Source organism: Hylobates moloch, unplaced genomic scaffold (genome assembly GCF_009828535.3).
Source record: "Hylobates moloch isolate HMO894 unplaced genomic scaffold, HMol_V3 SCAFFOLD_7, whole genome shotgun sequence".
Taxonomy (NCBI): Eukaryota; Metazoa; Chordata; class Mammalia; order Primates; family Hylobatidae; genus Hylobates; species Hylobates moloch.
In genome coordinates this window covers 34242340-34314428 of record NW_026652282.1, presented here as the reverse complement: position 1 = coordinate 34314428, position 72089 = coordinate 34242340, and the positions used below count along the sequence as shown (strand labels likewise).

General features: G+C 39.8%; 1 protein-coding gene and 1 long non-coding RNA gene across 2 annotated transcripts; one reads left to right on the top strand and one right to left on the bottom strand.

Annotated features, from left to right (window-relative positions):
• Positions 1-40603: 40603 nt before the first annotated feature.
• MID1IP1 (MID1 interacting protein 1) lies at positions 40604-44541 on the bottom strand. Its single transcript, XM_032756735.2, has 2 exons — positions 42641-44541; positions 40604-42365 (listed from the first exon to the last, which is right to left on the bottom strand). The coding sequence occupies exon 2, from the start codon at positions 42100-42102 to the stop codon at positions 41551-41553; it is 552 nt and encodes a 183-aa protein (XP_032612626.1). The 5' UTR covers positions 42103-42365; positions 42641-44541; the 3' UTR covers positions 40604-41550.
• On the top strand, positions 43190-45826 carry LOC116811606 (uncharacterized). The gene is made up of 2 exons (XR_004370498.2): positions 43190-43340; positions 45286-45826. It is a non-coding gene; the product is annotated as an uncharacterized LOC116811606 (long non-coding RNA).
• Positions 45827-72089: the final 26263 nt, after the last annotated feature.

Sequence of the window (72089 nt, the reverse complement as noted above, 5' to 3'; positions counted from 1 at the left end):
ACTATGCCTTGTGCTTAACATGGCTTCTTTGAGGCATGCTGCCCAGGTTGAAGTTAATCAGTTTCTTTCCTGGGAATCATGGTTAGAGAACTGTTCAGTCAGTCTTGACAAAAACACACCATTCACGAGTAGAGAAGTCTATGCTCCTGGCCACTATGGAATTCAGACACAAACTATTGTTCATGATTTGCCCAGAAACAAAAGGCATAGCCACCATCTGCTTTTGTTTAGATATTCAAATTTTACAAATAGCAGCCTCAGCCTGGTGAGGGTCTGCAGAGCCGAGATGCCTTCCTCAGTTCTGCAGTTTGGGGACTTCCTCAGCTACAACTGCCAGATTATGTTGGAAAGAATGGGGAGATTTCATTGAAACCCTCAAAGCAGAGCTTCTTGGCTCATCCAAATTGGATCCCAGTGAAGCCCCAAGAAAATAACCCAGAGAAGTGGGTAGCATTGTTGTTTCCTAAGAACAAGAATAGGCCCATACACACTGGTGGGCTGCTCTGCCTACTTGGTCAGTAGAGCTCAGTACAGGCAGGCGCCCCCATCTCTGCCTCAGATAGCCCTGGTGGTCTGATGGGACTCCTAACCGTCTTGAGGCCACTGTGCAGGCTCTAATCAGAGCCCACTCTCTGCTGACAGATTTGAAGTGTGCATTGCAAATTCTCCAAGAGAGGACCATAGCGAGAGAGGGGAACTTTCAAAATGCCCCAGAAGGGTGCCTGGGACTCTTCTAGTAATTCACATCTGCAGATATTAGGTGGTGCAGATGCCCACATCTTAGTCATGCTTCCCTCTATGAGCCCAGGCCAGCTGACTGCCAGCAATCTTTATCTGTGGGCTTTGTTTTATTGAAAAGACTTTATTTTTTACAACTGTTTCAGATTTATTTTTTTAAAAATCTGTAGCTATCGAGTCACAGATAGTACAGAGAGTTCCCATGCATCCCACACTCAGTTTCCCCTATTGTTAGCATCTTTCATTATTACCATGGTACATTTGTATAGTTACAATTAATGAACCAATGTTGATATATTATTATTAACTAGAGACCATACTTTACTCAGATTTCTTTTTTCTGTTCCAGAATCCCATTAAGGACACCACATGACATTTAGTCATCATGACTCCTTAGGTTCCTCTTGGCTGTGACAGTTTCTCAAACTTCCCTTGTCTTTCATGACCTTGACAGTTTTAGAAGTATTTGTCATACGTATTTTAGAATGTCCCTCAATTGGAATTTGTCTGATGTTTTTCTCATAATGGGACTGCGATTGTGTGTTTTTAGAAGAAAGACCACCTAAGTGAAGTGCCATTTTCGTCACATCACTTCAAGGGTACACACCATCAACATGACTGACCACTGTTGATGCTGACCCTTGATCACCTGGCTGAGATAGCATTTATCAGGTTTTCCCACTGTAAAGTTACTCTTCCCCCGGCTTTTTCTATATTGTATGCTTGAAAGAAAGTCCCCGTAGCCAACACATCAGGAGTGGGAAGTTATATCCCATCTCCTTGAAGGCAGAGAACCTACATAAATTATTTGGAATTTATCTGCACAGGAGACTTGTGTCTTTCTCTCCCACTTATTTATTTCTTCAAGTACTTATTTATATCAGTATGACTCGTGGATATTTATTTTATACTTTTGGTTTTATTTATTTATTTGTTTTCTCTTTTTTTTATTTCATACTTTTGGTTCTAAATCAATATTACTTCATGTCGTTGCTCAAATTTTTCCAGCTTTAGCCACTGGGAGCTTTTTCAGTAAGCCCCTGTGTCCCTTTGACATATTCCCATCAATAGATTTTTTTTTTTTTAGCATTTTCTTACTTTTGGCACTCCAGTCAGTTGAACATTGAGGACCACTGTGCTGGCCATTGCTAGATATATGTATTTATGAAAAGTCTGCCATCCTTTGTCTATTTGGTGGTTATGCAATGGAGGGTGCAGCCTTGTTATCAGTGAGGGTTGCATAAGGAGTTGTAGATTTGGCCGACTGAAGTTTTTGGCCCCGATTGAGTCTGTAGGGTTCTTTTATGAAATCCATATTAATCCACTTATGGTGATACTAATCCAAACAGCTGAAATTAGTAAAATGTATCTGCTAGCTCCTGCCTCTGGCAAGTGACAAAATAAGAGGCAGGTACAGCTGCAGTCAGGCAAGAGAAAGAAGAAACAGCACGGTTATGTCAAGGAGATTTTCAAAGAAATGGTGCAGAGCAAAATCTGCAGACACTTGAGCAAGAGAGAGCTCTTTCTGTGAGGCCTTGGCTCACTTAATGCCTGCAGCTTTGACAAAGAACATGCAAAGCATACTCCCCCTCCACCCACCCAGCTGCTTTTATTTTATGTTTTTCTAAGTGCTTTTCTTAAAGATGTTTAGAGTTAGGGTCACAAAAAAAGAGGGGATAGGAATAAGGGAGGAAAATGCTTAAAGATCCGGAAGTCCCTTTATACAGTAGGACTGCATGTGAGAATCATTTGAGCTCCTTAAGACTCTCTTCAAGACAACACATGAAAAAGAAAATCTTTTCACCATACCAGCTACCAAATTTGGCTTTTGTGTATTTGTAGGTTAATGTGCAACCAGGACCTTTGGAAATCTGATAAAGCAGTATAATAAGCAGCAAATGCAATCCAGAGAGCTTGAACGTCTGTAGATGGTGCTTGATTGATATAAAACAATAGTTTTTCTCCCCCTACAATCTAGACTTCACTAGAAACCCCATTTTTAATACAGTCCCTCTCTGGTTATTTTATCACTGTGATTACTAATATCACATGCCCTGCCTGTGTTGCCTGTCTCTTTTCTATTCATCTTGAGATACCGTCTCTCATCGGATCATGTGTCCTTTGTTTCTAATGTAAGACTGTGGTCATCATACCGTTGTATCAGGTCCCAGATCAGCACTTTCCGCCTCCCTTCACAATGGTGCATCCCTTCTCTTGAATAATCTGCACTCAAACCAGGCTCAATAATGCCCAAATGTTTCCATTGCCCTTAGGCCTATGCTGCACCTGACCCCTATGCTTGGGCCAAGAACACCTCCTTTCCCCCATTCATCCCTGTTAACCAAGGTTTTCTTCCTTACTTCAACCAGAAAGGGGGGAAATCCACTACCCTCGTCCAATTAAGGAAACAACTCACATCCCACTCACCACAAAGTCCTCCTTTCTTGATCTAAAGGTGACACCATGTTTTGTCTGTGTCTGATATTCTCTAATCATCTCTGCCTCCAAACATATCTTGCCTACCTTGTCCCCAAAACCCACCATAGACGAGCTATGCTAGACCTCAAAGGTCAGTCCAGTTTCCAAGATTGATGAAATGATAACTCATGCTGGGTGGGGAGCCAGCAAACAAAAAGTACAGTCAATGTCCTCAAGATCAAAGATACAAAAAAAGTGAATGAAGCTCCTTCATCTCACCTTCCTTTGCTCCATACAGATGCTCTCTAGAAGTTTGGTGATCATGTGGTTGCGTGTGCATGCACAAGTGGGCACAGTCCACAGATACAGTTACTATTTGGAGAGGTTCACAGCCCCAGCCTCCATCCTGTAACTCAGCACAACCTGCACCCTCTCACTTGTTACTGTATCATTGGACTTACTAAAGATTTCCGTGCAAAAGATCTGGCCAAACCTTTCCACAATAGATCATACAGGGAATTTTTAAAAATACATTTCCTATCCTTCATTAATATATTGTGGGCTTTTGGCTGCAGTCTTTCATGTTTACGTACTGAATTGTCTTTCGTCTGGTTCCCATTGCACTTTTAAGTTCATTTTTTTTTGCTGCAGCACTGCCACATCATTACACAGCATTTCTGCATGAGTTTCTTGAGGGACAAGCCTAGGCCTCACCTGTCTTAAATCCTCAGTATTTAGCACAGGTCTTCTACAGAGCATTTATGCAAATGCTTGCCAAATTGCTGCTAAATGTTTTCACCACAGCACAGTGGCTGGTAAATTGTAAGTCCTCATAAAGAGGAAATTGTACCTATTTTATTTTCTGCACAAAACCTAGCACATGCAATGAAGTATTTAACAAGTTCTTTTGAAAATTGATGCTGTAACTTGTCTCAACTTTCCCTACCTGTCTGTATTTCCTATGTGTTTCTCTTTGTTAGTCATACACATTTGCAAAAAGGTAAGGAAACCAGAAAGATAGGGATATTTTGCCTGCTATCTTTTAAAGCCAAATAAGAACAAATCAGTATCTGTGACATCGCTGTTATCTCCTTTCGAGATGAACATCAAGGACTATGGTTTTAGATGATAAGTAAATGACACTAAGACCAGAAAAACCTTAATAGATGACTGAGCCCATTTCACCAGCTCCCTCAGGCCACCTGCCAGTGTGAGAGAAGAACATGCAGTAACCCTATCAGCCCGCTTTACAATTAGAATGAATTCATGAGAAACAAAAGATCTTGTTTTCATGGGAAAATATCCTTTGTGATATCCAACAAAGGAAGAATAATTTTGAAAGCATGTGACTTGGGGTCCCATCCTGCAGTTTTTGCACAGACAAAACTCTCATTGACTCTATCAATAGAATTGTTGCTACATAAAAAGTCTTCTGCAAAATATCCATGATGCTTCAGAGCGCATTTTAAGTGCATCAGCCCCAGCATCCCATGCCCTCCCCATTTTAATGAAGCTGGAGAAGGTTTCCCTTCGATTGCCCTATTGTGCAGCAGGAGACAAACACAGTACAGGATTAGAAGCCAGTGGACACCCCTCACCCCTACCCCTGCATATATCATCATACCAAAATCCATGGCAATATAGAGAAGGTCAAATTTCAACTGAATTTCTGAGCTTGAATTTTCCATTTCAAATTGCTCTTGCCAGGTAGACAGAAAACAGATTTCTTGCAGGCTTCAATAAATACCATCTCCAAGTAAAATCCACATTTTTCAAATAGATAACAGTATAATGATTGGTATTGCTATTCCAGCTATGGCTGAACGGCAAGCAGTCCATTCCTTTTTATGTAGTATGCTCCTTAAGAGCCTCAAAAGATGAAATTGGGCCTTCAATACTGCTGGAATGAAGGACAATGGGCCCAATCTCTTCTTTTGAATTCTCTTAGCAAATGTACTGCATAAAATAGAATGCAATGCTAGGAAAGACTTTACTTCTAAAAAAAAAAATAGCAGGCAATATCTGTTCTAATAGGTTATTCATTCTCTCCCATACCGGTGATGTTGTTCATTCAATTGATACAATTTTAAGTTGGTGCTATATTCTTAAACTACGAAAAGTTTTTTACTTTAATTCATGAGTTTTGCCCTAAAAAAGCTAATACTTACAGTATCACAAATAAACATAAGAGAAAAATTTGGGAGTCTGTGGCCTCTCCCTTGAAACTTTTAAGAAACTGAAAGACCCTTACCAGCCTGAGATGATACAGGCCAGTGGTTAGCCTCTCTGGGAGATGAAACCAAATTATGCGACCAGACAAAATTAAGATATCATAAAACCTAAAGCCTTAGGTTTTCATTAAATGCTCCATGATATTTCTCTCTCTCTCTCTCTCTCTCTCTCTCACACACACACACACACACACACACACACACACCCTTATAGGGACTTTTTTAGCCTTTAAATGTTTACAAAATATATACTTTGCTCCATAACATCTGGATTTTAATTACACACGTATTCTGAAGTTACTTCACATCTATGTATCTTGTCTTCACCAGAAGAGAAGGAACCTAAGGCAGGAACTATGTTTTCATTCTCACTTTTATTCTTTCACAAATAGTAATACTAATCAGAGCAATGACTGACATGTATTGAGTGCTTAATATATATCAGATGCTCTTCCAAGTGTTCTACATTATTATCTCACTTAATACTCACTACAACCCCATTGGGAAGGTACAAATCCATTCTACAAAAGAAAAAAAAAATGATGCAAATAGCAGGTTTTTAGCAAATAATTGTTGACTGATCTAAATAAATGGAGCCCAATAGGAAGTTCCTAAAACTATTAGCAAAGAAGCTGTGGCCAGTGACATTTCCTTAATGATTCTATATTATGCTTACCCTTAGTCAATAGGTGTAACAGAGACAGCTATTAGCTTCCCAATAACCATTCCCTTCTTCCTCATTAGAAACGAAGCCCTGATTTTCCCTGCAGAATTCCTTGCAGCTAAATATGACCTTATGGCCAAATTCTCACCAGTGAAATTTATAAAAAAGTGTTGTGTGGTATTTCTGGGAAGAACTTTAAAATGAAGTAGGCAGGTCCATCTTCTCCTTCCTCTTTCCTGCTGTTCAGAACACATATGTAATGCTAGTATTCAGCGGCTGTTTTGGACAACGAGGTGACCTTAGGAATTGAAGCTACATACAGCTGAACAAGATAAAGGAGTGTTGGTGCCTGACACGGTGAAGTCACCATACCACTTCTGGCTACCTACATCCAAACTTCTTTTACATAAAAACAGAGAACTAGGATTCTAGCTTGTTTAAGCCACTGTTATTTTTTCTTTTCTATTATATGGAGCCAAACCTACATCAAGCTAACAGCTGGCATATACACAATAACAAAAATGTTTCTTTGATACATATAATGAAAGGTTATGCTCATATTCAAAGGAGATCAAAATGTTCTTTTGAAAAGCAAAGTCTTTGAGTTTACTCGAGATGAAAATTTTCTGATTATGAGAGTAATACACTTCTATTTTGAAAACTTAAAAATTTTAGAAAGAAGAAAAAATTACACATCTCTAGTTCTACCAATCAGAACAGAATTGAATTAATTAATTTCAACTAATCCTTGAAAACTAATATATAAATCATCAAATCTTGTGGTTGAAAGAGACCCTAAAAGTCATATTGTCTGACATTTTACTAAAGCCAGCATCCTTTTGACAGCACTTCTCCCTGACGTCTATCCAGTCTCTCCTTGAATAGTCCCAATGATAAAGAGCTCAAAGATTTATGAAATGGTTAGTCCATAGTTGGAGTCAATCTGTCTTAAGTTCTATCTCACATTAATGAAAATTGGCCTCCTTGATATCTGAAGCAGCCAAAAAATAAATTTATTGCCTCTCAAGCATCATGTTCCATTAAACATTTGAAGGCAGACATAAAAGCTATATTTTCCATAGTCAGTCACAAACTATATGCTAAGCATTGTAGCAGGAATGGAAATATAGGCCATGACTGAAAATAATCCAAGTGATATATAGTGATGACAAACTATGTGAAGACAGGAGTAGATATGTTCCAAAGACCTTTTTTTTCAATCGATGACAGAATTCGGTGTCAAACTAAATATGGAGGGTCGAAAGAGCCAAGCAACAAGGAATATGATGATGTCTTTAATGAACAGAGAATACTCAAACAGCAGCAGAAGTGTATTTGTAAGTGAGTAGTAGGGGTGGAGAGTCAGGGGAAGAGGTTACAAAGAGGTTAAATTTTGAAAATAAACCTTTGAGGTGCATATGGGACACCCAAATAGGGATGTACAATAGAGTCAAAAACATATGTTTGGAGTATAAAGGGATGTTAACTCTTATATTGCCCTCTTAGTCCAGCTATTAGAAGTAGCAAAGGATAGGGTGCTGTGCTTCTGAATGGTAAAATGTCCCAAGAATACAGGAATATGTATAGCCCACTCTAGACACTGCCATCTTCCCTTGAGAGGGAGAGGTTCATGAAAGAGACACAAACACACACACAAAAATAATGAAACAGGAAAAATGAAACAAATCCTTACTAATTTCTGAATTTAGATCCCAAGCTTCCAAAAAAAAGATATTGTAATATTTGGGCCGGGCCACGTGTAGCATAACCTTTTTCCTAGGCTACTTAGCGTAAATGCCTTCAGCCTAAAGCAGGCTGTGAGTGAGGCCTGTGAATGTTTTTACCTGCCCCCAAATTTTAGATCTAACCATACTCCAGTCCCATGTCAAGAAAAAAGAAAAATTAGTTTGTTGGATATACTCCAGGAGAGTAAGCCCTGAATTGGCTTATCATTTCTGGCATATGGATGGCAGATAAAGAAGAGAGAGGAAGAGAGTCTCTAAGAGAAAGTAGGCCCTGACCCTTTCCACTTCAGTAGTATTTCCAAGAACAGCAAAATAGTCATACCCAAGTGCTGACCTGTTAACACACAGTGACTGTGCCCACTGGCAAACATAGAATAATCATGTCCCAGATTTGAATCCAAAAAAATACTCCTCCTCGGATATAGATTGAAGGGAGAAGGAAAAACAGGCTCTTCTTCCTAGAGTAACTTATAGCCAAGGGAATCATAGCTTTTGGACAGCTTTGTAGACTTACTGGTTTGTATTAAAGATGGAACCAATTAAATCCCCTAGGTCATTTTAATAAGAAGTCCTGAGATCTCCTTCCAACTTACACTCAGGTGATTAAATCATGAACCCTTAATAAGAAGGTTGCACTTATCTCTGTTAGGTTTAATTTTGCTGCTTTTGTTTCCCAACTCCAATCTATGACATTATCTATGAATATTTATTTTGTTCTCTGACTTATTTTCCAACACTCCCAGTCTAACAATCTCTTTCAGCTTTAGTTCATTTCTAAACTTGATTCATGAGTCGTTAGGGTCTTCATTCAAAGAGTTGAAGAAAGTAAAAAAAGAAAAGGCCAAAGTTAGAGGTCTGGAACCCACTACCAAAAACCTCATCCTAAGCTGACAAGAATCTAATTTTTAAAAAATGTTCAAGTAGCCATGAAATTTCACGACAGTAGAATTATTAGGATGTTACTTTTCTAAGTTGCCCACAAAGACATCATGACTAACAAATAGTGGTTTGAATCATGCTATTCCACTGGCCATTCCATTATCCTGTCAGTCTCAGGACTCTGTTTTTAAAAAGGAAATGAAAGTAGTTCACTTTTCAATTATACACAAATACAATACCACAGAAACAAGCTAATGAAAATACTCCTCGCAGCCATTGTCTCCAAGAATCCACCTTTTCATGTGTATATGTGACAGATTATATCCCTAATCTGTTTGCATCAAGCTTGGAACAAAGAAATTTTATAACTAGTAGCAATATTTTGTTATGTGCATTTGCCACACAGAAGCTTTTTTTTTAAAAGGCAGAGCAATTAGCAATTTTATCAGTTTGTTCATGTATTTGCATTTTGTATATATTTGCATTTCATATTTAATTTGGTGCCCCATAACTGTTATAAAATTAACTAGACTCAACAGACACTTTTACTTACTAACACTGAGTGATGTGCCCTTAAATTAATAATTAGATCTGAGATCTAATTATTAAATAGATAAATAAATAGAAGTACAATCAACAGGAAAATTGCTCTTCCATGCAACTGATATTGAGTGCAATTGCCTTTAGTACAGCAGTACATAGAGGTAAGCCTATTGAGATATATATATCAAAATATATTCTATTGTCAAAATGTTAAAACATTTGTTAGATCACTTCAGAGGATAATAATTTTTAATAAAATCTATAACATTTCTGCAAGTATCTTTAGATGAGTTTTTAAAACAAGAAACTTTGGTTGTGCTATGTTTACAAGTGAGTCTTGGTGCCTGAGTCTCTGATAATGAGATTTTAGTGGCTAATTTTAAGATATTTCTTGGAGAGCAACATTAGAGCAATTCATAGAAAAGCTTAGAACCACTTAACCTGCCAAAAATCTATTCAGTTTCCAATCAAACTAGTTCTGCTTCACGAACGTCACCCCACCTCTTTATGCTTGTCCATCCATCCAGCCTCTGTTATTTATTCCAGTGCTCATCCAGGCTTTCTCTTTTCCAAGCCTTTGTCTCCCTCACCCCATCTCCACCCAAACTTGGAGAAGGACTTGGCACTCTAAGCAGCAGTGGCAGGGCAGACACCACCAAGTCCTGTTAATATTTGCCTACTTGTCACCTGATTCACACACTGCTGACATTAGGATAAGCTCTGATCCGCACGTCCGGGACCAAAGTTATGAAAACAAAATGGCATCTTGAGTTGACCTCAAAAGCAAAATGGTAACTGGTGTCCACCTGTTTGTTCATTCGTTCTTTTAACAAATACTTTGGAGCACCTGCTATGTGCCCTTAGTAGTCGACTTATAAAAAGCATAATCTGTATCCCACTTAACACACTAAGACTTGGGCTCACACTGATAAACTTTCACAGTTCTTTGGTACCATATTTTTCTTTACAGCCATTTTGTTTGGGGTATAGTTTACCTTCATGAATTATACCCACAGATGTAGCACATAAGACATAGGAGTAAGGTGGAGTGGGAATTAGAAGGACAGAAGAGTCAGGAAGGTGAAAAAGAACTAAAGAAAATCCAAATGTACACAGCACAAATGAGAGAGGGTGTGTAAGAGAGAGTGTGTGAGAGAGAGAGAGAGAAACCTTTTCTCTCCATTTTTCCAGCTTTCTCTCCCTTTCTCCCTGGCTCCTTCTTCTTACTTTCACTTAAAAACATCCCTACGAAAAAACTTAGAGAAAAAAACAGTAAAGGATTTCTGTCCCCTGCATACCATTGATACAGCAGCCAGTGCCATGTTAATGATTAATTTGTCACATCAAACCTCTAGTAAGGACATAATTCCCTTTTCCTCATCCACAGATTATCTTTGAAACATAGAGTGGAAAGCACTTAGACTCATTGGACAAACCCATTCTCAGTAAAGCATTTTATCATCTGTTCAAGTAAGATGGTGTGACTTATATTTTAAAATCAATTTGAAGATACCTTTTGCTCTAGCAACTCATCAATGCCCAGAGAGATTTGAGACAAGGGCAAGAACAGTATAGGAGGGAAAGTTCTTAGTGAACAAAATGGAAAGGAGCTCAGAGCTATTTCTCTCTCTAGGACTAATTAGATATTTGACCATGGCAAGCCATTTAATCTTCCTGAGCTTCATTTTCCTCATCTATAAAATGGATACATGATCATGTTTCTTCTGAGAACCAAAACCATCTTCCCGACAGTCAGCCGAAATCACACCTTACCAGCTACACTAACGTGACTTTGCTATTCCACTGGCTTTATTAGTATGACTACTTTTCCAGGACTGTCATGACTAGGTAAATGGTTTGATTTTTTATTATAGGACCTTGCTGGAGGACTCATCACCACTTCAATGGAAAGAACCAGGAGACCATTTGTGCCCTAAGATCTCTCATCTCAACATCCTTTTTTATCTTAACCAGTCCCGGACTGTCATATGGAAGGTCTTAATCAAATCCCCCTGCATGGAAATACCCACCTTAAAACAAACTTCCAATTCTCAAGAAACTCTGACCTTACCTTCCCCTTTCTGAGGGTAGTGTCCCTCTCTGAGGCACTACCAAAGGAAGAATCTCAGTTTTGTCTTACCAATAGGTTGTATTGGTGATATCTGGGGAATCAGCTTTTGACACCTCTTATAATCATTGTAATAATATGCATGAAAAAATGTTGAATGTCATGAATTGCAATAAAAATATGAAATGGGGGCCAGGCACAGTGGCTCACACCTGTAATCCCAGTGTTTGGGAAGCTTAGATGGGAAGATGACTTGAGGACAGGAGTTTGAGACCAGCCTGGGCAAAACAGTGAGACTCCATCGCTACCAAAAAAAAAAAAAAAATGTGTTTTAAAATTAGCCGGCCATGGTGGCTTGTGCTGCCTATAGTCTCAGCTACTCCGGAGGCTGAGGCAGGAGGATCAGTTGAGCCCAGGAGTTCTAGGCTGAGTGAGTCATGATTGCACCACTGCACTCCAGCTCGGGCAACAAAGCAATACCCTGTCTCAGAATAACCAGGAGCTAGCCTCTCCTCCCTCCTGTGTGACATCTTTGCAGAGGATCATAACTAATACTCTGCTAAATCAGAAAGTGTCAATATGCCAGAAGGGGACAAGAACGCTCCTGTGAATGGCAACTCCTTGAAACTATTGTAAGATGTTGGGGAATCTTACACTTACTATTGGAAGCAAAGAGAAACTTTTTCGCCTATACCTGTCTTTCGACTGTTCTATTTCACCTACAAAGGTGACAAAGCTGGTACTCTCCAGTTACCAAACCAAAGTTGATCTTTTAATCTAAGGCATAACTGGACAATGAGTGTATAGATGGGTGGGTAGCTACGACAAGATGCTTCCTCTCAAGTTGCCAAATGTAGGACAGGCTTTTCAACCTAAGAATTCAAAGAATACAATCTTAATTTCGATCAAGTGCCCCAGCTTCACACATGCGAAAATTGTTTAGTTTGGTTTATATATTCTTCAGCTTATTCTGCCCTCCTCAATATTATTAATTAATCACTATCCTTCTCTTCTCTATACCTTTTGTAATGAGTCCATCCACCCATCTTGGCTTCATGTATGTATATGAAATTTAAATTTATACCATAACAGTTTACTCATCCAGAGTGTATAAACAGCATCCTCAACTCTGAAGAATGTGGCCAAAAAAAGGAAGTTCACAAAACAGGCTTCAGATTACCCAAAGGAGGCTAAGTATTAACCAGAAAACCTAAAATGTTTAACAGTACCCTCAAGTTAAGCATTTGGCCCAGTGACTGACAGGAGAAGCACCCCCAATAAATGGTGTGTTACCAGATCTTGGATCATGTCTGCCTAGATCCCAAAGCGTTCCTGTCATATATCTAGTAGAGTGTCTGGCACAAAAGTGGCACCTGATGATTGATATATGTTGATTGATTGGCAGACTATTCATAAAAGAAGACAAATGTATGAAAAACTATTCAATGTCACTAGGTAACCAACAACATTTATATTTAAATGAGATATTATTATTTGCCAATTATGTTAGCACAGTTACAAAAGATAATACATAGTGCTCTCAAGGGTGGAGCCAGATGACTACTCTTATGCAACATTAGTGGAGTTACAACCGGACTAGAAAGGCACTGGAATCAAGCTTTATGCCCCTTATCCCACTGTTAGGAATTTATCCTAAGGAAATAATTTTAAATACAGCCAAACATAATAACATTATAAACAGCAAAAATATTGGAAACAGGATCCATAGCCAACAACTGAACGATTCAGTACTGGCTAACATATATTTCACATTTATTATCTATGGGAACTCTGCAAGATATTGTTTCATTTAACCCTTACAGAAACCATATGAAGTAATTCATCTTATACCTATTTTACAGGTGCTAAAACCGAAGTCATTTGCCCATTCACAGAGCTGAAAACTAGAGGAATCATGACTGGAATTAGGATCTGTTTGACTCCATAGCACTTACTCACACAGTACTTCTATACTACAAAATACTATGCATTAAACTTAACTTTCAATGATAAAAAAAATTAATGTTGAAGGAAGACATGATAGAAAATTATATGTATTTAATCTGAATATTGTAATATGCACGCACACACACTCAGAGGAAAAGTTTTCACGAAATGCATCAAATATTAACTGTGGTTATTTCTGAGGAGTTGTTCTATGGAGAACTGTTATTTTCTATTTTATAATTTAAGTACTTTTTCTAATTTTCTACTACGATCAATATATGGCCTTTATAAACAGGAAAACAAAAATGTTGTTGAGAAAAAACTAAGGTTTTCAGATAACATGGCTGAAATGAAAAAGTGAATATGACCTTTGAGAGGCATCCAGGTCCCACAGAGGTAAACATAGACTTATACAACAGTAAAGACCCTTCACTTGCTATGGAGTCTGGCCCTGGGAGCACCACCATACTTGCTTTGCTAGGGATCTCAAAGTAATGTATATTTCTTGGTTTTCATTTTTATGTCTTCATCTATGAGCACAGCATCATGTGGATGGATCAAGGTGGATTTTTTAATCTAACCCTGCTTTTTACTGCATGCATTGTGAGAGGAGACCAGATGCCTCCTCTCCATTCCTTCTAACTAGCAGGTGTCACACACCTTCTGGTGCTTGTGAAACTGCTCAACCTTCTCCAATCATCACATGTCAGAGATCCATGTGGTGACCTTAACAACAGGGCCAAATTAAGCAGATCATAATTCTCAATTTGAATCACTGCAGACATGCCACCTGGGAAACACCTGAAAATACAAGGCCTTTGGCACCTGCACCCTGACTACAGTCTGAGCTGAAGAAATGTGGACACATGGCAGAAGCCAAGTCCATACAAATGCATACAGATCATTTTTATGATTGTTTTCTTGCTTGCTTCAGAGACTTGACCTGAACATGCCAGCAGAGGATAATTGTTAGGTAGAGGTTTGTGGTCCTGTTGTTATCATGTTGTTGTGGAAGCTTCTCCACTTGAGTCATACAGGTAAGGCATTCATTAAGACATGGCAGAGAAAACATTCTCAACTAGTTGGAGACTGAGCAACATAAACTCTGAGGATTAAACTGATTTTTTTTCCATCCTTTTTCTGTGACTCGGTTGCACAGACACGCTGAGCTCTGTGCCCAAACCATTCATTCTTATTTTCACATGGTTTCTATACAGATGGTAGAGCCATCACAGTTAAAGATCTGTGGCTCTGACCTTATCCATTCACTACCCTTCCAGCTGCCAGTTGGCTATAAATTATCTCGCTTCTCGTCCCATTCCTAGTCCATGAATTGGAGTTACTCTTAACTTCTGTTGCTGCTTCTGCTCAGTCTTATTGAACTCCTTTTGATACAAATGTAGTTAACTGCTTTTTTCCATACATGTTTATGATATAGTCAAGTTGGGCATAAACCTGCTTTATGAAATTGTAGGAAGAGAAAGAAGATGTAGAAAACCAGAATCAACTTGCATTACTATAATAGCATCCACAAAAGACAACAAAAATAAAGATGGCAGTTATTAAAGTGCCTAGGTTCTCATAAAAATGGGAAAGCAGTATGTTATATGGAGAAGAGAATAAATATACTAAGTGGACTCTTCATGGAATCTTAGGGTTGGATCAAGAATTTTTGAGGTCATATGATCCAGTGTCCTACTTATAGGACAAGATATGTAAGCCATTCCAGTGTGATCATTCTGATTCTCCTCTTAAGATTCTTCTGGAATGACAACACAGTCCTAGTTCAGAAATCCACCCTTGGGTTCTTTGGCCCCAGCTGACAAGATGTCCTTATACTTGATGAAATTGTCCCCTGCCTTATCAAAGTCTACTCTTTCTTGTCTTTCCATAAGCATGGAGCAGAACTTTCTAGAACTCTTCTCTATCTTCTTCTGACTCCTTTATATATTATAAAGCAGTCGTCAACTTTTGAAAGCACAGCCAGATGGATAGACGGGGAGTGAGGAAGTCCATGTTAAAAGACTCCTCATTAACAGGTAGATAACTGCCCCTGCTCTGGATTAATTCTGAGTACTTGGAAAATCACTCATCTAGAGAAGTAACTTCTCCTAAGCAAACCTAGGCAAGAAGCTCCTGATGGCACTGCTAAAACTTTGTTTTGGAAGAAGGCAGGGAAATCAGGGTCCAAGTCACAATGTTAAGAGTTTCTGCTGCTAGTTATTAAGGATAGGAGTCTCTTAATTTTCTCACTGTTCTGACATTCCTCTCCTTTTAGGTCTGTGTATACACACACTTGGAAGACTCATGTCCTGCAGTCATGGCCTAGTTGGGCCTCAGCATGGATTTCCATATACAGATAATTTTTTAAAAAATTATACTTGCATATGGCTGAAATAGAAATATTAGCAATGTTTCAGATAACATAGGTCCATTAGGCAACTTTAGGCTGGCTTATGAGTGTCACCATCTCTAAGAGTGTGCCTTTTATAAGGCGTATGACAAGGTGGGGTCTACCTACCATCAAAGGAAGTACAGAAGATCAGTAAAACAGAATCTAGTTTCCTGAGACACCATAGAGCTTGAAAACAATTTTGTTGTTAAAGTTCTGAGCTCCAAATATAAGCTGCACTTGAGTGAACATAGCAACAAAATAGCAAAGAAACAAAAAATACCACATGGATGCAGATAGTGGCTATATTTGTTATGTATTGCTATGTAATATATTACCCTAAAACTCTGAATTAACATTTATTACCTTATACAGTTTCTGTGGATCAGGAATCTAGAAACAGCTTGGTTGGGTGTTTCTGGGTCATGGTTTTTCATTCAGTTGCAGTCAGCATGTCAGCAGCCAGGGCTGCATTCATCTGAAGGCCTGATTGAGACTGGAGGATCCACTGCCAATATGGTTTCATCATAAAATTGGCACATTAGTGCTTGTTGTTGTCAGGATACCTCAGTTCCTCACCACATGGATCTCCCCATAGAGCTGCTTGAGTGTCCTCATAACATGGCATCTCTCTTCCTTCAGAGCAAGTGATTCAAGAGAAGCAAGGTGAAAGCTGCAATATCTTTCATGACTTACACTCAGAAATCACACTCCTCAGAAAGCACTCTCTCCTACTGGAGACCCAGGTCAGCCTTATTCCTATGTCTTATTTGGGAAAGTACTACACAAGGATGTGAATACCAGGAGGCAAGAACCAGTGGGGTGCCATGGTGGTTGGTTGCCCAGTGGCCATCAAAGGATTTATGGTAATTCATGGGCCCACTTGTTTTATAACATCACCCCAAAGAGGAATTTTTTGGATTCATTGATGGGGCCAGTTCCCACTTTCTCTCCTCTGCTCAAAGTGGGCAGGTCATCAATTTTATTTCTGGGAACAAAGTGAAGAGGGATGATGAAAATAAGTAACTAATCACTCTGAAACCAATTTCAGTTTCCACACAGTTTATAGTTTCTTTCTCTATAGCCAGTGTTCCAGTTGTCTATTCTCTTCACATAGTGCACCACTCTTCAAGGCCTCTGCATGTTGCTTGAGTTTCTTACAGCAAGGGGGTCTCAGGGTAGTCATACTTCTTTAATAGTGGCTGGCATCCAAGAGACAGGAAATGGAGACTATCATTCTGTTAATACCTGGGCCTGAAAACTGGCATGATTTAATTTTTATGATATTCTGTTAGTCAAAGCAGTCACAAAGCCTGTTATGTTTCAAGGAGAGGGGGCATAGACCCCCATGTCTCTAAGAAAAGAGAGTAAAAAAAAGTGTGGGCATCTTTAGTCCACCAGAACTGGGGATCTTAAATGGATTACCTGCCCACCTGAGGCAATGGAACTATTAAAATACCAGAAACTGGCACAGATATTCTTAGCCTCTGAGTTTTCTATCTCCACCAGAGTGTCTTCTGTGCTATGTGTGGCAGATAGAGCCTGGAGTGAAGCCCACATGTTCATTCAGTCATTTGACAAATATTTAATAAGCACTCCCATATGCTATCCACTGTTTCAGGTACTTGAAATATATCTGAATGAAATTTTTTAAAATCCTGTCTTCTTGGAGCATACAGTGTAGTGGAACATAAATGAAGAAATGGGATAAAAGAACAACTTTCATTATCAAGTGTTTGCTGCCCACCAGGCACTATGCTTGGCACTTAACTGTACATTATTTCATCTCATCCTCACAGAAACCTCCAAGGGAAGCACTGTTGCTTCCTACGCAGCTGGAAAACAGTCAAGCTGAGATTTAAACCCAGGGTCTCTCTGATTTTAAAGTGTATGTTCTTAATCACCATGCCATACCAATTCCCTTATGGTAGGTAACTTTCTAAAACTGCAAAGAAGCACAGGATAAAAGGCTCCATGTAAATCTCAGGTCCAGAAAGAGGCCTGGATAGTAAAAATGACCAATGTCTGCCAAAGACCTAACCATTTATAAGGAGTTTTTGTTTACCCCAACTATCTTATGAGATTTTAGGTTTTCCTTTCTTTGTAGATAAGAAAATGAGATACACGGAGTTTCCATGATTTGCCCATCTGGTTAAACCTTCCACAGCTCTGTCCAGATGTAAGCCTAAGTGTTGGCCACAGTAAGACTCAGAGGTCAATAGGGCAAGAAAGCCTACCTGGCAGAATACAATTGTTCTTTGGCTGTTAATACAGGAAGCAAGTGGTATAGTTCACAAAACTCCCTGAACTGCTCCCACAAGCCAACATGGAAAGAGCAATGAGACCAATGGGAGCAGGGTGAAGAAAGATTCCTCCTTCCCATTGACCTGTATTTCTCTCTTTTTCAGAATAGTCCTTGGCCCCCGTAATCCAAGCTTGCACTCTCTCTAGGCCAGAATCACTGCAATCTGTTTTGGGGGAGACAAAAAGTCTCTCTCATTATACAACAATATTTTTCACCTCGATATTCCTGTAATAAATAATTTACCATTACACTAGATAATGCCCTCCTTTAAGACTCTGAGTTCCCCGGAAGCAGGGGCCAGGGGACCAGATCTCATCCATCTTCACATTCCTAATAACTAGTTTGGTGCCTAGCATATAGTAAGTGCTCAATAAATTTTTATTGAATTGCTTTAAATCTTACTCGACCCTAACATATATAAACCAGGTTTTAAGGTCATTTATTAGATCAAAGGTCTAGCAGCAGATGACAATGGCTTAATAAAAACCTTTGTCATGTTTGTGGTTAGCAGTATTAAAGACAAAACCAAAAAAACAGCAAAAAAATCTGTAGATTTTTCTGTTTTTTTTTTAGTTTTATTTTGTTTTTAATTGACACATAATAATTGTAATATTTATGAGGCAGAGTGTGATGTTTTGATACATATGTAATGATCAAATCAGGGTCGTTAGCATATCCATCACCTCAAACATCTATCATTTCTTTGTGGTGAAAACATTCAAGATTCTTTCTTCTACAGTTGGGCAGGGTGGCTCATGCTTGCAATCCCAGCATTTTGGAAGGCCGAGGCAGGCAGATCACTTGAGGCAAGGAGTTCAAGACCAACTTGGCCAACATAAAGAAACCCCACCTCTACTTACAAAAAAAAAAAATACAAAAATTAGCTCGATGCAGTGGCACATGCCTATAGTCCCAGCTACTCAGGAGGCTGAGGCACAAGAATTGCATTAGCGAAGGTTGCAGTGAGCCCAGATCACACCACTGCACTCCAGCCTGTGTAACAGAGTAAGACCCTGTCTCAAAAATAATAATAATAAAATAAATGTACTTCCGAATGATTCTTCTAATTTGTCAATTAAAAAACAAACAAAATACCCTAGATCCTTTCTTCTGGCTTTTTGAAAATATACAATACTTTACAGTTAACTATGGTCACCCTACTGTGCAATAAAATACCAGAACTTATTCCTCCTATCTAACTGTAATTTTGTACCTGTTGAGCAGCCTTTCCCCTTCACAGCTTCCGCTTTATTCTCCCCAGCCTCTGGTAATCACTATTCTACTCTACTTCTATGACTTCAACTTTTTTAGCTTCCACATATGAGTGAGATCATGCTATAGTTGTCCTTCTGTGCTTGGCTTATTTCACTTAAAATAATGTTCTCTGGGTTTTGACCATGTTGTCACAAATGGCAGGATCTTATTTTTCATGGCTGAATATTATTACATTGTGTATATGTACCATATATTTTTATCCATTCATCCATTGATATAAACTTAGGTTGGTTCCATATTTCGGCTATTGTGAATAGTTCTGCAATAAACAAGGGAGCACAGATATATCTTCAACATATTTATTTTATTTTATTATTTATTTATTTTTTTATTTTTTTGAGACGGAGTCTCGCTCTGTCACCCAGGCTGGAGTGCAGTGGCGCAATCTCGGCTCACTGCAAGCTCCGCCTCCCGGGTTCACGCCATTCTCCTGCCTCAGCCATTCCGAGTAGCTGGGACTACAGCCGCCCGCCACCACGCCCGGCTAATTTTTTGTATTTTTAGTAGAGACGGGGTTTCACCGTGGTCTTGATCTCCTGACCTCGTGATTCGCCCGCCTCGGCCTCCCAAAGTGCTGGGATTACAAGCGTGAGCCACCGCGCCCGGCCAACATACTGATTTTATATATTTTGGATATGTACCCAGTAGCGATATTTCTGGATCATATGGTAGTTATATTTCTATTTTTATCTTATTGTATTTATTTTTTTCTTTTTTGAGACAGAGTCTCATTCTGCCGCCCAGGCTGGAATGCAGTGGTGCAATCTCAGCTCACTGCAACCTCCACCTCCTGGGTTCAAGCTATTCTCCTGCCTCAGCCTCCCAAGTAGCTGGGATTACTGGTGCCCACCACCATGCCTGGCTAATTATTGTAGTTTTAGTAGAGATGAGGTTTCACCATGATGGCCAGGCTGGTCTTGAACTCCTGACCTCAGGTGATCCGCCCGCCTCAGCCTCCCAAAGTGCTGGGATTACAGGCGTGAGCCACTGTGCCCGGCGGTAGCTCTATTTTTATTTTTTTTGAAACTCCACACTGTTTTCCATAATGTCTCTACTAATTTACATTCCCATCAACAATGTGTAAGAGTTCCCCTTTCTACATGTCCTCTCCAGCATTTGTTATTATTTTCTCTGTTTGATAATATACATTCTAACTGGAGAGGTAATATCTCACTGTGGGTTTGATGTGCATTTCCCTGTTGATTAGTGATACTGAGCATTTTTTCATACACCTGTTGGCCATTTGTGTCTTCTTTTGAGCAGGTCATTTCCCCATTTTTAAACCAGATATCAGTGATAGACTGGATTAAGAAAATGTGGCACATGTACACCATGAACACTATGCAGCCATAAAACAGGATGAGTTCATGTCCTTTGCAGGGACATGGATGAAGCTGGAAACCATCATTCTAAGGAAACTATCACAAAGATAGAAAACCAAACACCACATGTTCTCACTCATAGGTAGGAGTTGAACAATGAGAACACATGGACACAGGGTGGGGAACGTCACACACCGGGGCCTGTCGGGGGGTGGGGAGCTGGGGGAATGATTGCATTAGGAGAAATACCTAATGTAAATGACAAGTTGATGGGTGCAGCAAACCAACATTGCACATGTATACCTATGTAACAAACCTACACGTTGTGCACATGTACCCTAGAACTTAAGGTATAATAATAATAATAATAATTAATAATAATAAACAAAGTGCTGTGATTCTAGAAGTGAGCCACCATGTCTGACCAATATATTATTTTTAACCTAAGTCCATACTTTGTTCAGGTTTCCTTAGTTTCCTTGCCTACTATCCTTTTCCTGTCCTAAGACCCCAACCAGAGTACCACATTACATTTAGTGATCATGTCTCCTTAAGCTTCTCTTGGCTGTGACAGTTTTACAGACTTCCCTTGTTTTTGATGGCCTTGACAGTTTTGAGGAGTATTAATCATGTATTTTGTAAAATGCCCCTCTATTGGGATTTGTCTGATGTTTTTCTCATGATTAGACTGCGGTTATGTATTTTTGTAAGGAAGACCACAGAGATAAAGTGTCATTCTCTTCTCATCATCACATCAAAGGTACACACTGTCAACATGACTGATCGCTTTTGATGTTGACCTTGATCACCTGGCTGTGAAGGTGTTTGTTAGATTTCTCCACTATAAAATTACTCTTGTCCAAATAAGCCCTTCCCCAAAAGGGCTTATTTTTATTTACTTTATTGAGGTATAATTTACATACAGTAAAATGAGCGCACCCATCCTAAGTGTACACTTTGATGGGGACTGAGGAACTACACCAGTAGTTCTCGACTGGAAGTAATTTTGCCACCCAGGGGACAATTTCTGAAGAAATTTTTGGTTGTCACAATAGAAAAGGCGTAGAGGCTGGAGACACTGCTTAACATCCAATAATACACAGGACAGCCCTCCTCAAGAAGAAATTATCTGGACCAAAATGTCAGTAGTGCTAAGATTGAGAAATCCCTGATATACACTCACATGACCACTACTCCAAATCAAGACACAGCAGTAACCCAAAAGTTTCTTGTGCTTCTTTTCAATCAATTTCCCCACTACCTGTCCTTGAAAACTACTATTTTTATGTGTTCTTCCAGAGAGTAGTTTCATCAGTTCTTGAACTTCATAGAAATAAAATCTTACTTTATTTCCTCTTTTATCTCTGACTTCTTTTGCTCAGCATAATATTGGGAGTCATCCATGTTGTGTTATGTATCAGTAGTTTGTTCCTTTTTTATTGAATAGTATTCCATCGTATGGCTATACTATACTAATGAGCATTTAGATTGGTTCCAGTTTAGGGATTTTAGGAATAAAATGAAAACTGTGTAGAAATCTTTATGTGGATATATGTTTTTAGTTCTCTTGGATGAACACTTACAAATGGAATTGCTGGGTCATATGGCAAGTATACATCTAACTCAAAGGGGTTATATTTTTTAAAAAAAGAAAAAATAAATGGCATTTTATCTTATTTGGACTATATGGATTCTCCCACTACTTCTACTTTCTCATCTCAGCTAGGAAATAAGTTTTGAATTAAATAAGAAGGTGATGTCAGAGACATCCTCTTCCATTCTTTCCATCCCCAGGCAGAACTTCTTGGAATAGGTGATCAGACTTCATCAATTCCCTTCTCACTTGCACTGTGCCAAGCGAAAGTTGATGTCTCTTAAGATCAGAACCAGAAACAGCTGTGTCTCTGGTTCTTTGGGTAGTGTGTGTTTGATTTCTTTTTGAGAAGATGTTTATAGAAAATGGCCTGCGGTATTGGCAGTTGTGAGAACAGACCTAACTTCTGCTTGGAAGTGCTATAAATTTTTAAAACAAACCAAACCCGAACATTACAATATGGCTATGTAAGGCACCTCCAAGCCAAATCCATTAAATTGGGAATGAAATATTTATTATGGTCTGAATGAGACAACGACAAAGAAAGGACTTTAGATTTTCCTTAAAGTTGTAGTACCAAAACTTTGAACGTTTACGCTCTTACAATAGGGTTTGAGAGTTTTATTTTTGATTTATATAGGGGCTCAAAATGACCATCAAGGAAGAAAAAGTTTACAAAACTCAAAAAATAAAAATAAGATCTTTTCAATGTAAAAAGTAGAGATTTATCTTGCTACTAAGCATTCCTAGCCCATGTGTGAAGTAAACAAACCTATTTCTTAGCCTTAAAAATTTTGTATTATACACATTATGAAATGATCCCTTCCCATAGAAACCAGTAACTAATATACCCAAAATTTTAGAAATTCATCTCCAAGGATAAAATTGTAAAATAATATGATAAAATTATTAATTTTCTGAGCAAAGTAAATAATTTAAATAGAGACAACAAAGAATTCAATGTAATGAAAGAAACAAAGATCTGTAAGTTGAGAGACCTAAATTCTAGTCTTGCCTTTGTCACAAATTAGTTGATGGAAAATATACTAGGTGATCCCTAAGGTTCATTTGAGCTCTAATCTTTTATGAATTTCATTGTCTGGCTTTCAATACACACATAAATAATATACTACATATATTTATATAAACAACTTTTTCATCAGGGTTTTTAACTTACTTCCAAGTAATCCTGGGGAGGGGGAATATTAGATTAGAAGCACTTCTTAAATTATTTTCTTACATAGAATTACTACTTAACTTATAAGAACAATAATACCAATATGTCTTATTATGATGATTTTAGTTACAATCTGATGAATATTTAGCATTCCCTTTTACATCTTTATCTTCAGGTACACTTATGTACCCCCGTTGTAAGGTCCAGCATCATTATGACACTTTGATGTTTACTAAGTTGTTAAGTATCATATGCAAGTTAATTCTCATAGGAGACTTTTAAAAGTGAGCTTGGATTTTTAATTGCTTTGGGAAGAAGGAAATATTTCCAGGAAATATATGCCACCTTAGTGTGAAACCATCATAAGAAGCTGAGAAGGGGTGCAGCTATTGTTGGAGCAAGATTCCTTCTAGCAAAGCACATCGATCCTCTTCCTAAGGGATAAATAGGTCATCTCTTAGGTTATTCCTTTTCATATAGTCAAGATTAACATATTTACCTCTTCTCCATTTATCACATTGCTCTTTTTATATCTGTTTTTTTCAGTATTTGACACATTTCTTCCCACACAATATCCCTCTGTGAGATACATCCTTTATTCAGATGATTGTTTTAAAGTCATAAACTCATCTGCTTTTCAACCAGGGGAAAGCCTGTGAGTGGGGACGTTTTTCATGTTACCCTAATAGTATGCACCTCAGTAACTCTCTTAGTTTGAAGATTTTGTAAAATCTCTAATCTATCCTATGAACAGATGGAAATAAACAGTAAGGTCATCTGCAATTTACATTTGCCACGAGAGAGCAACCTTGACTTCTTTGACTTAAGTGATTAAAATATCAGAGTCAAGTAACACAGTGGATTATTTTTGTAAATTTTAACTTTCATGATTTAAAAACAAAAGACACTGTTCTTTCAAGTTGAATAAAAACATAATACCTGCAAACATATCTGAATAAACCATATTTTAAAAACCATGATGCCCAGAATGAGTAAAGATAGCTATATTGTTAAAACAGCCTAAATAAATAAATTGTCCTACTATTAACATAGAGGTAACATTATTTATTTATTTATTTATTTATTTATTTATTTATTTATTTTAATTTTATTTTATTTATTTTTTTGGACGGAGTCTCGCACTGTGGCCCAGGCTGGAGTGCAGTGGTGCGATCTCTGCTCACTGCAAGCTCCGCCTCCTGGGTTCATGCCATTCTCCTGCCTCAGCCTCCCAAGTAGCTGGGACTACAGGCACCTGCCACCACACCTGGCTAATTTTTTGTATTTTTAGTAAAGACAGAGTTTCACCATGTTAGCCAGGATGGTCTTGATCTCCTGACCTCATGATCCACCCGCCTCAGCCTCCCAAAGTGCTGGGATTACAGGCGTGAGCCACCGCACCCGGCCGAGGTAACATTATTACCTGAGTTAAGAAATAATGTCCAATCAAAGGGCTTCTTTCTTATTTAACACTGATGCTCATGTTGTCATGACCTATCCACATGGTGCCCATGAATGCACAGAATCATAGTCTCATCTTGAAATGAAAATTTCTGCCATATTAAATAATGATTTTTTAGATGAGACCATTTTCTCAATTGAGAGAAGAAATGGTTTCTTTTGGCAAAATGCTTAAATCAACAAATGTCGACAATTATTTTCTCTTGGAATAATCATCAGATCTCCGTTTCCATGAGAGAAGAACTGCTAGTGAGAAACTGACCTTTATAGAGAAAAGGCTAGAATTCCTACCAGGCATTATATCATAGAATTAGGCTATTTCCACAGAACTACAAACACATCTTTGGGAAAGGAATTAGCTTGCTGAGGTAGGAATGTGTTTGATCTTACAACAACAACAAAAAATCAGACATCAAGACCTTTATTTCTACCTTTCTGAGAGGCATCTTCCAGAGGAAAACATGTTGAGATAGACTCTCTCCCTTCCTCTAGTCTCATAGACCACGGGTCTGACCATGTGCATAGACTCCCTCCCTTTCCTGAACAGCAGGCTCATCCTACCCAGCTATGCTGTGCTCCTCACAGTCTCATTGCCATCATGAGAGCTGCCTTCTACACCAATCATGCTATCTCATCTTCTCTGTCTCCATTTCTCCACGGTTCAGTATTTAAGCCCCATCCTTTACCTTCCTCTTTTGCTAAATACTTAACATACATTTAAATGTTTTGCCAGGTGTCCATATTACTGTTGCCTTAGAGGTTTAGAAGAATCTTCATTTCCAAGTGGTCCTCACCTTAAAGATCTCTATTCTTCCTCCAGTCTTTCTCAAAATAGATAAGTCGGAAATGCTAGAACTAATTATTTGGGTTGGCTACAATCTGATTATTGTGCCCTGGGTTTTTTATTAGAAAAACACACGGGCCTCTGCTTAGCCATTACCCCTACAATAGAATAGGAAACTATTTGACCACACCACACTTCCCCCAAAGTTAGTTTGTACCAAGTTAGAACAGAGTTTCTTGGCAACTCAAGAGTTGGGATAAGTAGGGGCTCCCCCTACCTCCAACACATGTGCCACCACGGCAGTGCCACAGGCTGCATGGCTTGTGTCCCACAAAAGCATTCACGTGTTAGCTGCCTCCTCATTGAGTAATATTCATCATCCCTTAGCTATTTGGCCTGCCTTGGGTTTAAGGGTGGGGCTTTATGTACATTTAAAAATTATACAAATCAATAATTTTAAAAGGAGACAACAAAAAATAAGAGTCCTCCTGTCACTCAAGCAGAGATGACCAGTGGTTGGAGAATGTTGGATATCCCTAAAGTCTTTTCTATGAGATATATTGTAATATATGTATTTTGCCTTGTTTTTAAAAGTTATTTATGGACATGCCAAATTCTAGGAAATGATCTCTTGGGTTTTATTTGTTTTAATTCCTGCAATCCTTTAATTCTGCTAGTTTATTAAAATAAATAAATTTGGTACATATTTCTGTCCCACAAAAGTTTATGCCTCAGAAAATACATTATTGAAATATACTGTAATTGTAAGTCCTTTTTACCTTTTTGCAGCAAAACTTCACACATGGCTAGAAAGCATTTTCAATGTCCTTCCCTGCAATGAAAATGAAAATAGAATGAAAAATAATAGAAACTCTGAACATGGACAGATTTCACACCCAGGCCCAGCAGAACAACTAGGTCTTATCATGCTAAATCACCAAGAGACCACCCTGAGTGTTTATGGTTACAGAGGAAAAAGAAACAAGCATAAACATCAAGAGCAAGATTCAAACTTCAGTTTAGCTTTAATTAATCAAAGAGCAGAGCCCTGATTCCTGCATTTATTTCTCCTCCCATTTCCTACATGTCCAGGCTTCCCACATCCTCTACCCTAGCCTGTCGTTTCTTCCTACTACCTCACCAGTGTGGCTCAAAACCCAGGCTCCCCACCACCCATTTCCCACAATGAAGATGGGCCACATGGAACCAGACCCTGTGGTCATGCTGTCAGGGGATAGGGGAATGGTGAGACCATCAACATGAAAAACAAAAGATCTATGGCAAACACTACTAGCTACCTGTGCCAATATCCATTCTCTTCTTTCTCCTTAGTAACACAACTTTAATTTTTATCAGGGCTTGTTGCCACCTGTTTAAACAACTGCATATCCCAGCCTTCATAGCAACTAAATACAGTTTCTCAATGTAAAAGCCAAATTCCTTCCAAAGGCCTTTAAATTATCAGTTGTGAGTAAGTTGCTGCTTATGATGGAACTGTCTCAATTGAAAGCAACTACTTAGTACTCCTCTGTTTCTTTCTACCTGTTCTGCTGACAGCTTGAAACATAGACGTAATATCCTGAGCTCCAGCATCTATCTTGTGCCATGAAATATCCTTAAGGAGAGGTACTGAGGCTATGGAAGCATAAATTTCTGAGCCCAGGGCCGGATGGCACGCTACAGGGCCACAATAGCACTCCCGGATAACTTAACTTCACATTTTCTTTATCCAAGAGTGAGAAATAATTATATCTTGTTTAAGTATTTGTTATTTTGGGGTTTTCTGTTACTTTGATATCTGGGAAAAGAATGTTCCAGAAACGAGAGCAGCAAGAGCAAGGGCTCAAGGGCTGGAGCATGGGGCATCAATGTGGCTGAAACAGAGGAAACAAGAGGAAGAGTGTGAGATAAGATCAGAGCAGTACTGAAGCCATTCTGCGAAGGGTCTGGAAGGCCTTTGGAAGGCGTTTACACTGAAAGATATGAGGTGTCAGTGCAGGGTTTGGATCAGAGGAGTGACATATCACTTCTAAAATGGTGACATCCATCTGGCCACTGTAGAGGAAAAGCATAGATGCAAAGAGATCAGGTGAAATATCATGGTGGTTTGAACTAGCATAGTATCAGTGGAGGTGGTGAGAAGTGTGAGATGTTTGATATTTTCTGCAGGCAGAGCCAACAAAATTTCCTGACAAATTGAATGTGGATTGTGAGAAAGAGAGGAATCAAGGGTGTCTCCAAAGTTTTAAGCCTGAGCAACTGGAAGGATGGAGTTGTCATCAACTTAGATAGGAAAGGCTGCAGCCAGAGCTAGCTTGGGGGTAATGTCTAAAACTAAAACCACCCTTCCCTCTAAAATCTACTCTTTTGTTTAGTGCTGTCTCACACATTCGACATAGACCTACTCAGTCACCCAGGAAGAATCCCAAAGGACACCCTTGACTCTTCTCTCTCTAAAATCTCCATAAAGTCCCATCATGTGCTTTGATTTCTACTTCCTAACTATCTCATTTATCTATTCACTTCTTTGTCCACAGCCACCACTTTGTTTGAGGTCAGGATCATTTCTCACCTGCATTATTATAAGAGCCTTCAAATTGGTGATGAGTCTTCCCTGGATTGAACCTTGCAGCATGAGACATCTTTCTAAGCACAACTCCCTCCAATGGCCCACCACTTCCTATTGTCCTTGGATAAAGAACTGAGCACAGTTTGTTAAAACCTTTTGTTTTGAAATAATTTCTGGCTTACAGAAAAGTTGCAGCAACTGTGCCAAAAACTTTCCATATACCCCTCACCCAAATATCTAATTTTACTTCTCTCCTTCTCATTGCTTTCTTTCTGAATCATTTGAGAATAAATTGCAAACACAGTGCCCTGTACCCATAAATACTTCAGTGTATATCTTCCTCGAAATGAGAAAAATAACTTTCACAATTGCAGTACAATGATCAAAATCAGAAAATTAGCATTGCTACAATATAAGTAATACAGACTTTACTCATATTTTTCAATGAAGCAAATTATGTCTTTTATAGCAAAAGAGGTGTAAATATACATATAGATGTTGATGTTTCTGGTCCAAGATCTAATCCAGTGTTACATACTGCATTCCATTTTCCTATCTGTTTAAGTCTCTATTTCTCCTAGAAGAGTTCCTCTGTCTTTACCTTTCATGATCTTGACACTCTGGAAGAGAATAAATCAGATATTTTCTAGAATTCCTCTCAATTTGGATCTGCCTGATGTCTCCTCGTGATTAAATTTAGGTTATGCATGTTTGGCAGAAGTGATGTGTCCTTCTCAACACATACTGTCAGGAAGCAGGTCTTTCACATATTTTTAAACACTCTTCATAATGTTGCTTCTGCTCATGTACTGCCTTCCTCTCTCACCCTCTGCCCATCGCTGCTCCCAGGCTCTTAGACATAGCCCCAGAGAATCCATTCCAACCTCATTGTCACCTAGTTAATCCACATTTTTCCCCCAGATCTCAGCACAGAGGTTACTTGCCAAGAGATGGTTCCTCAAACCCTAGTCCTCATTTGGGGCCCCTCCTGAGTATCCAGCACCCAGCCATCATAGCAGTTATTAGGCTGCATTGTAACTACCTCTTTGCTTGTTTGTAACCTCTTCTAGACAATAAGCATTTTAAGGTACAGACTGTGTAATGTTCACTATCATTGCCAGCACATAGCCCAGTGCCTGGCATATAGTAAGTAGGTGCTAAATAAATATTTGCTGGATGAAGTACCACTTCTGTGAAGACTCTTTGACCTTGCAAGCTTCCTCCTGCATGTTCCCAGAGCCCAGCATAACTCCATTATCTCTCTCATGGTATTGCTAAATTGTTTGTCTACACTCCGTCTTTGCAGTGAGCTTGAAAATTCCTGGAACCACATCTGAGTTCTTGCATTTGATTCCACTGCACCTTAACACACTGAGGAGGGAAGGAAGGAAAGACAGAAGGGAGAGAGGGAGGGATTGGGCCTTTGTTTTAAAACTTTGTTCCTTCTGAGTTTGCCTTGAGCATGTGCAGACTGTTCTGGAGTGTCTCTCCCAGCTACTCCTCCCCCTCATACCCCACTTCCTGTTTACTCTGCCTCCCAGAATCACAGTGGGGAGGGGAGGGGGATGGGAGCCAGTCCAGTTCCTTTAGCCTCTTTCCCAATTCCTGCAAGGCCCATGGTCTTTACAAGTCTTTATGAGTGTTATCAACAAGAATCTAAAGCTTTTAGTGTGAGTTTTCATCAGAGCATATACTAACAAGCAGTGAAGTAAATGAAGGTAGAAAAAAGAGGAGAAAGAAAGGCCTGGAAAATCTACAGATTAAATAACCAGTCAGAACAATCCAGAAATTAGTTGCAGTGTCTTATAAAGCCTTAAAGAACAAATCAGGTGAAAGAAAAGAAGCTCTTTCCTCAAGGATTTCTTTTTTCTCCCTTCCCTGGCCCTCATATTTAATTGACAACTAGCAAACACCACTTCTCTTCTTATGATCCTTATGTTCACTGAGACAATATCTAATATGCTTCCCTCCTTTGAAAAGCTTTTATGCTGCATTCCAGACTAACTCATCACCATTCAATGAGAGCCAGGAATACTAGGTCCCAATGGTAAGGAATCAATGGTGAGGAGCCACTAATCAACAAAGAGGCTGCACAACTGCCTCTTTCAAACATTGCTGGTGAGAGGGTAAATGTTATAACAGCTGTGGAAAACTCCTTGGCAGTGTTAAATTAAGTTTAGCCTAAAGCTGCTTCCTGACACATTTTAAGTTCAGGCTAAAGATTTTACATAGTGAACTGTAACCTAACTGGATGTGTAAACTGACTGCAACCTACTCTCCTGCCAATCACTGAGTTTTGGCCAATCAGAGGTGGCCAACGGTTCAAACTGTGTTCAAATAAGGCAAACACCAAGCTGTAACCAATCCAGCTGTTTCTGTACCTCACTTCCATTTTCTGAACATCACTTTCCTTTTTCTGTCCACAAATCTTCAACCACTCAGCAGTGCACCAGTCTCTCTGAATGAAGCCATTCTGGTTCAGGGGCTGCCTGATTCACAAATCATTCTCTGCTCAATTAAACTCTGCTAAATTTAATTTGTGTAAGGTTTTTCATTTAATAGAAGTTCCTTATAAAGTTAAATATATACCTATCTTTTGAACTAGCAATCTCACTTCTATGCATTTATCAAAAACAAAAAAGAAAGGCTTGCACTAGAATATTATTTACAGCTTTGTGCATGATAGTTAAAAAAATAAAATGCAAACAACTTCAATGTCCATCAACAAAAGAATGAATAAACAAGTCATGGACATTTATAAAATGGAAAACTACTCAGCAACAAAAAGGAATGACCTACTGACTTATGCAAGAACATGGGTAAATCTCAAAAATATTATGCTGAGTGAAAGAAGCAAGACATCAAAGAGAACGTACTGTACAACTCTCTTAATATGAAGTTCAAGAACTACCAAAACTAATTATATGAGGATAAAAATCAGAACAGTGGTTGTGTGGGAGATGGGGTGAGGAGGATGATTGATCAGAAAGGAACATGCGGGAGTTGGGTGCAGTGGCTCATGCCTGAAATCCTAGTGCTTTGGAAGGCCGAGGCAGGCGGATCACCCTGACTGAGGTCAGGAGTTCAAGACCAGCCTGGCCAACATGGTGAAACCCTGCCTCTACTAAAAATACAAAAAAATAGCAGGGTGTGGTGGCAGGCACCTGTAATCTCAGCTAGTTGGGGAGCTGAAGCAGGAGAATCACTTGAACCTGGGAGGCGGAGGTTGCAGTGAGCCGAGGTAACGCCACTGTACTCCAGCCTGGGTAACAGAGCAAGACTCTGTCTCAAAAAAAAGAAAAAAAAAAAAAGGCCGGGCGTGTGGCTCATGCCTGTAATCCCAGCACTTTGGGAGGCCAAGGTAGGCAGATCATGTGGTCAGGAGTTCAAGACCAGCCTGACCAACATGGTGAAACCCTGTCTTTACTAAAAATACAAAAATTAGCTGGGCGTGGTGGTGCATGCCTGCAATCCCAGCTACTCGGGAGGCTGAGGCAGGAGAATTGCTTGAACCTGGGAGGAGGAGGTTGCAGTGAGCCGAGATTGTGCCACTGCACTCCAGCCTGGGCAACAGAGTGAGACTCCATCTCGGGAAAAAAGAAAAACAAAGAAAAGAAGAAGGAAAAAGGAAGAGAGAGAGAGAGAGAGGGAGGGAGGGAGGGAGAGAGAAAGAGAGAAAGGGAAAGAAAGGGAAAGAAAGAGATGCAGTAACTTTTTTAAAGTGAAGGTTATGTTCTGTACTTTGAGGTGTTAATCATGGCTGTATGCATTTATCAAAACTTAACAAACCATATATGTAATATCTGTGCATTTATTACGTTCAATTATATGGCAATAAAAAACAAAAATAATAATGAAGTGGAGGGTACAGAAATAAATGCTACACAAAAGAATCACAAAATGTTTTGAAAGGAAAGAAGTAAGAATGGTGCATGAAGAAAGAGAAGTTGGGTCTAAGATCTTAATCACAAATACATAATAAATAGTGCTGCTATATTTGAAGCAAGGTTTTCAGTAATACAATGACAGTACCATAAGTAGTATCTTTTTATGCAGAGCCACTGTCACCAAGATTAGAGCTTAAAAGAAAAATCAAGTTTCCTTCACAAAACAAGACAAAAAGACCTTTTAGTACTGTTTCAACAGGTTGTTGTGCTAGAAATTCTATTTTAACCATCCAAAAGGCAACAAATGGATTAGGTGCCAGGTATATATAACCTTTTTGTTTCCTGGCCATATGCTAGATACCAATAGAAAACTAAAATAAGTTTCCTATTGCTTCTGCAGGAAATTCTCACTAACATGGTGGCTCAAAACAACACAAGATTATTATCTAACAGTTCTGGAGGTCAGAAGTCTAGAATGGGTCTCACTGGGCTAAAATCAAGGTGTTGGCAGGGCTGCACGCCTTCTCAAGGCTTTGAGGGGAATGTTTTCTTGCCTTTTCCAGCTTCTGGAGGCTGCCTACATTTCTTGGCTCATGGCCCCTTCTTCCATCTTCACAGCCAGAAGTGGCAAATGGAGTCATTCTCATGCTACATCCTTTTGATTTTGACTCTTCTGCCTCCTACTTCCATCTTTTAAAGGACTGTGTGATTACATTGGGTCCATCAAGGACCCATACAAGGCCATAATCCAGGATGATCTCCCTATCTGAAGGTCAGGCGATTAACAACCTTAATCACATATGCAACCTCAATTATCCCTTGCCATGCAAGGTAACATACTCACAGGTTCCAGTGAATGGAATATGGACATCTGTGGGGGGCCATTATTCTGCCTGAGTTTTCACAGCATTGTAAAATGTTACTTTGAGCACCTCTCTCATCATCCATCACTTCAAATCCTTCTGTTCTCAATGCCAGCCATCAGATAAATGTTTCCAAAGGTTCCAGGTTTATTATAAGCGGCTACTCAGGTAAATGAGATAGAATAGATCCTGCTCCATAGATTAAATTCTACTTTCAATTGTTTCCATTTAGTTCTACGCTCTCCTGAAATTTGGAAAAAATGTCTCTGTTCCAGTTATCCATTGCTGTGTAACAAACCACTCAGTGGTTTAAAGAATAAAAATATTTTGCACATAAGTCTGAAATTTGGGCAGGGCTCAATGGGGACAGCTTGTCTCTGCTCTACTTGGCATCAACTGGGGTGGCTTGAAAGCTGGGGGCTAGAATCATTTGAAGGCATCCTCACATCTTTAGCAGCTGATGGTGCCTGTTGGCTGGGACCTCAGTGGTGCTGTCAGCTGGAACACCTACAGGTGGCCTCTCTATGTGGCTTGGGCTTCTTCCAGCATGGTAGCTGGGTTCCAAGAGCCAGCATCTCAATATTGAGTCCCATATCTCATACAAGAGGACGATATACCACCTTTTATAGCCTGGCCTTGGAAGTGACAGCCACATTCATTTTGTCAAGGCAGCCCACAAACCCCCACCTAAATTTGATTGGTGGAGACAGAGATTCTACCTCTTGAAGGAAGGTGGCAAGATTGTAGAAGTACATGTAGGGTTGGAAATAACTTTGCATCCAGTTTTAGAAAATGCAATTTGCCACAGACTCTCTGCCACTTTTTCATTCCCTCGCTTTATCTATATATCCTCCTCTTTCTTCCATTCTATTTGTCTCCTTTATATAATATCCTCCCCGCCCCACCCCCATCTCCTTTTGTCCCCTACCCCTTCTACCTCAACATCAGGCCAACTCTGAGTTAGTGAAAAATAGTTTCATAAAGTGATGGGAAAATACTATAGCACACCCACAAGGGGGGTATCTAACTGCTGAAATCAGGGAGCAAAAAAAAAAAATGGCAATTTCGTATGCTTCTACTTAATATTTGTTGCCTCTCGAGTCAGAGAAAAAGGTATCACAGCTGGCTATCAGAAGAGAACAATTTCTCCCCACTCTTCAGGTTTCCAATGGCCAGGAATGTCCTGAAACATATTTTGCCTTTCTCCATCACTCCTGTTACTCACACTGACCCAGGATAGGGGAGTGGGGAACCATATCTGGAAAATTTGGAAACACTATATTAGACAGGCTTGTCTTGGTGCCTCCCTTTTTCCACATGGAGCCGATATGGCTGCAGGGAGCAGGCATTTTCTTCTGCTCCCAAACCCACTAGAAGAAAAGGGCTGCTGGTTCCTGAGATTCCTCCCAGACCCCAACACAAGACTTAACCATCTAAATTGGCACTTTCCCCAAAATATTTAAGCTGTGAAGAAATTATCAACAAGTACTTATCACAACAGAAACAAAATTATATCCTCAAAGCATCTGTGAGTTATAAGCTGCAATGTCAATTAGATGTTATAAAATACTACACCTTCTTTTGAATGACTAAACTACACTAACCACACTCCTTGCATTCTACACATACTTTGGCTACTATAGAACATGTATGTATTCTTTCACAATGTCTACATTTCATTTTTTAAAGCAGGGTTAAAATTAATATTGCATTGTGAACAACTGGACAATTTTAAATACCTTGGTCAGAACCAGCAATGTGGTACTTTCGTTTTCATCTTTCCTTGACTACCAAACAGGAAATCTCCTCAATTAGGTATCTAAGAAGGGAGAAACAAGGCCGCAGCAAGTTCTGTCAGGTATTTCAACATGGTGGAAGAGTAGTCAGGTTTTAATTGGCCCTATTGAGCTCGCCCACATGCTACGACATTCTTTACCTCAGCAGTGTGGTATTCAAAAGGGGGGAAAAAAAACCAACCCCACAAAGTTAGTTTCTATTTTTGACAACATCAAATGAATCATGTCCAGTTTCAACTGAATGCTCATTGATAAAAGTGCACATATCAACACCAGTAATACTGATATTGAAAAGTAAAATAGATTTTAGAAAATGCCCCACCTCCGACATTGTTTATTGTGCTAGGTAAAATAAAGAACTGGTTTATATGTTTTGCTAGTGATTTCCTAGTCGTATTATCTACCATGCGTGTAACCACGGTGGGGAAAGTGTTCTCTAGACAGTCCAAGGTCAGAAAGTTCTCATGTGCAACCCTGTTCTTAACTAGGTGATGAGGACATTCTCAATCTAAATTCTTACCAGTTTGGGATTATTCAAATTGGGCACCTTGGCAGATATGTTTTGAAAACTGCTAGGCAAAGCATTCTGAAAGAATAGACAAAGAAGTAATAAAATGTAACAAAAAGCACTGGAAGTTACAAAAAAAAAAAAATGTTTCTCTTTAAAGTACAGAATGCCCAAACAGGAAGGATTGATAAGATAGTCCCGGTTTTAGGGGATTTCTTTAGACAGATGCACAACTCTCCATTTTCTGCTTTAACTTGACCAAGACTTTTAACACTAAAAAGAAAACAGCTAACTCAATCAAGAAAAAAAGAAAAAAGATGAAAGACTATTTGGGGAGGTAAAATCCTAGTGGTTGTAGGGAAGATGTATCTGAGTCCGGAATAACTACCTTTGCTGCAATCACCATTATTCAAGCACTGAATAGCAGCTGGAAGAGTTCTGTGTATAGATGTGGGTTTTATTTTCCTCAATCAACATTTTATTAATTAAATATGATTCTTCAGTGGAGCAAGATGACTCCTGAGGTATGTGGGAAATAGGGAGAAAAAGCATGGAATCCTCATTTGTTGAAACCAAAGAAGACCTTAAAGCTTGAGCTGCTCTTGTTTCCCTTCTGCAGTCTTCAACCCCTTTGTTTGTCCTGAAATTCAGGGAGACAGGGCAAGAGAACAAAACAGGAATCTCCTGCCTCTGCTCCATCTCCTTATCTTCCTACCCAAGATCCATTCTGCACCACAAAAGGCCTTGTATGCACAAATATGGACAGCCCAGTCTGCATGTCCAAGCTCCATCCACAGCTCCCCACCAAGCCCCAGGCCTAGGGGTGCACACGTCAGCAGCTCATCTACCACTGGAAAATACACCCAGGACAGATGCCTATGAAATCCCTGGAATGGGATCAGAGCCATTTGGACAGGGAACTCTGGGTATCCAAGTGCCCAGAGTGTGGTCTAGAAGTAGGGACACAGTTCTGGACATTTCTTTGGCTCTGAGGATTCTCTGCCCCATGGAGAGTGGCAAGGCCTTATGACAGTCAGAGTTGGGGTCTTGTATAGTGGAGAGTCCTGGGCATGAGATTTGCATGAGTCAAAAGATAATACTAGTTTTCAGAGACAAAAACAGTTGTTGGTAATACATTACCATCATGTCCACCACCTATCGGAAAGTTCTACACAGCTCCAAGTAAACTAGCTAGAGGCCTAGTGAAAGTGTTCGAAGTGACTCAAGAACAATCTTTACATTTCCTTGAGTTATTAAAAAAAAAAAGACTATGCCTGGCCTTAAAAGAAAAAATAATTTTAAGTTTAAATTATCTTAGTAATTAAAGCAATTTAGCCTTGATTAGAAGCTACATAAACTTTTCAACTTTAAAAAGACTAGTAATTAATTTTAAGAAACCAATCCAATATGCTACATCTTTAGAGTTTTCAAAAACTTGCACTCAAGTTTTTTTATTAGTTGGGAGCAAAACATTATCTCCAAAACTTTAAAAGAAAACATTCCTTCTGTCATTATTGTATCCAAAACTCTTCAAAATAAATCAAAGAAAGATGCAATGATTGGTAAAAATGTACTAGATGTACCATCAAAAGATAAATAACTTTGGGGAAAAAGGTACATTGTATGAGATTTGAGCTCTGAATCCACCAGAGCTGTGTCCAATCTGCAAACATCTGAGAACCATTGGCAATGCAGAACAGAGGGAGGAAGGGACCGGGGGAGGGAGAGAGACAACGAGAGAGAAAGGGAGAGAGGAGAGGCACTATTTTTCAAATGATTTTTGCTCAGTAACTAAAAATAAGGGGAAATGATAAGGCATATGCAAATGCCAATAACCTTCATTTAAAAATAAAAAAATTGTCAACAGCAGGCTAGTTTTCAAGTTGGTCAAAAGAGTAATTATGGCATGCTCTCTAACAAACTGTTTTCAGGTTCACAGAAAGAGTAAATTAGGCCAGACCACTAAGAAACATTGTATAAATGTAAAACATGAAAATCCCCACGTGAACAAAGCAGAAAGCTGTGTTTAGGGGCAAAACCAGGCTTTCTCAGAAGCTTTGGTACAAGATTTTGATGTAAAAAATTCTTACATTCTTATCAAATGTAAATATCTGGAGGGTAATCAATTGCAACCTAAGCTGCTCCTTTTTGCCCAGTTCATCTATCTGTGCCTTCCCTTTAGTCATAAACTGCCATGGAGATGGGCATTGTCAGAGAGCAACAGTATCTCTGAGAGCTCTCTGAGGGGTATGCCACACATTGCATTCGATTCTTAAAATTCAACTCTATTCAACTCGTAAAATCTATACGTGACTTGGAGATTCCTCAGGAAAGACCTTCTGAAAATATGAAGTCACTTATTGTTTACCTCAGAGGTTAAGCAAAATTTTCAATAGTTTGAGAAGTTTTAACTGGTGAATCTTTTGGGAATTTGTCCTAATTTTGTTTCACAAACTGATCTGGAATAAAATAGTAGTTACTACCAGTGGAACAGTACTTACTGGGCCCGGAAACCTTATTGGTTCATAAATATCCCAATGCTCTTTAACAGCGAGCATCATTACTCCTAGGTCAGAATCACTGTTTGTATATAAAAAGTCTCCTACATGAAGAAATATTTTCAAAAATAAAGTTAATAATTGATAACTCTTTAGAGTTTAGTTTTGCTATCTACATGTACTTTTCCGTATTATATATACTGCAATAATATTCTGAAAACAACTTTCAGTGAATGTCCCCAAAGTTCTTGCTATCACTTGCCCAAACTGTGATTTTTTTATTTTTATTTATTTATTTTTTGGTTTTAAGTCAAGTTCTCCTTCATGGCTTTGAGAAAGGAAATAATTTACTTGTTGCTTCACATATGTAATTAAAATTATGCTTTTCCTTAAAATGGACATATTGTCCTAAGCCTTATATATTCATGAAGAATGTAGGGTGGGGGCAGAAATGGACATGGAACAACATTTAGTTTAAGAGAGAAATGTGCAGGTCAGCAGGCCCAAACCCCCACAGGCAAGCAAACAGACAAAACCAAGAGTAACATGAAAGGTTTTTAAGCATGAACTGAGGAACAGAAACAGCAGAGGAGATGATTGGAGCAGCATTTGTTTCCCCCCCAAATCTAGAAATTTTATTTCCTGTGTACACTAGCCAGTGGTTGTAAACAACCATTTAATTGGTGTAAAGCACTTAATTTCAATATAAAGTGACTCTGGGCAGCATTGGTGATGCCGTTTCCGCGTTGTAGCCACTGTAATTGTGAATATTAACTGAGATAGTGCAACATGGTATCTGGTTTTCTATTGAATTTTTTCAAGTGGAAAAGTTAACTAAACGGTTGACTCACACAAAGTGGTGGAGAAATTGTGCATATGTCATTTTTTTGCTAAAACCTTTTGTTTCAAATAATACTGCTTTAAGATCTCATTTCAGAAGGGCGTAGTCTTCAGCCACAGTTGTGATAGTTGTAAATGCTCATAATTGGGCATTCTTAGGGTTTTTTCCATCCCTGGGGTTTGCAAGTTGTTCACTTAAAGCATTCCTAAAATGGTTGGCTTCTGGTTTGCAAGCCAGCTGATAATGGTAGCAACCAAAGACTGCAGTGTGTAAGCATATGAAAGACTCTGCTTACCTGTGCTAGAAACAACAGCATCTAAAGTGAAGACTTAAGAAAAACTTAATGGCGGCCGGGCGCGGTGGCTCACGCTTGTAATCCCAGCACTTTGGGAGGCCGAGGTGGGCGGACCACGAGGTCAGGAGATAGAGACCATGGTGAAACCCCGTCTCTACTAAAAATACACACAAAAAAATTAGCCGGGCGTGGTGGCGGGCGCCTGTAGTCCCAGCTACTCGGAGAGGCTGAGGCAGGAGAATGGCGGGAACCCGGGAGGCGGAGCTTGCAGTGAGCCGAGATCGCGCCACTGCACTCCAGCCTGGGCGACAGAGCGAGACTCCGTCTCAAAAAAAAAAAAAAAAGAAAAAGAAAAACTTAGTGGCTACTAGACTATCCTTAGGACTCTGCATTAACTCTATAATGTTACTGCTTTTTTAAAGCATATTTGTCAGAGTAGTCAATATGTTAAAACTGAACATATATGAAAGTTGCTTAGATAAATGTAATCACTGTAAACATCAAAAGAGAAACTTGTAAAGCATTTCAGCAGTGCCTAAAGAAAATTTTAAGCCTCAAACACTTTATATATAATCTCATTTAATTCTCACTGCAACTCCATGAAGCAGTGTAGTTATTTTTATGCCTGATTACTAATGTGGCAACAGGCGCGGAGTTAAATGCACACAATTAGTAGCAAGAGGATTTGCACAGTTTCTGGCTCCAAAGTCTTTGAAAGTCTTTGTGTTTCTACCATGCAGCTTTTTTTTTTTCAGTTTCCTTTATTTTTTGCTTGCACTTTGATATTTTAAAGGGGACACAAGACAAGAGGTCTTACTTTTGGTGCTGCCTAGCTTATCTTTATACAAATTAAAGATTAACTTTCTCTGGCAACTGGCAAGCACCCATCTTGACACTTCCCCATTTTTTTTCACTGCCGCTAAAAGCTGATAGACTTGAGCTGCCCCTGCCCGCCAGCACCACAAAATATTTTGCTTGTTTTTTTAAGACCGCAAACTTATATGTATTTTAAATTCAAGCCCTACGAGCTTAGAGAATGCCTCATGACTTCAACAGGTCGATCTGACATTTATCCCCCAAAACAAATAATGAAATAAAGAATATGCAGAGCATATTCTTACCTTTCCCACCATCCCAGTAGAGCATCTTAATGGCATCTAAGCATTCCCATGGGCTCCACAGCAGCCTTGATCAGAACTGCTGTCCACAATTGCAGACTGGCTCACCGAAAAACTGGAAGCATTACTGGACGCCGCTCAACAAAGCTTAGCCCTTTTTGGAACTAGTGAAAGAAGTCATCGATCATGTTATAATGCATCTAAATATCTACTCAGATAAACACAAAAACCTGTAAGGTGTGTGCACTAGGATTAGCTGGTCTTCCCTTCTAATTTTCACTTCTCAGTAACCAAGTGAAATTTCAGCCTTGTTTTTACGCCTCAAAAAACTTTAGCTTGTGCTTCTTAAAAAATTCAAAATGTTAATTACGCACTCCAATAAGTTAGTCAAATTGGTTGAAAGATACAATATATGTACTTTCCCAAATATTTTAAATATTTTTGAACTTTTTGTTGAGATGTATGGTCTTATCTTGGTACTGAATTAGAAATAAAGTTTGGAAGTAAATTTTGTCAGTACCTAGTTCCCAAACAAAGCTAACTCCTTGCACAGATGAATATTCACCACCATGAAATACCAGAGAGAACACAAAATTTACTTTTGCTAGTAAATCAATTAAATTGATTTTTATTTAACGACGAAACCATTCATTGGCAGATTAATGAGGACCAGACGCTTGTCCAATTTAGTTGACACATTTGCTTTTTTATTTTTTAGAATATAGTCTACATCTGGATTAAAAAAAGTTTTAAATAAATTTAAGACATACAACAACAGTGGAACCCTTCATCATTCTATGTACAACACGATAGAATGTCAGTTGGTTCCATTTCGGTTAAGTCCACTTTCTCATAATAATGTTATTATTTTCACTGAGTGGCAAGCTTCGTACAAGCTGGCGAAATGCCAGCTTATACACACTGGGGTGGGGGTGGGGACGGGAGTGGCACGAAAGGGATGGGGTGGGGGTGCCACAGGACTACTATACAGTGTAACAGAAAATCATTAATAAAGTAGTACCGATTACCGACGGACAGTGCTGTTTGTGCGCTTATCACAATGGAATCGCTGAAGTTTCAGAGCAAGGAGGAGATTCGAAATACTTCACACAGGGCCAATGTTACAAAAAGAAATAGTGCAAACAGGAAAACTGATGCAATCCTAGCAACGCCTGGGCCTCCACCGGCCCAACCGCAGGGCGGCGGGAGGCTACGCGCCCCGCCTTCCCCAGCACCCAGCTCCGGGCTGCTTTCCCAAGTGTGGCAACCCAGCGCCGCGCCCTGGTATGGCCCCTTCTCGGGCCCTTCTCCTCCGAAAAGAACAGAAAAGAAACCCCAGGAAAGGCACAGGCTGAATGCAGGGCGTCAGCCCAGTCCCATTCCCACCAACATAGAATGCAGGCCCCCTCCCAGGAGGTTCCTTGGGCCCTCCCATCTCCGGCCACCATTTTCTTCTCTCTCACACGAGGCCCCCTCCTCCACGCAGCCCCACCGAGCCTCCTGCACGTACGCAGCCCCCCAATTTGCAGTCTGCCCTTCCCGCCCCCCAGCCAGGAAAAAAAAAAAGCTTTGAGGAATGAGAGAGGGTGAGATGGGTCGAAGAAGGTGCTGGGCAGCCGCGGGCGCCACGCCTCAGTGGCCCCAATTGCCGAAGCCGATCTCCTGCTTGTATCTGTTAGTGAGGATGTTGGCTTTGCGCGTGAGTTTCGAGAGCACAGTGTGCAGCCCGCGCAGGTGGTAGTGGAACTGCTGCTCCAGGTCTTCTTCGCCGGCGTCCGCACCCTCCAAGTGGCCCAGGTCCACCAGGATGTCCTTGGACTTCCAGGCACTGCCCTCCTCGCTCCCAGCCGGTGGAGGCGGCTGGTGCAGGACCCCCCACTCGATGTCGTTGCGGATGGACTTGAGCAGCACGTAGTGGCTGTACATGTCCCGAGAGGGCGCGAAAAAGCTGCCATTGGCGCTTCCCGAGTCGGGGACTGGGGGTGTGCGCTCCTCCAGGCAGCCGCCACTGCCGCCTACCTCCACGCCAACATCGTTGTCTAACCCGGGGTCAGCCAGGGGCACGTCGCGCAGCAAGCTGGGCACCATCACCGTCTGGTCCATGTTGTTCACGGCGCCGATGAAGCGATTCATGGCGTTAAAGAGCGAGTGCTTCTGGTTGTAGGTGTCGCAGATTTGCATCATGGTGGCCGCGCGGACGTTGGAGCGCAGGGACGCAGGGGCACGGGAATGGTCGGCCGGGTCAAGAGGATGCCCGCTTTCACGCGCTCTCCAAGGCCCGCGCCGGAGGCCTGGCTATAGCCGGTGTGGCGGGATTCCCGGCACTCCTCCGCCCTCGCCAACTCTCGTCTCGCTGGCAGACCGGCCTGCGGGATGGGCGGCTTCTCCTGGCTTTGGCGCCCGGAAACTCGCGATGGCTGAGGGTGGTCTGTGGGTCGAGCCCTGGCCTGTTTGATACACGGGGACGAAAGAACAGATTAGATTATTCACCCGGCTAGGGGGCCTGGCGCCCTTGCCCGCGCGCACCCCCTTCTCTGGCTACAGCTCGTCTGGGACGGCGCCTGGGTGGCTCCCCGCGGCTGGGCAGTCCCACCTTCTCGCCCACCTACGGCCGCGGGGAGAAGGGTGTCCCCCCACCACCACCACCACAACTTCTCCCTCCGAAAAGCCTGAGCTCAAGCAACCATGCTGGCCGGGGCAGCGATGGGGCGGGGGCACCCACCTCCTCTTGCGCCTTGAGACTCTCCTGCTCGTTGGCAATTCAGTGTTCTCGCTGCAAGCGGCTGCTACCCAAGGGCGCTGCTGCGGTCAGTGGCTGGACTGTGACTGCGGGCGGCGGTGACTGCGTTGGCCCCCTACCCATCCCAGGTGCTCAATTTATAGTCCAGGAAAGGTGTCGCCGGCGCTCAGGGCCACCCCTGGTGTCTCCTCCTCCCGCCTCCCGCGGCAGCACCGAGATAAAAGGCCCGGGCCGGGATGACCGCGAGTAACACTCGCCCGGCCCTTTCTACAGCGGGGGCGGGGCGCGCCGGGCCAGCTCCGCCTCTCGCCTGATACCCGGGCTGAGGGAGGGCGCCGGGGCAGGCCAGGGCAGGGCAGGGCAGGGCAGGGCAGGGCAGGGCAGGGAGAGGAGGAGGGATTGGAGCAGCTGGACCCCGCCAGCACCAAGCCCTGGGCAGGCCAGTTGAGGAGGGCCGGGCACAGCGAGGGTCAAAAAGGCGTTGGCGTCCCGACCGACTGGAGGGTGGGGCTGGCATGTGGGGGCTGGGCGGGCCTTGCGCGCGCTCCCCGCGTGGGATGACCGGAATGCACGTGCCTTGGTTGCAGAGTGAGCCCCTCAACCCCGAATCTGGAGTGGCCGCGGCCGGGAAACAGGAACCTGGGTTTATTATTAGCCGTCGGGGAAGAGGGGCCGGCAGCAGGTACAACTCCATCCTGGGACTCTTACGTAAGAAGGGTGACCGGGCATGCTGGGTGCACGTGGACGCGCGGTGCTCCCGCAGTGGCCCTGGCCTTGGTCAGCTATGGGGGGAGGGGAGCGTCAGAGGCTTTTGCCTCCCTCCCGGCGGGGCGGGATCTTTCCCAATCTTTCCTTTAACAGTGGTTGCCAGGGATGAAGAGGGGCACACTATCAGATCTGCTGATTCTTTCAAGAGATCTGCAAGTGGCAATGGGGAGAAGTCAATTTTTGTCCAAGTCGGCTACACAGTGATGCTGGAGAGCCTGGGCCATGTGGCCTTTTGGCTGCCAAGAGGCCAGGAGAGGGTGACAGTAGTTAGGTCTAGTCTTGGGTGCCTTTCACCATTTAACAGAGAAATGGGGAGGTGTCTAATTATTTTTGAGGATGCATGTGTGAAGTGTTCCTTTCAAAAGATAGTTCTTAAAGCACTGGGTCATTTAATAGGGCCTAAGCTACGTACCGAATCGCTGGATTTAACTTTTAAGTGCCTTGCACCTTGAATTTCACTTTGAGACTTCCAAACCACAGCCTATTTAATTTTTCCCATCTCATGTCCCTTGCCATATTCCTCATCCACCAGTCCTCTCTGACAGTCCTACAATTATGTTCAATAAGATTCAAGCTTCTCATTTTAAATCCCTTTTCTCGGCCTGGAACGGTGGCTCACGCCTGTAATTCCAGCACTTTGGGAGGCCGAGGCGGGCGGATCACGAAGTCAGGGGTTCCAGACTAGCCTGGCCAACATGGTGAAACCCGGTCTCTACTAAGAATACAAAAATTAGCCGGGCGTGGTGGCGAGCGCCTGTAATCCCAGCTGCTCTGGAGGATGAGGCAGGAGAATTGCTTGAACCCAGGAGGCGGAATTGCAGTGAGCCGAGATCGTGCCACTGCACTCCAGCCTGGGCAACAGAGCAAGACTCTGTCTCAAAAAAAAAAAAAAAAAAAAGATCCCTTTTCTCTAAAACTTAACAGAGGTCTCTCTCCCTAGTACAGTTTTTTCCCACAGGACAAAAAATGCCTAAGGAAGGGAGAACATAATAAAGGGGTTTCTTTCTCTTCCTCTTTCTTTCACATTAAGACCTACACTTAAATATTTTCCATAGAAAACCATCTTCCTAATTGTCTTTTGAATGAAATTCTGACTTGGTGCCACAAGGACTAATCTGTTGACAAAAAACAAACAAAACAAAACAAAACAAAGTCAGTGACCCTTGGAGACGGACCCAAGTCTGAGGACCCACTACCCCAAAACTTATTAGCTCTAGATCACAGCCCATGTTTTCTTACTTGCAAAACTGGGATAGACCTATCAGGGTTTTGAAAGAAGATCAATGGAAAGAAAAATACAGGGAGGGGGGAAGCATTATATAACTTTGAAGCATTAAAATAATTTCACCTCCCCTCTCTGCACACATAGAAACTTTTCTAGCTTCAGTTTCTTTATCAAAAAAAATGGAGCTTGTTCCATGGGCCGTGCCAAGGACTTTAAGTTTAAATAAGATAATGTGAATAAAAATCACTATGTGAATTGTAAAGTACAAAGATTAATTGTACTTGATACAGGACCTCATCATAGTGAGAGGTGTTTATGTGAAGAGTCAGAAACCTTAAAAGTGTGGAAATTGGCTATGATGAGCCACAGATCCTTCCACCCAACCCCCAGTGCTTAAGCAGGAAAATAATATAAAATAGGTCCAATGAGATTGAAAGAGCACTGCAAGAAGAAAACTCGAGAAAAACAGATATACAGTTTCTAGTAGCTGATCTTCTCATAAATTAAAGCGTACTTTGTCCGCCTTCCTGGACCCATTTGGTATTTTAGGTACGTATGCACCCGGATGAAAACTCGGTATTCAGACTTAAGTTACTAAATGCCAAAATCTTGCCTCTTTTTCTCTTCTTCCCAGTTCCAACAGTGTGATAACACACGGAAAACGGAAATCCAAGGGATCTAGCAAAAGGATTCCACCCCGCAAAAACGCCAGCTTGGGAAAGGGCCCCTACCTAACTCCTTCCTTCTGGCCTCCACCCCTCCCCTGATACGTTTCCTTCCGTCTAGTCTCGATCCCCTTCATCCCCCAGTTTCTTGACTCTGGCCGCTGTTCTTGCACATTTCTTAAACACTTTCAGAGAAAGATGGCTTATGCACCTGCCTGCAAAACTTCCCAAACCGGGCCTCCCAGCTCCCCCAGACCCCGGAACAACTCACACCCACCGGGGTAACTCCAGAAAGAAAAGGTCCGCGGGCCAGAGCTCTGGGCCCTTGGAATCACCCCACCACCGCCCCTCTGGCTTCAGCCAATCAGAAGCCGTCAGAAAATATTATGCAAATGAGTCCTGATGCTCCCGCCAGTCAGAAGCCGCGGAGCCCTCCCCCACGCAGCGTCCTCTTTCACCCCCCCCAGCCAAGCTGGCTGCCGCGTCCCTGGCAACCGGCGCGCAGCCAGTTCCCCACTACGCTCGGCTGTAAAAAAACTAAAATGGTTGCCTGGGGTCACATGGGAGGGGAGCGGGCTGGCCCAGGCCTAAGGAAGGCCGGCAACCTCACTGATTGCCCCAGGCACCTTCCCTGTCCCGATCTGGAGCAGGCTGGAGGTGCTGAGCCACCTGCCCAGGATTCAGTTTGCCTCCAGAAAACAGAAGTCATCCGTTGAACAAATAACTTTTGAGTCCTTGTAGCACGCCAACAGCCTCAAAACAAGAGGCCTTTGGTCTCTGCTTTCTATCCTATATGCTAAATCTCCGGTAAAAGCCTTGTCTGAGGTACCCACCCCCACTTCTTGGTTCACAGTTCCAATTCTGGAATTCTGGATCTCTCTTTTTTTCTTTTCTTCTCTTTTTTTTTTTTTTTTTTTTTTTGAGACGGAGTCTCGCACTGTCGCCAGGCTGGAGTGCAGTGGCGCAATCTCGGCTCACTTCAACCTCTGGCTCCCGGGTTCAAGTGATTCTCCTGCCTCAGCCTCTCCAGTAGCTTGGACTACAGGCGCGCACCACCACGCCTAGCTAAACTAATTTTTATATTTTTAGTAGAGACGGGGTTTCACCATGTTGGCCAGGATGGTCTCGATCTCTTGACCTCTTGATCCGCCCGTCTCGGCCTCCCAAAGTGCTGGAATTACAGGCGTAAGCCACCAGCGCCCCGCCGGAACTCTTAAATTCTGGTTCTTAATTCCCACTCTTTTAATTAAGCAACCTGGAAAGCATGCTTTGCTGGCTCATCTCCCCAAAAACGTCCACAAATTATCCCTTGTACTGTGTCCCTTGGATAGTTTGCGGGGGAGAAATGACATTTTAAAGGTGACCAGAAATTCCTAAACAAAGTAGTCAGCAAGAGTAAACTGGTGCAAGAAAGTCAGATTGGATAAAGAAGAGATCTGGCCTAGAACTGGAAGAAAGATGATATTTTAAGGCAAGAAGCCAGCCCAACCCAAGATAGCAGAGATCCTGGATTATTTTGAGACAGACTTAGAAGGATCCATTTCATGAAAAATGTCCTAGAAATATGACAGTCAGACTCTCGTGTTAAAGGCCATGTAGTCTAACCATCCACTTGTGCTGAAATCACTCACAACATCCCCACCAAGTGGTCGCCCTTGCCCACATTCTTGTATTTTCCGTTCTCCAGTGTTCTTCTATCTTTTGGAGCTCTACAAAAGGCCATGAAGCACACCATCAGATGTTTGAAGGTAGATATGGTCTCCTTAAGTCTACTATTCTTCAAGTCAGTTATCCCCAGTTCCTGTAGCCATTCTTCATGTTCTCTTTTGAGTCGCTCATCCATCCTAGTCACTATCTTTAGAAGTAGCTCTGGTTTGCTTTTGAGTGTGGCCCCTCTCATTCCAAGTACCGTCTTTTCTAGGACAAAATGGAGTGGCACAGCCACTTATATTATTGTGAGTGGTAATTTTTCTAGGTCATATTTATTGAGCACAAGTGCTTGGAAATTAGACTTGTTAACTCAAAAGACATGTTAACTCATTTTAACTTCACAACCACCCTGAGAAGAAAGCAAGGATCAAAGAGTTTAAGGGCCAAACTGTCAGAACTGGGATTTGACCCAGTTTTCTAATGCCAACTCCAATGTTCTTTCTACTACTCGATAGATAGCTATTGCTTATAATGCTGCCTAACATTTAACGGACTTATTTTAACAGCTGTATCTATATGCTGCCATCTATGTAACGAAATTTTGTGTACCCTATACTTGAGTAGTGGGGATTTTTTGGACCAAAGTACAGAACTTTATATTATCCTACTTAAACTTTATCTCATTAGATTTGGCCCATTAATTCAGCCTGTTTTATTATTTTGGGTCCTGATTCTGTGCTGTAATGCACTTGGATCTTACCCATATATTTGATAACTATTCTATATATTTATCCAAGTTATTGATAATAGGTACCAGGCACCACTGGGCAAGAGGCAAATTGCTGTAGAACATCTGGAGAGCTCCTTCAGTTTGATATCAGTCCATTAATTGGCACCTTTTGGCGTATGTTGTTCCAGCCAGCTATGAATCATGTTAATTGTACAGTCATCCATTCTATATTTTTCTTCTTGACCACAGGATATTATGAGAGACCTTGCTAAGTGCCTTGCTGAAGTCCCAAGCTAATAGCCAGTTTTCTTCCTGTGGAGTCAAGAAGAAGGGCATTTTTGTCATATACCACAAAGAAACCACCATCGCATGATACAAAAATGCAGAAATAGCATCATAATATTCTGAGTTAAGATGGGGAAGGGAGTGTATCTCATTGTAATTGTCCTTACAGGAAAAACCATCATGAAGATTTAGTTGAGAGAAGGTAGACAGAAAAACGCCAAAACCTAAGAACAGTGAGTAGTGAATCTGCTGGCTTCAGACCCACTTTCAGGTTTTGGAATGTCTGAATATGTCGTAGTTAGCATTTTGTCACAATCTCATTTTTTTTTTTTTTTTTTTTTTTTTTTTGAGAGAAGGTGTGTCGCCCAGGCTGGAGTGCAGTGGTGCAATCTCGGCTCACTGCAAGCTTCGCCTCCCGGGTTCACGCCATTCCCCTGCCTCAGCCTCTCCGAGTAGCTGGGACTACAGGCGCTCGCCACAACGCCCGGCTAATTTTTTGTATTTTTAGTAGAGACGGGGTTTCACCGTGGTCTCGATCTCCTGACCTCGTGATCCTCCCGCCTCGGCCTCCCAAAGTGCTGGGATTACAAGCATGAGCCACCGCGCCCGGCCTACTCTACTTTCTACGAAGTCTGTAGTAGCTCTTTACTATTAGTGGAGTTGTAGGAGTCTCCCTGTGCCCTCATCTATACCCTAAGTCTGGTGAGAGGTATACTTGCTTGTCTATAGCGTATATTCTTTTAACTACACTACTGTACAAAGATTAGCTTTAACAATTTGGCCTGCAAAGATTGGTCTTTAGATCAGCATTAATCCTGGGCAGTCCAAAATTCAACTGGGGCACATGATTAATTTCCTTGTTTCCTAAATTGTTTCACAATTAATAGAAATTTGGAAATAAATTTATGGGTATGCCATTAATAGACACCTTGGACTTTATTATAAGTATCATTTTCTTTCTAGAAAATATATTAAAGAAGGAAACATATATTTTCCATCTCTAAGGATAATAGAGATGTATAATTTTATTTTGCGCAAAGTGGTTGATTACCTTGGCCGGAAGTATAAAGTGCTTGTTTGTGGCATAGGGTTCAGTCAGTAATATTTGTCATAAATGTTTATTTGAGGCTACATGGCGTCTATCAAAATGACCTCATTAGTTTCTATAGAAGAGACTCAAATGTCTTTCCAATCTTGATCTAAACTATTAGTAAATGTAAATACGAATGCTGAGATGATTCACATAGTAATTAGATCTTGGGTTTTAGAAAGAACAACCATGATTTACTTAACAAAAAGTCTATTCCTGCAGATCATATGAAGCAGAAAAAGAAAATCTGATAAGTAAAAGAGAAAAAGAGCAGCATAGCCAGGTATTAAAACACATCACTCTCATTTAGTCTCCCCAACTAGAAGGAGATTATCTAAATCATTGGAGGAAGAATCCAGAATATTCCAAATTGATGATTCTTGGGAGTTTATGAAATATTAAATTAAAAAATTAAATTAGTTTCAGACAGCACATTCAGCTTTGTTATATCCAGGATGAAGCAAATTAGATGCCATTAAAAATGGTCAGTTCAGCTGCTTTTATAAATGTTGTTCTTGCCTGTTACATCCAGGTTGAAGCAAATTGGATGCCATTAAAAATGGTCAGTTTAGCTGCTTTTATAAATGTTGTTTTTTACCTACTGTAGGGACCATAATTTTAATGTGTTCAAACAATTGGTTCAAGTGCTTCACACTTCTGTGTACCATTTGTGTAATTTCTCCATGACAGAAAAATAGAGGGCTTGGGTTTTTACTATCTAATGTCACATTCATTCAAAATTCTATTTTTTATTTATTCATGCACAATGTATTTATTTGCCTTCCTTCTAGAATATGACCTTCAACCTACCTTCCTGAAACAGTTTTCCTTTCTTCTCCCCTCTCTTTCCCCATCAAAAAGGCCAAAAGTTGAAATGGGAGGAATGGGAAGATAATGCACTCCCAAGCCCCTAATTATTTTGGAATGCTCTGTAATCTACTCAAAAAAGCAAGATGTACAAGGAGGTCAAGTTCACCTACAAGATACTAAGGCAATATAATAAATTAACAAAAAAATTAATAAACGAACCCACCAAAGTAAGTGACTAATTCTAGAATTATGACTGCATTCATATAAAGGCCATAAAACATCTGAGTAGATTTGTGTTAAAATATCAAAATTAGGTAGAAGTAAATCATCTCTAACAGACATTCTATTTATTTGAGAGGATGGGGTGGCAGCCCACGTAGTGTAATTAAAAAAACAAATGTCTGGAGTCAGACCCATCCCCCATGCCCTCCACCCCCATGTAAATTACCTCTCTGCCACTTCCTAACTTGTGAGCTCTGAGAAGACATGTACTCTGTAAGCCTCAGTGTCCTCACCTTGCAGAGTTTATGGAAAAATTAAAGATGAGGCGTGCTTCTTGTAGAATATCAGGTGCATGGTAAGCAGTAAATATTAATATGTTGCCTGGCTGGGATACATTTTTAATGTATATTGTATTAATATGCATCATGGTGCTGTTTATGAGAACTGTGATTGAAAATAAATATCTATATATTTTTGCAGCTCATCTATCTTTTGTAGTGTGGAACCATGATTGGGACCTTGAATCTTTTCTACTTTCACTTTTCCACTTGGGGATACATGAGGTACAGCCTGCCTTCCTTCCTTTGTTCCTTCTTCCCTTCGTTCCTTCGTTCCTTCGTTCCTTCCTTCCTTCGTTCCTTCGTTCGTTCCTTCCTTCCTTCCTTCCTTCTTTCCTTCTTTCCTTCTTTTCTTTCTTTCTCTTTCTTCCTCTCTCTCTCCCTTCCTTCCTGCCTGCCTGCCTTGCTTCCTTTGTCTTTCTTTCTTCCTTTCTTCCTTTCCCTTTCTTTATGAAGCCCTCACTGTAGCCTCTTGGAAACTTTATATGTCAGCACACATTCTTAAATAATCCACAAATTTCTAATTATACATAATCTGAACATTTGTAACACTTGTAGCCTAAATCTCTCAGACTATATAGGCTGATAAAAGTGGCATTTGAAGAACAAGTCATTTAGAAAGAATTTATACATTGGAGGAGAGAACATGAGCCATGCAGATTATCTGGGGAAAGAGCAGGCCAGGCAGCGGGAATAGCCACTGCAAAGCTCCTGAGGCAGAGGCATGCTCTGGGGCCAGAACAGAGTGAGGGGGAGGGTGTTAGGTGATGAGGTCAGATCACATAGGAACTTGTAAGCTATTTTAAAGACTTGGGGTTTTACTGGGGGAGATGGCACCATTGAAATATTTCAAGCAAAAGCATGACATGATTTCCTTTACATTTTAAAAGGGGACCTGTGTTATTATCTGAGTTGAGAATGGACTTTAGAGGAGTAAGGATAGGAGATCGATGAGTAGTTTGGAGGCCACTGCAATAATCCAGGAGAGATGGAAGTGGCTTAGCCGAAGGTAGCATCAGTGAGAAGTGGTTGTGTTCCGTGCATATTTTGAAAGTTGAGCCAGTACAATTTGCTGGCATTTTATTTAGATGTGAAAAAAAGGGATTCAGTGAAGTAAGTTTTTTACCCAAGCAACCAAAGGATAGTTAACACTGAGCTGGGAAAGACAGATAGCATAGCATGTTTGTGTGAGAAGATCCAGAATTCACTTTTAAGCATGTGAATTTTGAGATATTTATTAGACATCAAGTACAGACACTGCCTAGGCGTTCAGATATAGCATCTGAATCACAGTGTTTTTAAGGTGCTGCCCTAAATTCTAGTTCCCATAGCATTCAATGGACCAAAAAGGGTTTTTATTATAAAAAATCCACCACCAACAATAAATATCCCTGGTCTCCTTGCCAGCTTCATCATCTCCCTCTTCCCCTTCATAGCCTGCCTTCTCCCAGAGTTGTCTACAATCTCTGTCCACCTTCTGTTCATTCTTTAACCCACCCCGTTCTGGCTTCCAGTGCCATTGCTCCATAGAAATTGCTCCTGCTGATGTTACTAGCCACTGTCCATGTTGCAAATCCACCTTTCGATTCTCATCATACTTGACATTGCCAGCATTTGACACTATTAACCTTATCTCCATTGAAATGTGCCATTTCCTTAGCGTCCATGTCCCTACACCCTTCTAGTTTTCCTCCTTTTTCTCTTTCTCAGTCTCCATTGTTAATTTATCCTTTTCTACCCAATCTTTAAATGTTGGAGCTCCTAAGGATTCTAAAAACTCTTAGACCCTGTTCTCTTCTCAGTTTTTACTTTTGCTCTGGGCAATATCATCCATCCATGGTGTCAGATACTATCCATATATGGTTGACTCAAAATATGTGTCTCTAGCCAAAATCCTTCTTCTTAGCCTCTGGTCTGTCTATTCTATTTCTCCACCCACCACCCACCCCAACCCCCTCCCCCACCGCACACTCCTCCACATTGATGCCTCTCAGACATTCAGACTCAACACATCCAAAACAATACTTTCACCCTGACAAACCTACTCTCCTTCACTACTGCCTTTCTCATGAAATAGCACCACTATCCAGCCAGTTCCTCTTGCCAGAAACTTGGAAGCCATCCTTGACACTTCTCTCTCCATTTTTCGTATCCAGTTAGTCATCAAGTCCAAAACCCATCTCAAAACTGTCACTTTCAACCCCCTTGCCTTTGTCTGGTATCCTCTTCTTGTTTTGTTTGTGGGCAGCTCATTCTTGTCTTTTAGGTCTCAATTCAGAGGGGTCTTCCCTAATCATACTATCTAAGACAAATCTCCATCGACGTGACTCCATACTCCATTACCCTGTTGATAGCCTGCATAGTATTTAGCATAGTCTGTGATTATTAATTTGCCTATTTGTTTATTGTCTTTCCCCAACTAGAATATACGAAGATAAGCACCTCGTCTGTTTTATTAATTGCTATATACCCCAACATCTATTAATAGTATGAGGCCTGATACACTAGACACTTAGTAAATTTTGGTAGGAGGAATGAATGATGTGTTTCTGCATTAAGTGTAATTTGATGCTGATAAGCAGATATGTTCTATAATATAATAACAGGTTTGAAAATCAGGAATGATTTTAGTCAAATGACTTGATAGGCGCTATTGAGACAATTTTACAGTTTTTCCCTTTTGACCAGTTTGTGTGGCCAATTTTATTAATAGACTACCTAATATTAAACCATTCTTAAATTTCTAGATTAAACATTGTTTGGTTGTTGAATATTATTTTTTCCATGTATTGGTGGATTCTGTTTCTCAAACCAATATGACACTGATACATAAACTTCACAGAGATGCTTAAAACACCACTATAGCCCAGTTACAGTAATGAATATTGATGTAAAAATCCTAAATATATATACGTTCACACACATACATGTAGACAATAGAATCTGCCAATACATTAAAACTTAAACTTCCCAAGAGTAAAAAAATGTTGGGGCTGGAATTTTGCAAACTGCATTTTCCAGACTCCTTTGCCAGCCAGCTCCTGGTTAAGTCCTGGTAACAGGAGGAACTAGAGAGAAATTGGAATGTGAGCAGAGAGAAGACGGACTTTCTTTACGTTTTCTGCTATTCCTGTTAGCACTGGCAGTTCACTCCAGCAGCAGCAGGTGGTTTCAACCTGCAGCTTCTCTGGTTCTCTAAGAAACAGCCTCATGGTATCCCCTAAGACCTAGCAGCAATAACAGTGTAATGCCCTTCCTCAGAAGTCTGAGTCCCAGTTCTGAGCACAGAGACATTAGCAACAGCTGGGCAGGGTCCTTCTTCACATTGTCTGAGTGTCAACTTCCCAGGGCCTCTTCTCTGAGCTCTTAGATTTTGGTAATACCAGCCTCTTCCTTCTTGTTTCTCCAACCCTACGTAGGGGTGGTAGCTGCTTTTTACAACAAATATCTCTGCACTACCTCAATTTCTCCTTTGTGTTCTTTCACCCCTCCAATGCCTATATAATCAATTCCCCATGTTAAAACCTTCCTATTGAAATACCGAAGTGGTTTCTATTTACTTGAAAAAACACTGAATAACACAACTTTGGTTATTAGTCCATTCAGTTTTTTAAAATCTCTTCTTAAGTCAAGATGGAGTTTCGCTCTTGTTACCCAGGCTGGAGTGTGATGGCGCGATCTCGACTCACCACAACCTTTGCCTCCCAGGTTCAAGCGATTCTCCTGCCTCAGTCTCCCGAGTAGCTGGGATTACAGGCAAGCGCCACCACACCCGGCTAATTTGGAATTTTTAGTAGAGATGAGATGGGGTTTATCCATGTTGGTCAAGCTGGTCTCGAATTCCCGACCTCAGGTGATCCGCCCACCTCTGCCTCCCAAAGTGCTGGGACTACAGGCGTGAGCCAGCGCGCCCGGACAATTTTAATACTTTTTATCTTCCTAGAAAATTAACCACTTCATCCACAGAGATGTGCCAAATATTTTCATCTAGCTCTTTCAAGTTTCTCTGTTTCTATGATGATAATCCTAATCTCATATGTAGATTTTTGTATTTGTTCTCATATTCTTTCTTTTTTCTTGTTTAGTCGATCTGATTTTTCGTCTTCCTTCTGAAAAAACACAATTGTTCTTGAATTTATTTATGAACTTGCCATTTTTTCTAATTTATTTTTCATTTATCTTATGATATTTTTTTCTTCAGCTTTCCTTGCTGGTTTTCACTGCTCTCTTTTTAGCTTCTTAGGTTGATTATTCAATTCATTTGTTTTCATCTTTCCTGTTTAAGTCATAAAAGTGTTTAAGGGTGTGCCTTTTTTTTTTATTGTTACTTTAGTTGTTTTAATTATTTTTCTTTAGATAAACTCTATTTCTGACTTTAGTATCTTTGGCCCAAGAATTGTTTTAGAGTTAGTTTTACAAGTTCTATATAGTTAAGTTATTTTAGTTTCTATGTTTGTTCTTAACTTAGATTTCATTATTTTGTGGTCAGCAAATATAATCTGCATGATTTTTACCTGCAGGAATTTATTAACATTATCTTTGTTTATGCCTTATAGTATCAATTCTAATACATACCTTATTTTACTGCCTATTTTATTGATTCTAACACACATGAATGTCTCTGAAATGTGGCACCTTATCTATAATTAATGACATTTTACAGTTGTAATTGGCAGCATTTTTACTTTCTTAGTGCAGCATAAGATAATGTTAGGCCTTGCAATCTGATGGCATCTTAAATTTAATGAATATGTTTTATTTAAATCATTCTAAAATGGTAACATATTTCACACCCTCTATTAAAAGAAAGTTGACAACTGTTAGTTTTTTTTCTCCTACATCTCCTGTTGGTTCATTAGTGTATCTTATTGTGGATGATATCTTGGAATTAAAGATATTGTTTGTTTGTTTATTTGTTTTGCTTTATGGATACATAAAAAAGAAGAGGTATTCTGTTTTCAGAGTATTGATGACTTAGTTGGGGCTGCTATAACAAATTATTATAAACTGAATTGCTTAAACAACAGAAATTTATTTCTCACTGTTATGGAGGCTGAGAAGTTCAAGGTCAAGGTACTAGCAGCATTGGGTTCTGGTGAGGATCCTCCTCCTGGTTTGCAGATGACCATCTTCTTGCTATATCCTCATCCTGTAGAGAGCAGAGAGAAAAAAAAGGAAGCTTTCTCTTTCTTTTCTTATACAGGCACTAATCCATCATGAGGGCTTCTCCTTCATGATCTAATTAAATTCCAAAGGTCCCATCTCCAAATACTATCACTTTGGAGATTAAGATTTCAACATATGAATTTGGAGGAGACACAAACAATCAGTCCATAGCAACAGAGTTCAATATATATTCATCTATTCAATTGATTCTCCTAAGTATGTGAGGTAAATCCTTTATTACATACTTACTTAGATTTTGATGATGGTAGTAGATGGGAAGTTGGTGGTATACTTGATGTGTCTTACTGCAGAGTAAGTCCAAATTTCCCACTTTTGAGCACATTATCAACTTCTCATGGTAGTTCCTTTTGGCTTTTAATGTATGTATTTTGATTATATGTTATTCGATGCATAAATGTGTTCAGTCTCTACTTGAATTGTATCTTTCATCATTGAAAATGGATTCTTCTTGCCATTTTAATGTATTTTTAAAAATTCAACCTTATCAGATGTTAATTTTGGTGCCTTATTTTTCACTTTGTTTCCACTTGCCTGATATGTTTTTGATCATTCTTTTAATTTAAATCTCTGTATATCAAACTGTTTTTGTAGTAATTGGATTTTACCAGCTCCTACATTCTATTATTATTATTATTACTATTATTATTATTATTTTAGATGGAGTCTTGCTCTGTCACCCAGGCTGGAGTTCAGTGGCATGATATCGGCTCATTGCAACCTCCACCTCCCGGGTTCAAGCAATTCTCCTGCCTCAGTCTCCCTAGTAAGCTGGGACTACAGGTGTGTTCCACCATGCCCAGCTAATTCTTCTAATTTTGGTAGAGACAGGGTTTCACCATGGTGGCCAGTTTGGTCTCGAACTCCTGACCTCAGGTGATCCACCCGCCCCGGCCTCCCAAAGTGCTGAGATTACAGGTGTGAGCCACTGCGCCTGGCCACCAGCTCTGACATTCTTTGGGCCTTTTACTTTGATTCATCTCTTGGTTGGCTGGATTTTGTCATCAGATGATTTTTTCTTTTCCCAAGAAGAGCTTGTGGATGCAGTAGTCTCCAAATTATTACACTTTAAAAATAGCTTTCTGATTTTTTTAAATATCTGGACAACAGCTAGATTGACTATAATATTACCAGCTCATTTTTTCACTACTGAAATCTGAACACATTGCTCTACTGTTTTCTAAGTGTGAATAATGCTGTGGAGAAGTGTGAAGTCCACCTAATTTATTCTGGTTTTGTTTTATGGATGCCCATAAGATTCAATGTATTCATTGAAGTTCAGCAACTTCTCCAGTATTTGTCTATTTACCAGGCTAAATCAACTTTTTCCTTGAATTTGGTGTATTCTTTCAATCCACAGATTTATGTCTACCTTCATTTTCAGAAAGTATTTTAAAATTTTGTCATTGAATATTTTTTTCTTAGTTAGGCTTCCTGTTCTTTTTTTCTGGAGTTTATTTGCATTCTTTTGTCCCTCTTCCATAGCTGTCTCTTTTTTTTCCTATTTACTTTCATTTATTTCTCCTTTTCCAATTCATATCGCATAATTTTAAACCTATTTCTGCATTACATGCTTTTGGTCTTAGTAAAATCTTTTCAACTTTTTGTCTTTCAAAGGCACTGTATTTTTTCAACAATCTGAAATACTTTATTTTTAAAAAGATTTTTAAAAAAATCATGGCAAATATGCCAACATTTGATAAAACTGAGTTGTGGGTACATGGGTTGTTTGTTTTATTATTTTCCATGTTTTTCTGTATGCTTGATTTTAAGAAAATAATTTACTTTATTTTATTTTATTTATTTTTTTGAGGTGGCATCTTACTCTGTCGCCTAGGCTGGAGTGCAGTGGCACGATCACAGCTCATTGCAGCCTCAACCTCCCTGGGCTCAGGTGATCCTTCCACCTCAGCCTCCAGAGTAGCTGGGACTACAGACAGGCGCCACCACGCCTGGTTAATTTTTTTGTATTTTTTGTAAAGATGGGGTTTCATCATGCTGCCCAGGCTGGTTTCAAACTCCTGGACTCAAGTGATCCAACCACGTCGGCCTCCCAAGGTGCCAAAGATTACAGGTGTGAGTCACCACACTTGGCTAAAAAAAAATTTTTTTAAAGCAGTTTTAAGTTTACAGCACAATGGAGTGAAATGTACAAAGATTTCCCATATACCCCATAACCCCACACATGCATAGCCTACTGGGCTATCAACATCCTGCACCAGAGTGGTGCATTTGTTACTATTGATGAACCTACACTGACACATCATTATCACCCAAAGTCCATAGTTTACATTACAAATACGGTTTTTATTTTTAATAATTGTTTTGTTTTTATCCATATTTCCTGAGTTCTGCCAGCACAACTTATAGCTCTTTCTCTGCATCTTATCATCACTTACTATCTCATCACTGAGGCATTTTCCTGTTCCTCCTTAAAAACAACCTTTCCGTGTAATTTGTTTGTAATTGTACATTTCCTTTTAATTGGGGAAAGCTACCTTTTTCCACTTGCTCATTTTGGCTCCTTTATATCTCTTCTGATTTGATATCTAACCTATCATACTGAAATCACAGTGGCTCGAATTTCAAAATATCTCCTGAATCTGATCACATTTTATGCCTGCCCCCTTGCAACTAGGAGAGGTCAGGTCTGGCCAATGACATGAAAGAAAAAATTTCTCTGTGGCCCTCTGGAAAAACTTTATATAAAAGGACAGTCAACACTGGTATGTGTCTTCTGCCTTCTTCTATAATATTTGTTCTTCTTTTTTTACTGTCAGAAAAGCAGCTAGATACCTCAGGTGCAGCATCCATTTATCATATAAGAAAGACAGCAACACATATTAATAATAAAGCATGAATCTATAAGAAACCTGGGTGTAGATTATATGTACAAGCTGCTGTACCAGCCATGAACTATCTGCATACTTCTTGTTACATGAGAAAAATGAGTCTCTATTTATTTAAGCCAGTAGTCAGTTTCCTGATACAGCTGAACACCATCTTGACTGATGGACACCATGTACACAGTACATATTCGTTCCCTAGGGATGCCATAACAAAGTACCATAAACTTGGTGGTTTGAAACAAAAGAATTATATTATCTCATTGTTCTGGAGGCCAGAAATCTAAAATCAAGATTTCAGTGTCGGTGTCTTCTGGAGGCTCTGAGGGAGATTCCGTTCTGTATTTCGCTCCTGGCTTCTGGTGGCTGCCAGCAATCCTTAGCTTTCCTTGGCTCGTATATGCATCACTCTAATCTCTGCTTCTGGCTTTACATGACCTTCCCCTTTGTTTCTCTCTGTTCCTTGTCCTTTTCTGTCACTTATAAGGATGCCAGTCATTGGATTTAAGGCCTTACTCTAATCCAGGATAATCTCATCTCAAGATTCTTACCTTAATTACATCTGCAAAGACCCTTATTCCAAATAAGTTCACATTCTAAGATTCAGGATGTATTTTTTTCAGGGGAGAGAGCTGGGGTGCTGTTCAACAAACTGTACAGTACGAAATTTTAAACATACATAAATGGGCTGGCATACATGCATTTTTATTTTAGAGTGCTTCTTTTATTTGTGTGTTTATTTATGTTTAATTTTTTGCTTTGTTCCTGTCTTCCCACTCCAACCTACATCATACCACCCCATAATCCAGACTAACCAACTGTGTATCTTTTCAATTTTGTGCACAAACATCTAATCCTATACAGACAGTATGTGCATAAGCAGATAAACACACATACATACAAGGTATTAGTTAGTTATTTTGCATAATGAACTACCCCCCCAAACTCAGTGACTTAATATGGCTATTACTTATTATTATAGTTCATGAGATTGGAATTTGGTCACTGTTGGCTGAGCTTCCTCATGCATTTCAGGATCTACTGGGGCCTCTGCTCTAGGTAGGATCTGTCAGGGGTAACATAGTGTGGCTTCACTTCTCTCTCATCCTCCTCCTTGGCTCAGTGGGCTAGACCAAGATTTTCCTACCTCATGGAGATAGAGGAAGTGCAAGCAGGCAAGTCCAATCACATAAGCACTTTTTAAAGTGTCTGTTTATGTGACAGCTAACATCCGATTGGCTAAAATCATAATCAGTGGGTGGGGAACTGTATTTCATCTCTTGATGGAAGAAACTGTGATGTTACATTGCAAGGGCATGAATACAGGAAGTGGTACAAAATTAGGGCATTAATTCAATCTGTCTCATGGGCAGATATGATAAACAAACACATATGCTTTCATCTGATCAATGTTTGCTTTACAGAAATAAGATCCTATTATGTTATTTGTTTGCATCTTGCTTTTCTCAACAACACCTTATGGAAATACTTCTAAGTCATCTTATTTATCTCTAATTTGATTGTTAAATGGCTGCATGTTATTCCATCTTATGAATTTACTGTAATTATTTAGCCATTTTTCTCTTGATGGGCATTCTTTCTTTTTTTTTTTTTTTTTTTTTTTGCCACTTCGAACAGTACAGGAAAAGGATTCTTGAATATCCTTGCATACAGGGACTTTTATCTCTTTAAGGTAATTTCCCAGGAATAGATTTCCTGGGTCAAAAAATGTGTATATTGTTAATTTTAACAGAAATGACCAGGATGCTTTTCAGATAAGGCTGCAATGCTTCACTTTTCCCAGCAATTTATGATACTCTTTCCTACATTGCTGCCCAGGAGAGATGGCATTTTTCTTTATCAATCTTTGCTACTCTGCTGTATATAAAGTAATATTGCATTGCTTCTTCACTTTTCATTTCTCTACTCACAGATTTAAGCATCTTTTCATGTAATTGGCCATTTGAATTTGCAAGTCTGTTACTAGTCTGTGTATGTCCTTTTCTCAGTTTTTCAGTGAGTTGTTTTTAATTTTCTTGTCAATTTGTAATAGCTCTTTGTATATTATAGGTATTAAACCTGTGGTTGCCTTCCGGGTGTATTTTTCCAGGTCTTTGTTTAATGAATTTGTTTATGGTATCCTTTGTCATGTAAAAGTTTTGTCTGTGGCTGTTGTTACTGTTTAACTATTTATTGAATTAAATAGTTCTAAAAATACCAGTACTGCAGCTTAGCCAATGTAATCATTAGGAGGTTGAGTGGGAAAGGGAGGGTCATCTCTTGACACTGCCTGGAGCATCCTCCAAATTCTCAGTGCATGCAAAAGAGAACTAAAATAGGATATTTCAATTATACCTCAACAAAATGGAAAAAGGAAAGAAAGAACTGAGAAGTCACAGGTAAAGGTCATGTGAATGAGGCCCCAACAATTGTCATCTAACAGAAGAAACCCCACTTTTTGGTTAACTAGGACTGAAAGAGAAGCTGAACCATTGTAACAAATTATTACAAACTTGGTGTTTTAAAACAACAGTAACTTACTGTCTCACAGTTCTAAAGGCCAGAGGTATGAAATCAAGGTGTCAGTAAGGTTCGTTTTTTCGGGAGGCTCTGATAGAGAATCTATCTTATGCCTCTTTCCTAGCTTCTGGTGGTTGCTGACAATGCGTGGTTTCCTCAATTTCTAGACACATCATTCCAGTCTCTGCCTCCATCGTCTCATGGCCTTCTCTGTGTGTCTTTGTTGTTATTGTTGTTGTTGCTTGAAACAGTCTCACTCTGATGCCCAGTCTGGAGTGCAGTGGCACGATCACAGCTCACTGCTGCCTCAGCCTCCTGGGCTCAAGTGATCCTCCTGTCTCAGCCTCCTTAATAGCTGGGAACATAGATGTGTGCCACCACACCTGGCTAATTTTTTTTATGTTTTTGTAGAGATAGGGTCTCACTTTGTTATCGAGACTGGTCTGATTTCAAATGATCCGCCCGCCTCAGCCTCCCAAAGTGCTGGGATTAACAGGCTTGAGCCACTGTGCCCAGCCCCTTCCCTGTGTGTCTTCATATGGACTTCTTATAAGGACACCAGTTATTCCATTTAGGGCCCACCCTAATCCATTATGACATCATCTTAACTTAACAAATTACAACTGCAAAGGTGCTGTTTCCCAAATAAGGTAATAGTCTGCGGTTCCGGGTAGACGAATTTTTCAGGAACACTATTCAAGCCACTACAGTCTGTCCTCTGTCCATCTCTTCGAAAAAATCTACATTCAGTCTACATGCAGAATACCTCCCCCAAAGTCTTACCCCATTCCAGCATTAACTCTAAATCCAAAATTTCATCAACTCAAAAGCTTCAAAATCTCAAAAAGTTCTAAATCTCATTATCTAAATCAGGTGTAAGAATCAGTATGGCCTATCCTGGGGCAAAATTCCTCTTTATCTATGGACCTGTGAAACCAGAAAACAAGTTACCTGCTTCTAAAATACAGTCATGTGCTGCATAACAATGTTTCAGTCAACAAAGAACCACATATACGATGATGGTCTCAAAATTATAATGGAGCTAAAAAATTCCTATTGCCTAGTGACTTCATAGCCATCATAATGTCATAGCACCACGTTTGTGGTGATGCTGGTATAAACAAACGTACTGCACTGCCAGTCATATAAAAGTCTAGCACATACAATTATGTACAGTACATAATACTTGATAATGATAATTCACAACTATGTTACTGGTTAGTACAGTTTTTACTGTACTATACTTTTTATTGTTATTTTAGAGTGTATTCTTTTAACTGATTAAAAAAAAAAAGTTAACCGTAAAACAGCCTCAGGCAGGTCCTTCAGGAGGTATTCCAAAAGAAGGCATTGTTATCACAGGAGATGATAGCTCCAAGCATGTTATTGCCCCTGAAGACCTTTCGGTGGGACAAGATGTAGAAGCGGAAGACAGTGATATTCATGGTCCTGACCTTGTGTAGGCCTAGGCTAATGTATGTGCGAGTGTCTTCATCTTTAACGAGAAAGTTTAAAAGTAGAAAAAAAAAATTTTAAATAGAAACACAGAATAAGAATATAAAGAAAGAAAATATTTTTGTACAGCCACACAGTGTGTTTGTGTTTTAAGCTGGGTTATTATAAAATAGTCCAAAAGTTAAAAAATTAAAATGTTTATAAGGTAAAAAAGTTACAGTAAGCTAATGTTAACTTATTTTTATTTATTTATTTATTTTTTGAGACAGAGTTTCACTCTTGTTGCCCAGGCTGGAGTCCAACGGCATGATCTCGGCTCACCACAACCTCTGGCTCCTGGGTTCAAGCGATTCTCCTGCCTCAATCTCCTGAGTAGCTGGGATTACAGGCATGCGCCACCACACCTGGCTAATTTTGTATTTTTAGTAGAGACAGGATTTCTCCATGTTGGTTAGGCTGGTCTTGAACTCCCGACCTCAGATGATCCGCCCACCTCAGCCTCCCAAAGTGCTGGAATTACAGGTGTGAGCTATCGTGCCCGGCCTAATGTTAACTTATTATTGAAGAAAGAAACATTTAAAAAATAAATTTAGTGTGGCCTAAGTGGACAGGATTTATAAACTCTATAGTAGTGTCCAATAATGTCCTAGGCCTTCACATTGACTCACCACTCACTCAGAGCAACTTCCAGTCCTGCAAGCTCAATTCATGGTAAGCGCCCTATACAGGTGTATCATTTTTTAAATCTTTTATACCACACATTTACTGTACCTTTTCTATGTTTAGCTACATAAATGTTTACCATTGGGTTACAACTGCCTACAGTATTCAGTACAGTAACATGCTGTAGAGGTTTGTAGCTTAGGAGCAACAGGCTACACCATATAGCCTAGGTATGTAGTAGGCTATACCATCTAGGTTTGGTCAAGTACACTCCACGATATTCGCACAATGATGAAATTGCCTAAAACTGCATTTCTTAGAATGTATTCTCATTGTTAAGTGATGCATGACTGTACAATGGTGAGAATGGCATAGTATAGACCATTTAAAAAGGAAAAAATGGTCATAGAATCTACTAGCCCCTCAGTGGAAAGCCTCATTCTAAAGGCCCCACCACTGAGGTCCCTGTCCCAGACAGAATAGAGCAATCCACCTCCACCATCAACAAGTGTCCTTACAACCTACATACATTTTTGCACATATATAGCCAAATATGCCTATCTTTTCCTTTATGGCTTCTGTGTTTTTAACCTTGGTTAAGCGGGTTCCCCTGACCCTATATTGAACATAGTCTCCTAATTTTCTCTAAAGATTCTAGTTGTTTAATTTTACATTTGCCTTTTTATATCTTCTGAAATTAATATTTTATTTCATGGAAGATGGAGTCCATTTTTATGTTTTTCGAGATGGACATCCAATTGCAATATACCAGTTATTTTAACAAATCTTACTTTTCCCCAAAATGGGTTTGAACTATGACATTTGTCACTTATTAATTTCTCATATATACTGGGATATAATTCTTGATTCTCTACTCTTTTCCACTGATTACTTTGTCTTTTCTTATGTCAATATCATATTGATTTGAGAAAAGTGGCTTTTTGGTATGTTCTGATGCTCGGGAAAAAGCAAGTCTCCCCTCTCTGACTTGATTTTCTGACTGTCTCCTTTTTGATCCCCCAAGAAGTCCATGTGACAGTATAAAATGAGAGTACAGAGCGGCACTATCCAGTTGGTAGCCACTAGCCCAAATTAAATTAATTAAAATTAAATACATTTAAATTAAAATTAAATACAATTAAAATTTCAGTTCCTTAGTTGCACTGGTCACATCTCAAGTGCTCAGTAGCCATATGTGGCTGGTAGTTACTAAGTTGAACAACTTAGAAGTTGAACACTTCCATCACTGCAGAAAGTTTTGTTGTGTAACAGTGCTGGCCTATAGTTCCTGACATTTGCTTGTTTCCAAGGATGATTCTTCTGATGTACATTCTTCCTTTGACATGTTTATTTTCTTCTCTTTTTCTCTTTTTGCAGGTGGCACGTGGGGTGATGGTGCTAATATCTCTATACAAGCCATGCAGGGCCCTTTCTTCACTTTGCTCATCTTTAAAAGGTGGAAGTTCTGGAGAGAGTCACCACATAAATAATGTAAGGAGGATCTCTGATTCCCACCATGACAGAGTAACTGGAAATGAACTTTCCTTCTCACCATAAACAGCTATAAAACTGGGAGAAAATATCCACGATACATATGTCTCACAAGAGACTTGTATCCAGAATTCTTAAAGAATGCTTTCAATAATAAAATGACAAAAATTCCAATTTAAAAATGCATAAAAGACTTGAAAAGAATCATGGTTACCAGGGGCTAGGGTGGTTGACAGGGGGTTGGGGAAATGTTGGTCAAAGGACATAAAATTTGGTTGGATAGGAGGGATAAGTTCAAGAGATCTATTTTACAACCTGGTGACTGTAGTTAGCAGCATATTGTATTTTTGAAAAATGCTAGGAGAATGGATGTAAAGTGTTCTCACCATACAAATGAAAACTATGCGAGGTAATGCATATGTTAATTTGCTATATTTAGTCATTCCACAATGCACATATACTTCAAAACAATATGTTGTACAAAGTAAAGGCATAAAATTTTATCTGGCAATTTAAAGTAAATAAATGAATGAACAAATGAATAAAAAGACACTTCATGAAAGAAAATATATGACTGACAAGCACATGAAAAGGTGTTCAAATTCATCAGTTATCAGAGAAATACAAATTAAAACCACAATATGATACCATGTCACACCCACTAAAATGGCCAAAATTTAAGTCTAATCACACTAAAGTTTGGTGAGGATGGGGAGTAACTGAAATTCAGCATTGATGTGGGAATGTGAAATGGTACAACCACTTTGAAAAGCTTTCAGTTTCTCAGAAAGTAAACTATAAACCTATACTATGACCATTAACTCCACTTCAATTTACTCAAGATAAATGGAAACTTATGTCCACAAAAGGAATTGTAAAAGAATGTTTACAGCACTTTTACTCATAATTACCAAAAACTGGAGACCAACCAAATGTCTATTAACAGAAGTCTGGATAAATAAACTGTGGTATATTCACACAATGGAATACCAGTCAGCAATAAAAAGCAATGAATTGCATATATATAGAATCTCAGAGACATTACATTGAGCAAAAGAAGCCAAACAGGAAAGGGTATATACTCTATGATTATGTTGACATGAAGTTCAAAAAAGACAAAACTATTTGATGGGGATAGAAATCAGAACAGTGATTGCCTATAACAGGAAAGCAGAAAAGGGAAGTTAGAGATTGACTGCAAGGGCACACAAAAAGGCTTTCTTGGGTGATAGAAATAATATGTTCTTGATAGGGATACTGGTTACAGAGGTGTATACATTTGCCATAATTCATTGAACCGTACACAAGATTTGTACCTTTTATTACAGGTAAATTTTACTTAATACAAACAAACAAACAAAAGTAACACCAAGGAAGAGAAAAGGGAGCATCCCGTGGTAGCCTTTGGTTTTAAATCAGGTATGATGGCTTAGAAAATTCTATGCCCAAATCTAGGACTCTTCCATGGGAGTGATACACATCTTCATCAGCTCTTGGCACATCCCTTAAGGGGAGGGCATTATTCACCTGGAAGATCTATTGGCTCAACTTTTGAGCTTACTGAACTTTTTTCTTTCATGGACTTACTGCTTTTTGTCTTGTTTCGTTTTGTTTTTCTTTGCTCTCTGACTCTGGTAAACAGCAGTTTTAATGGCAAGCTGTTGTCATCCCTGTCTCATCTAGAGGAAGTTTATCTGGGCTGGAGAAAACAAAAATGGTATATCCATGGTGTCTTTTCTTCAACATTGCTTCCCCTGTACTTCTTCAGGGTGGAAAAGGTCTGCACAGTGATGATCCCTATTTCACCATGGCCCACTCACTCCCATAGCCCACCTACAACATTGTATCTAAAGGCATGCCTTTATTTATGTGCATAGATATTTACAGTTTCCTTTAGACCTGGAAAGCTATTTGTTAGCCCCCAGCATTAACCCATCATTTTGTCCAAGTTTCATTATACTTAGCAAATATTCATCACTATTTGGGTAGTAGTAGTCATTTCTTAGTTTCATTGTGGATGGAATTTTCCTTTGTTCAAATCTGTGGGGTTGGAGCAAAAGAGTGTAACAAAAATTCCTTTACTTCACCGTCTTTTGTGGAAACCCTGAATCTAGTGTGAGTTTTTAGAAATCCAGACTTGGCCCTGCTGCACCCACGGTCAAAGCCTTTGACTGGGCTTTCATGGCTATTCAAAGATCCAATCTCAAAGCCCTAAGGTAGCTTCCAATACTCTACATGATCTGGCTTTATTTAGCTCTCCAGTCTCATCTTGCTTCTCACTTGCCAAATCTAGATGCTTCATTCTTTCTCACCTTCTTTTATTCTTTAAGATAACATTTATTGTTCCTTTTCAAATTACGAAAGTAACTATACACACTGGTGCAGACTTGGAAAATATATATCAGTATAAAAAGAGAAATAAAAATCACCTATTTTTTTTTTTTTTACTATTGAGTTGCGAGTTTCCCAAATATTTTGGATATTAACACCTTATCATACATATGGTTTGCAAATATTTTCTCCCATTACATAGGTGGTCTTTTCACTCTGTTGATTGTTTTCTTTGCTGTGCAAAAGCTTTTTAATTTATTGTAGTCTCACTGTTTATTTTTGCTTTTGTTGCCAGCGCTTTTGGTTTCATAGCCAAGAAATTCTTGTCAGTGCTTGCCAATTAATGTCAAGGAGCTCTTTTCCTGTCTTCTTCAAGGAGTTTTACAGTTTCAGATTTTACATTGACAACTTTAATCCAATTCAAGTTAATTTTTGTATATCATATCAGACAAGGGTCCAATTTTATTCTTTTGCATGTGAATATCCAGTTTCCCCAACACTATTGAAGAGACTTTCCTTTCTCCAATGTCAATCCTTGCCACCCTTGTTAAAGTTTATTTTATATGTGGGTTTATTTCTGGTCTCTCTCTTCTGCCCTGTTGATCTATGTGTCTGTTCTTTTACCAGAACCATACTCTTTTGATTACTAGAGTTTTGTAATATAGTTTGAAATTAGAGAATGCGATATCTCCAGTTTTGTTCTTCTTTCCAAAGAGTGCTTTGGCTACTCTAGGTCTTTTGGGATTCCATACAATATTAGAATTGTTTTTACTATTTCTATGAAAAATGCCATTTGAATTTTGATAGGGATTGCATTGAATCTGTATTTTCAAAGATCACTTTGGGTAGTGAGAAAATTTATCAATATTAATTCTTTCAATTCATGAACATGAGATATGTTTCCATTTATTTGTGTCTTCTATAATTTCCTTAATCAGTGCTGTATAGTTTTCAGCATACAGATCTTTTGCCTCCTTGATTAAATTTATTGCTAAGTATTTTATTCTTTTTGATATTATTATAAAGGGATCATTTTTCTTAATTTCTTTTTTGGATAGTTCATTGTTAGTGTATAGAAACACAGCTGATTTCTGTATGTTGTTGTATCCAGCAACTTTATCAAATTTATTAGTTCTAATAGTTTTTTAATTGAGTCTTTAGGGTTTTCTATATATAAGATCATGTAATCTACAAACAAGACAATTTTATTTCTTCCTTTCAAATTTGAATGCCATTTATTTATTTAGCCTAGCTTCTCTGGCTAGGACTTCCAGTACTATGTTGGATAGTAGTAGTGAAAGTGAGCACCCTTGTGTTGTTTCTAATCTTAGAAGAAAAGCTTTCAGCTTTTCACCACTGAGTATGATGTTAGCGGTGGGTTTGTCATATATTGCCTTTATTATGTTTGAGGCACTTTCCTTCTGTGCCTAATTTGTTGAGAGTTTTTATCATAAAAGGATAATTCAATAGCAAAAAGACAAAAAACTCTATTCACAAATGGGCTAAGAACCTGAATAGACATTTTTTCCAAAGAAAATACACAAATGACCTACACTTATATATATGTAAAAGTGTGCAACATCACTAATGATTAGGGAAATGCAAATCAAAATCAAAGTGGTATATCAGCTCATGCTGTTAGGATAGCAAAAAAGACAAGATATAACAAATGTTGGTGAGAATGTGGAGAAAAGGAAACCCTAGCATACTGTTGGTAGGAATGTAAATTAATACAGCCATTATGGAAAAAACTATGCTGGTTCTTCAAAAAATTAAACATGGGACTACCATAAAATCTAGTAATCCCACTTCTGGGTATATATCCAAAGGAGATGAAATTGGTGTCTCAAACAGGCATCTGCACCCCCATGTTCATTGCAGCATTATTCATGATAGTCAATATATGGAAACAACCTAAGTGTCCATTGACAAATGAATAAAGAAAATGTGATTGATATATGTATATGTGTATGTGTATAGATATTCCATTGTGTATATATATAGCATATATTCATATTTATATATCATATTTATATTATTCAGCCATAAAAAGAATGAAATCCTGCCATTTGCAGCAACATGGATGAACCTGGAGGACATTATGATAAGTGAAATAATCAGACATAGAAAGACAAATACTGCATGGTCTCAACTTACATGTGGACTCTAAAGAAGTCAAACACATAGAGGCAAAGAGTAGAATGGTGGTTACCAGAGTAAGAGGTTGGGGGAATGCGGACATGTTGGTCACAGGGTACAATCTATAAGATGACAAGTTCAGGGGATCTAATGTACAGCATGGGTGGTGATGGATGTGTTAATCTGACTGTGGTAATCATTACATAATGTATACATATGTCAAATCGTGAGTATTTTCCCATGCTATCATTTCCCATCATCATATTTTAAGTTATAGTGAACAATAATAATCACTTACTGTGTACACAGTACTACTGGGATAAGCAGTTTACATGCCTTTTCTCATTTAATCCTCACAACCATCCATGAGGTAAATGTTTTGACATTCCCATTTCACAGATAAGAAAATCAAGGCTTAGGGAGGTTAAGTAACTTGCCCAAAATCACACAGTTGCTAAGTGCTAGAGCTGAACCTGAACCCACATGAATAAGACTTAAAAACTCTCCTGAAGTGTCAATTGAGTATTTTTAAAACATTGATTAAGTATTGAATAGATGGCAAAAAATAATTATAACTTATATGTAAGTATAGAGAATCATGATACAAAGAACAAAAGTAACCCAACACCCCTTTAAGGCACACACACTTGCCTGTGACAGGTCCTCAAAATAGCCTTCATAGAAGTGATCACAACTGGAATTAAATGACATTGGCTCTAGGATTAAAACTCATCAGTGTAAAGAAGACAAAATCTCCTCCACTACTCAGGTTAAAGCAGGCCCTTTGCCTCTCCAGAAGGTCCAGATCAGTTGGGTGGTGTGAGTACAGTACTGGTGGATGCTTCTCAGGTATGTCCTTCTCAGGAAACTTCCGCACCAAGAGAAGTTGGAGAAATCACAGCAAGGTCACGCAATGAGGCAGCTTTAGTGGCCTTAGGAGCAGTGGTATCAAAGTGGGCAGTGACTGGGGGACAAGTGGGCAAAAACAGCTCGCGATGAACACTCTAGGTGGACAAGCTAAGGATGACAGCATAGCCAGTGACAGCACCTGTAGTGGCAGCGGGGAAACTTAAGTAGCTAAGGAGAAGAGATAAGTTTGATTTGCTACCTAATTGAATGGCTCTGAGTCATTCTGGGGGAAGTGAATGAACTTTGAGGTTTTAGCAACTCTGTGAGGTTTAGGGAGCTCAGTGCCAAGGCTCTTTCTATTATCCAAGCAATTTTTACCCACACCCCTGTCTGTCCACACTCCTGGCTAGTATGCACTGGGCAAGTAAGGATTAATCAATATTTAATAAAATGTGAGTTTAACTTCCCGGACTACTTACTTCATACAACTGTAGGGGCTCATCCACTACTTTCTGCTGTCCTGTGGGTGAACTCTAAAGTTGCATGAATTCTCCCTAATCAGGCAGACACTTCCAATAGACCTGGACAAGCAGCATTTAGAAGCGATACATTTGTCACCACCAGTGTCTCCACCTCTCCTCCACCACCTTCCACCAGTAATGTAGTTCAGAATGCTTCTCATTCCTTGACCGAACTTGTTTGCAATGGCCTTCTAAGCATCATCCTTGCTTCCAGTCTGCTGCTATATTTGCCACCAAATTTTTCCTGTTTAAATTATTTTTGATTATAGAAAATGGATCTATATTTCCAGTCAAAGTAATATAGCAAGTTATTTAGAAAAATTTCACTTCCATTTCTGTGCCCTCCACCCAGCTTTCTCCCTCTCCTCTATAGGTAAATATTTTCACTAGTTCTTCATTTGTCCTTAAGTGATTTTTTTCATTTTTGGCAAATACAAGCAAAATGTGTGCCTGTATGTATTTATTAGTATTTTCTCCCTTTCTTAAATATAAGATAGCATGCTAAATATGTTACGTTGTATCTTTTTTCTTAATGGCATATCCTGGAGATGCATTTATGTATAGAAATCACCTTTGTTCTTTTTAATGGTGGCATAATATTCCATTATGGGGATATACTATTCTATTTCCAACCAATTTTCTGTATTGAACATTTGGGTTATTTCAAATACTTTTATTGACATCTAATTTAATAAAAAATAAATTTGGTAGCAGTGTCACTCTCCTGCTCAAAAAACGCTGGCTTTCTATCACTTGCAAAATCCAAATGCCTTAGAAGGTCTTTTAAAGTCCCTCCCAGTCTGCCTTTTCACATTTTTTTTCTCCCCCATCCACCTTGTATTTTGTGTGGCAGCCACAGTGGAACCTGCCTTCTCCATTCCTCAAATTTACCCTGTATATCGCTCATGCAGTTCGCTCAACCAGAATTATTCTTCCTTTCAGTCCCTCCCCTTCCATCTCTGCCCTCCATGTTGATTGAAATTATTCCTCAATGCCTAGAAGAAAAGTAATTTCCTTCAGGACTCCTTGTCTGAGTCCTGTCCCCATCCACACCTTCCCCTAAGTAAAATTCATCTCTTCCACCCTGGTCTTCCTAAAGCATCATGCTTGTATTTTTATATTTCATTTTTGCAACTTACATCTTGCAGTATTTTCTGGTTATTTACATATATTTCTCCCCCCTCCACCCCAGTAGATCACGGAAAAACAATTTCTGCACAGAGCTTTTACATGGTAAAGTGATCAATGTATATTCCTTGAACTGTTTGTTTTTATTAAATATCTGTAAAAATAAAGCACACATAATAACGAGGGCCAACATTGCTTATGGCTTTGAGAAACAAATGAATGTCGGGCGGGCATGGTGGCTCACGCCTGTAATCCCAGCACTTTGGGAGGTCGAGATGGGTGGATCGCTTGAGCTCAGGAGTTTGAGAACAGCCTGGGCAACATGGTGAAACCCCCATCTCTATCAAAAATACAAAAACTTAGCCAGGCATGGTGGTGTGTACCTGTGGTTCCAGCTACTCAGGGAGCTGAGGTGGGAGGATCGTTTGAGCCCAGGAGACAGAGGTTGCAGTGAGCTGAGATCACCCCACTGCACTCCAGCCTGGGTGACAGAGTGAGACCCCATGTCAAAAAAATATGAA

Bases quoted from the DNA above. Each gene is read 5' to 3' on its own strand.
- MID1IP1 (XM_032756735.2), bottom strand. From the start codon at position 42,102: ATGATGCAAATCTGCGACACCTACAACCAGAAGCACTCGCTCTTTAAC.